Source organism: Lathyrus oleraceus, chromosome 1 (genome assembly GCF_024323335.1).
Source record: "Lathyrus oleraceus cultivar Zhongwan6 chromosome 1, CAAS_Psat_ZW6_1.0, whole genome shotgun sequence".
In the NCBI taxonomy this organism is placed as follows: Eukaryota; Viridiplantae; Streptophyta; class Magnoliopsida; order Fabales; family Fabaceae; genus Lathyrus; species Lathyrus oleraceus.
In genome coordinates, this window is record NC_066579.1 from 281,132,561 (window position 1) to 281,204,649 (window position 72,089).

At 35.3% G+C, this 72,089-nt stretch overlaps 2 protein-coding genes across 2 annotated transcripts; one reads left to right on the top strand and one right to left on the bottom strand.

Moving 5' to 3' along the window:
* Nucleotides 1–6,464: 6,464 nt before the first annotated feature.
* On the bottom strand, nucleotides 6,465–38,940 carry LOC127130500 (carboxylesterase 1). Its single transcript, XM_051059498.1, has 2 exons — nucleotides 38,308–38,940; nucleotides 6,465–7,051 (listed from the first exon to the last, which is right to left on the bottom strand). The coding sequence occupies exons 1-2, from the start codon at nucleotides 38,825–38,827 to the stop codon at nucleotides 6,606–6,608; spliced, it is 966 nt and encodes a 321-aa protein (XP_050915455.1). The 5' UTR covers nucleotides 38,828–38,940; the 3' UTR covers nucleotides 6,465–6,605.
* A 4,219-nt stretch (nucleotides 38,941–43,159) lies between these two features.
* LOC127130509 (glycolipid transfer protein 1) lies at nucleotides 43,160–48,155 on the top strand. Its single transcript, XM_051059504.1, has 10 exons — nucleotides 43,160–43,209; nucleotides 43,704–43,791; nucleotides 43,889–44,048; nucleotides 44,139–44,281; nucleotides 44,764–44,819; nucleotides 45,283–45,413; nucleotides 46,255–46,390; nucleotides 47,174–47,305; nucleotides 47,799–47,894; nucleotides 47,985–48,155. The coding sequence occupies exons 5-10, from the start codon at nucleotides 44,781–44,783 to the stop codon at nucleotides 48,138–48,140; spliced, it is 690 nt and encodes a 229-aa protein (XP_050915461.1). The 5' UTR covers nucleotides 43,160–43,209; nucleotides 43,704–43,791; nucleotides 43,889–44,048; nucleotides 44,139–44,281; nucleotides 44,764–44,780; the 3' UTR covers nucleotides 48,141–48,155.
* Nucleotides 48,156–72,089: the final 23,934 nt, after the last annotated feature.

Below are 72,089 nucleotides of genomic sequence, written 5' to 3' on the forward strand. Positions count from 1 at the left end.
AATTTATAGTAATTATAAAAGAAATTGAAGAAAGAAAAGAAAAAAACAAAGATCAAAATCCATAATCCTCCATTCTTAAAATACACTACCAAATATCAAAGCAGTGAAATGAATCCTTGAATTCCAAAATAGATGCCTCCACCCCTCTGATAAAAACATTGAATAAGAAATTTAGCAATTTATCTGAAAAAACAATTATTATCTTCTACCACATGTAACTTAAAGACTGTATCATATTGGATTATTTGATTTTTGCTATTTCTAGAACAAGGGTCTTTAATTCATATCATATCACCGAGTATATATATAAACCAAATATGTATATATGTGTACTATGAAATCCAAAAAAACCAATATAAGAAAAAGGTAACAAAACACCACCAATATAATATAAAACAAACTATAAAACAAATGGAAACCAAGAAAGTGTACTAATAAGAAAATCCTTATCCGGCGGAACAACGGTACCGTATCAGTTTTTTGGTTTCGTAGCCTTTGATGAATTTTAGAAAAGTGAGATTCACGGTGCTCACCTCCTTCGCCCCCCTCAAATCAGCAACGCACTTAAAATATATAGGGTAACTAGTAGGATTTTCTAATTTTCTAAATTCCACAAAAGTCCTTAGTTCTTAATTTAGAGACAAAAATATATATCATAAGTAAAAACTAAATAAAATCAAACACTACAAAATAATTAAAATTAAATTAAAATAAAGAAATCAATAATTCTATTTATTTTTTCTAAACACTTTGACAAAAATGCAAAAATAAAAGGATTCAAAATAAATAAATATCGGACACAAAAATGTCCGAAAAAATAATTTGACTATGTCAAAATGATCAACATGAAATAAACTTCTCGGAAATATATAACGTTTGATTTAATTTTGAAATAAATTTTGATCGATAAAAAGGCTCAGACTGATCAAAATGCGATCAAAATAGTAGTCAAAAAATAAAATGAGCACCCCAGATTAAACTACATGAAATATGGATTAATATAATTAACATCTGCAAGCTCGATTTTAAAATTTTTCGTCCATTGATTTTACGCACAATTGAGATTCAGTTTGACCGGTATGTCTGTAAAATCCGAAAAAAATATTCTGACTGACAATTTCGACATTGTGCGAGACAAAATTAATGTTACGATATGCATATGATGTTAACGATTCGATGAATGCATTGATTCAGCGATTCATGGTCAAATTTGGGGTATAACACATGGCTAGCAGTTCAGGAAGAGATTTGTCCATATTATTCATATTTAAATTAAGGACAAATTAACTGAAGTTATCTGACAACGATCGCAAGATCAAATTATTCGCAAGTTCCTTTCTCAGGGGAAAACCCAACCTCTCAAGGTTCTCCACATACTCAATCATTTTGAGCACATGGGGACCTTTAGGGGCTCCCTCAGCTAACTTGCCTTGAAAAATGGCTTTTGAAACTTCAAACCTTTCATGTCTTGCCTTCTCTTGATAGAGCATCTTCAGGTGTCTGATCATATCGAACGCTGTCATGTTCTCATGTTGCTTTTGCAACTCCGAGTTCATGGTAGCTAGCATGAGGCAAGCAGCTTCATTGACATCATCGACATGCTTCTTATAAGCATTTCTTTCTGCCGTAGGTGCAGAACTAGGAGGTTCCTCTTTAGGAACAGGTTCCTCCAAGACATATAACTTTTTATCATGCTTGAGGACAATCCTCAGATTTCAGTGTCAATCCAAAATATTTGTCCTAGACAATTTTTCCTGATCAAGGATTGATTGTAAAATGTTATTAGAGGTGTTTGTTGTCATGGTAATCTACATGAAAAATATGAAAATATAAGTATCATTAAAATAACATATTTAATTAGGCCTTTAATTAAATATGCTCCCACTATTTTACTCAAAACAAATGACCCTCGCCATTTGATTCAGAAAATCCTGTTGGAAGATTTTCTAGTGGGTCGAGATCCACATTTCACTTTGTTTTAAGTCCGCATAAGAGGATTACACAAAACTAGGTTATTTAGGTAGGAACTCCTTCCAATTGTATCTAATACAACTCTAGAATATTTTAGTTGGGTGAATAACTCCTTATTCCAATCCATCATACGGATCATTTCCACTCTTACTTCTAAACGTATATAATCTTATTATAATTTGTTTAGTTAAGTTTATCCTATTGTTTTAGCAATTGGATATTACAATTATCCCATCACACCTTACTAATATAGAACATTCACTTCGCGTAGGCGAAACCTACATTATTCGATATTAGTCTTGATGAGTGTTAAAACTTGAAAAGCATTAACATAAACTTAAATTATGTTAATTAAATAAACCAAATTAAATTTCGGCGATTGATCACACTACGTAGAGTTAGTCGGTTGTTCCGCTGCCCGGTCAGTGAACGGTGGTTCCACTGATCGTTCAGCGGACGGGGGTCAAGGGGTCAGCAACCCCTATGAGGTTGTAGGGGAAGCGCCCCAATGAATTTTTTTAATGAACAATTCATTTGAAACTTATTCCGTTTTTCGCATCAACACTTGATACTTTAAAGCACAACTCTTGTGCAGTCACAACCTTAATCGCATAACTCTTTGACAGCACAACCCGTGTACCATCATGACTCCTAATGCAGCAATTTCATATCGTCAAACACAACTCGATTGATATTTCAGTATGATTGATCAACACGTCATTGCTTCACCATACTAATGTCGGATTCCGAAACAAATGACCATTGATCGCTCAAAGGAAAATAATCATTAGGTGTTTGAATGAACGAAATAGAAACAATATATCATATATACCATATTTTGCATCAGAATTACTTGTATATATATATATATATATATATATATATATATATATATATATATATATAATATATATATATATATATATTATATATATATATATATATATATATATATATATATATATATATATATATATATATATATATATATATATATATATATATATATATATATATATATATATATATATATATATATATATATATATAACCTATGGACGATCGATGTATCGTTGCTTCACCATACTAATGTCGGACTCCGAAGCATAGTCAACATCAATCATCCAAATCATACACACATGATGCTAAATTTAATTACTTGTTTATTATTTAATTCATTTTGTCTTTTAATCGTATTAATACAGAAAATACAGAAAATAAACAGCTATCAGATGCATGGTTTCGTAAGTGGCTCTGATACCACTGAAGGAAAATAGCGATAAAAAATGCAGCAGGAATTAAAAATTCTCTTTTAGTGATCCTTATGAATGGGCATGACCAGTGATAGAAATCGTTACCTCTTGTGGCGACTAAAACCTTTGATGCAGATCTAAGGAGTGATAACGAGCGTTGAATGGTGATAATGCCTCTACTCAGTCCACACGAACGGATTCCTTTAGTCTCAGTGCTAGCTGCTATGAATGAAGGCTTTGAGTGAGAGAGAGAGAGAGAGAGAGAGAGAGAGAGACGAAATTTCATCTAATCAAATGCTTCTGCACAAGGGTTCTATTTATAGAACCACTTTTATGGGTTGCGAGCTAAAAAGTCCACTTAAGTATATGTGGCCCATATCTTATGATATACCAAAAGTCACTTAAGTGTGTGGTACCTTACCATATTTCGTATTCTACTTAAGTTTACCGTACCTTACGATGTTCTACAATTCACTTAAGTGCGTCGTACCTTACGGTGTTTCTTATTTACTCTATCTCTTACCAATCTGTTCTTTTTGTGTGTCATCCTGTAGGTTTTCGCGACATTGAAAATTATATTAAATCACATATTTAACATAATAAATAGTGAGCGGTATCTAGCAACACATCATTGCTACCCAAGACACAAAAATGCTATGTGATATGACAAATACTTTTTTATGATATTACTTGTGTGTACAATTACCCTTTTTGCCCTTATGTTTATATTAAACACAAGGCATAGATCGTGTCATCCTTGTCCAGTTCAATATTCATCCTTATACATTTATCCTGTTATGCAAGATGAGCAAATTCCATCTAGATCATTCATATCCCTCAACATGCTTCGTGGAGTACCCATCAATTGTCTTTATGGTCATCCAGTTACGGACAATGTTTGATCAGCAATAAATCACTCGACTCTACATCTAGGGTCCGTAGAGGTTTCAGGTCGACGGGTGGTATACACCACTATCACCATGAGAATAACTTATGACATTTTGCATAACATTTTATGTATTATTCTCATAGTGGGTCAATCTAGTATAAATATTACTCCTAATATTCATACCTATGTTTAAGACTTGATAACTCCTTATCCATGATCCATGAGATGTGATCATCAGTCTATATACATAATAATCTTAATGCTTTAATGTTATCTCACTTCACAATAAAGCTCGACTACAGATACTTTAAGAACAATGTCCTTATGTTTAATGGGATCTCATGATTAAGTCACACTTGATACATTAAACATACTAGCTATTCTAGGGACTTTATTAAACAAACATAATAAAGAAAATACCTTTTATTAAATAATTCGATACAAGTACTAAAAGTATTGGCCTCTAGGGCTTACACCAATATGAAGTGCATGCTCGTGAAGATGGTGGATGAAGAAGTTAGGACTAGGTTCAAGTCTTAAGTGGTTGACTTTGGTCAAAGTTGACCAAAAAGTCAACTATTGACCAAAGACAATCTTTTGGTCAAAATTCTATTTTTGTAATTTTCCTTGTATGAACACTTGTAAACTGGTTTTGTATGGAATGAAATGAACATTTTGAGAAAAATATATTTTTGATTTAATGCACAATGTTTTTATTTTTAAATATTAATATTTCCACCAAAATTTCATGTTTATTTACTTTAAACCAAGATGCTTGAATGAATCATGAGATTTAAGCTTGAATTAATGCACTAATGATAACATGGATTAATGCACCATGAAGCCTTAAATGGATCATGAAAATTGAAGAAACATGCATAGCAAAATTTGGACCTTGATCAAATGATTGATGATGCAAACTTATAATGATCAAATGCACCTTTCTATAAATTAAAATTCAACGATTTGATATCAATAATATGCGCCATGAAACTATAGTTTCCAAACCAAATGATCCACCAAAGACATGAGCCAAGAAACTAGGGTTTAGGAAAAATTGAATACCAAGATGTAATCCCAAACCAAAGCCTCAAGAACCAAGAACCCCGGGTTTCAAGCCAAATCACAAGATCCACAAACCAAACTATATGGACAAGGATGAGCATACAATCAATCAAGAACCTTCAATGATATAAACCCAAAAAGCTAGGGTTGCAAGCCACATGATTTAAGCAATAATGCTCTCCAAATAAATCACACCAAATGGCTTATGAAATTAGGATTTCATATCTTGGTTCAGATGAATCCAACACCATCTCCTTTAGGGCTTGATTTTCAAGCAAAACCCTAGCTTTGGTTAGGTATAAATACCCACAAGCCTTTGAATCTATGATGAATGATGGGAGGTTATAAAAGTGGATGAATGATTACATGTATTTGGCACAAGTGTATGTAGGTGAATCTTAAACCAAGAGTCAGATGAAAAATGAAAAGGAGAGGGAAATTTTGGGGGTATGACAATAACCACGGTTGAATTGAATAAGCGTAGTTGTTATACTTTCAATTTTTAAATAACAATAAATGTGAAGGGACACTGACTAATTTATATTAAAAAAAAAAAGAAAAATGTTTAAGCTGAGACTTGAAGCTTGTCATCCAAACTCTATGGCCATAATTTTTTTAAGGAACTATGATGAAAAGTTTATTAATAAAATAAATAAAAAACACGCGTGTACGGAATATGATATGACGATGGTGGAAATTATTTTTTTTTGTAATATTGTGTCACCGAAGATATATTTTCTAGTAGTGTTCAGACCTTATATGATCATAAAACTTCTAGCAAATTCACATGTTTTGAAACTAATATACGATTTGTCTTCTGATAGTTCAATATGGTCACAAGTTATTGCTAACTTGCTGGTTTTGTCATACCTAATTTTTAACCCTAAGATCCCACATATAATTTGCATCATTGCACACAAACAAGATCACATCTTGGTCCTTCCCTTTATCCATCTTTGGGTTTGCTTCTTGTAGGGATCACCAATCACCTCTTTGTTTTGTTTTACGTTTGTGTTAAAATGATTAATTTCTTATCTAACCACTAATCAAAATAGCAAAAATATGTTTTATTTTCCTTAAGAAGGAAGAAGATTGATTTATGTTTTAGAAACATGAATCATGAGATTAACTAATGGAATGTGCGGTGTATCACACACATCTCATATCTCATAAGTGACGTCATATCAAAACATATCATAATTTATTACTTTTTATTTTTAAAATAAAAAGATTTGGATACTCATTTAGTATGTATCAATAACATATAACATAGAGTCAGTTATCAATAGATAAATCCGAAATAGATATTAAAGTATCCGGTCTCTTTTTCATTGTAAAAGTCATACCAACAAAATTAGGGTAACCTAAAAAACAAAGAAAATCTCATACAATACTCTTGACCCAATATTCACCCTAAGCACACCAAATTATGAAATAAAGCCCTTAATTAACTCAATCAATTTCTTAGATTTCAATGGATCAGAATACTCTATTGCATGAGAACCTTCTTCAAAGTCCTTCACAACATGAACACCATTTTCCTCCATCAACTGTGCCAACTCTTTCTCACGATCCACCATTGGATCTCCATCATTCCCACTCACCAATACCTTCCATCCAACGTCCCTTATCTTCTCCAACTTCTCAAGACCATTCCCAACCCTTAGATTGCAATACTCATGATCGCGGTCAGCTCCAATTGGAAGTGCCAATTCCCACATTAAATCAGTAACACACAATGGAACAATTCGATCATTCACAAGCCTTAACTCGGATTCGGTTCTCTCTTTTCCACCAAAAAATGGTTGGCGCAATATTAACCCTTGGATTTTAATTGGCTCAAGTTCATTCACAACCTCTACTGCTCTTAGACCTGAAATAGTTGTGTAATAAATTAAAATTAAAAATCTTAAATTTTGATTTAGATCATTTTCGTATATACAAAGAATGGTTAGAACCATTGTTCGTCTACATAACTATACTAGGAGCCTGTTTTGATTAACCTTTTTTTTTGAGTTTATTGGTTTAGAAGACCTTTTCAAAACATATAACATATATAAAAAGAATTTAAATTTAGTTTATTTTATTTATAAAATAAAATAATTTATTTTATCTTATTTTATAAAAATAAGTTATACAATCTTTTATATATATATATATATATATATATATATGGCAAAGTCGTACGGTTATCTAGAAAAGGCATTATAAGGAGCAATGTTATCCGTTGGTCGGAAGAAATTCAAGGACTTTCAATTTAAGGAGGATAAGATGTAATATCCCTGTTTCCTATTCATATTATAAGAAGAGATCAAGAGAGAGTTAAGTTTAATTGTTAATATTTGAGAATTGGAGTGGAAGCTAGTGACATTGGGGGCAATTCTTCTAAAGTGTTGAGGGCATTATTGAAGATATGCAAGAAAAATCTATTAAAAATCAACATTTCCACCAAACACCCCATTCTCTCATTTGTGTTCACCACTCTAACCAAAGAAAATAGGAAAGGAAGGGAGCATGGAGAGTGAGGCCGAGCTCTAGAGGAAAATGAGGGTAGAAGTCATTAAACCACATCATCTCCATTGTGCATGTGAAGGTTTGTGGAGTCATTCAAAGAAGAATCATCAAACTTAGACTTACTCATCAAGATCCTTATCATCCTCATTTGTAAATTCATCTCCATCATTCTCTCAAGAAGAGTTAGGCTTTGAGAAGCAAGAGGTAAGGGTGTATATTCAAAAAGTTGAAGAAGTTGTGCAAAATTCAGATTTTTGACATGTCTCCATTCAAGAGGTAATAACTTTCTCCTTGTAACTCAGAACTGAGTGATTTTTGATTTTTCAGAAACTAAACGAAATTTCCTTTATTTTGGATACTAATTTCGCTTACTTGGGGTTTGTGATGAGGTCGAAAATCGTATTTGAAGTTGGAGGTCTGATGTTGAGTTATGCAGAAAATCTGCATGCGGGTTTGGTGGATTTTGAGCTCAAGTTTTCATCTTTTGTATGTGTGTGAAACTTCGTTATCATGGAAAGGAGAACAATGGCCAAGTGTGTGAAGCATCATCGTCCTTTCCATCTTTCAGTCATCAAATTCAGATTGGTATAAGGTGAGTCCTTAGTTAGGAATTGGGAGATTAGAACTAGGCCTTGCATGTTTATGGGAATTTTTGATAAATTACCTAAGACTTGTTAGTGACTTAATTAATAATCTTGTAGGAACGAATTTCTTTGTGTTTTGATTGCCTATGTAAATGCATGTTAGGGATGAGTGGGCGTTAGTTTGGAATGAAAAAAAGGGTGTTAAAACCCTAATTTTCGTGAAAGTTGATGTCACGCTCGCTTAGCGAAATCTGGCTCGCTTAGTTGAAAAATAGTAGGCTGGAACAAAATTGTGTTGCCACTAAAACGAGTGTATCTTGAGTTCAACAATTCAAAATGAAGTACGGTCGGAAGCATTGGAAAGTTATTACAATGCTTTATCTTATGATCAATAAATGTTACGTTTTTATGACAGTTGGTGATGTGTGATTAGTTCTTGTTTGATTACATGTTTAAAGCTAAGTTGAATTGGTTTGTTGACATATCAATGTGATGATGTTTATTGTGTTGACCTCGTGCATTGATGTTAGAATAATTTCCTGATGATATGAATTGTTAGATGTGTGATCCTTTCCTTCTTGACATGGTTGGTGTATGCATCATGATGACTTCTAAAATTTTGGTTTACTCGCTTAGATAGCAAGAGCTTCGCTCATCGAGACCTCACATTTAGCTCGTTATCCTTCTCTAAGTGACGAACCTGTTTTGGAGAAAAGTTTCAATTTTGGACGGGCTCGCTTGGACTTCGTTGGGGCTTGCTAAGCAAGCCTCTAAAGCTCAAGTTTGTGTTATTTTTCCCAAATGTAACTTAAGATTTGTAACTCGGATTGGAGTGTCATCTTTTGTGTTGTGAAACTAACGGGAAGTGTTATGATATAGTGGATAATATGGTTTCGTCCACTTCTCTCCCTGTTGTCCGTTCATTCCAGATGAATGTTTGGACATGAGTTATTCAGCTATGCTATAATTCGGAGTGGGCATGTGTTACTAGATGGTAATTTGTTTGCCGTTAATACACATAAGCTATTGATATGGTAGGATCGTGGGGCCTAACGAGGCGTACATTCACTTGATTATCGGTATGGTGGGGTCATGTCGCCACTTAGGCAATGACACTTTGTTACTCACTACTAGTGGGGTCGTATTGCCATTTAGGCGTAAATCACTTTGTTACTCATCAGCGTTATGCCCTGGTGGGCTCGGGCAATCATGAAGGCATGTTTGCATCGTAGTTAACTTACATGCATTTAGATGATTGATGGGGTTGTGACGCCGCATCGGCAATGTCACTTTGTTACTCATCACATATGGGGTTTTGTAGCCTTTTAGGCGTAAATCCCTTCGTTACTCATATGACTCATCGTGTGGCGGGCTTGTACAATTATCTTGAGGCTAGACACTTGGTTACTCGTCGAGGGTGTGCTTAGTAGAAGGCGCACATTACTTTGGGATTCTATCGTACACGGGTACAAGTATTCATATGTGGTTGTGCTAACTTTATTGTGTGTTACTATGTATAATTGGATAGTCAGGAGACTTCCAATTCAATATTATATGGTATTTGTGCATTTCTGAAATGGTAAGTAAGTAAAATCCAGATCAATGGTTGATTTGTATATGATTATGCACCCTATAGAGCCGGGAGGACGCATTGGATAAGAGGACTCACTGAGATTTAGTAATCTCACCCCAATCATATTATCATTTTTTTAGGTACCCTGGTTAAACTAAAGAGTTTGTGAAAAGGTCAAGATCAGAGACTTGGATAAGTTTATGACTTGTAGACTGTATCTGATCTTGTTTTCCGCTGTGCATTCTTTAAAGACATATATGTTGTATACATCTTTAGCTATGGATTGTGATGTATACGGTTTTATTATTCCATCTTTATCTTTTGTGTGTATTCAGTACCAAAATTTTAACGTCTTACTGATATGATTCTAGACACATATTAGCGGGGTGTTACAATTGGTATATAATAATGGAGAAAATTCATCAATATATAAAGAAGGTGAAGAAGTTTCATCCAGTGAAATATTTGAAAGAATAAATAAGGAAGAAGTGTCAACAAGAAATATCTTTAAGAATGAACCTCTAGTAAAATCTTTGAAGATCCCTCATTCGATGAAAAAGACAAACATGTTTGGTTGAAGGTCTCTAGGGAAGAAGATGGCAGTGAGGTAACAACTATATCTTACAAGCAATCATTTAAATTAAATGTTAAGTTAAATAAGGAACGTCATAAGATTAAAAAAAAGCAACTTAGATCTTAAAGATTATATTGAGTTTCTAGAGAATAGCAATGAAACATTAAGATATGAAATTGCTAATATTAGAAAACAAGATAATAAGTGTGAGACATGTGTCTCAATGAAAAAGGAAGTGAAAGACATGCACTAAACCCTAAGTAAATTTACAAAGAGGAAAGCAAACCTAGATTTGATTCTATCAAATCAAAGTCCTTCCTTAAATAAAATAGGATTATGTTTTAAGTCGAGTAGATCACATAGTAAAGACTTTAATAAGAAGAAACTAAATTGTCTTATCTATAAATGCTCCTTCTGAAATAAGCCTGGACAATTTGAGACATTTTGTTATGATAAACTAATAATGTCTAAAAGTAATAACCTTAGATATCATAGAGCAACTAATGCACCATAACCTAAAAAGATTTGGGTACCAAAGGTGAAAACCTAATTTGTTTTTCATGAATGGTTTGTAGCTTTAATGGAGCCTTGGTGCATATTAAATGAAGTTGCACAAAGCAAGATGTATACCCTTGAGTATACAAGAGAAGGTCATGCCTGATAGTGTTTGTTGATCTCGATGCTTGTGATCAAAGTATGTTTGTTGATGGTGTATTTCAACGAACGTGATCAAGTTGTTCTCGTTGATGGTGTATTTTAATGAACGTGATCAATATGTTCTCATTGATGGTGTATTTCAACATACATGATGAAATTATTCTCATTGAGGGTATTTCTTAATCATTATAATAATATGTGATGATCATGTAACATTTTAATAGGTTGAGGCGATAAGCATGTAATGGGCTTGTCAGTCTTGCGGTTTGAACCAACTCTCGTATCATATGATTCACAAAGAAGGATTTACAATAGTGGTTTGTCTTTCCATCAAAAGGAAGAACTTTCTCAAATTAACCTGAAGTTTAAGGTAGTACACTTTTTAGAGGTTGAAATATCATAAAACTATGATTAACCCTCTAAATAAGTGATTTATTAACTTCTTGGTCATTTGAAATTATTTTTACTAATGACCTATTTGAGTATTGAGACTTTATGGAGAAAAGGGGGAAAAATGAAAAAAAGGATGTCAAAATCAAAATGCAAAAGTCCAATGTGAATCCAAGGCTCAAAATACCAAGGATGCCGACAAAGCAGAAAATAATCGTTTAGACCTAATCGAACAATCGACTAGAAGCATTTGAATTTAAAATTTTGCATATTCTAATTTATTAGCCGTCAAGGGATAATCAATTATAACATTCAAAACATTAAATCGTCCACTTCTCAACTGCCAACTGATTGCATTAATTGAATAATTAATTATTATTTCCCTTATATTCGATTATTATTTTTGGATTTTTAAAGATATTCCTTCTCCTCTCTTCTCATATCATATTTCTTTCTTTCTTTGTTTTCTTTTGTGAGTGTTAGAGCAAAAAATCTTCTCTTTCTCTCCATCATTATCAGTGGCACCCAAAAGATCTTGTACATTCGAAGGCTCCACCTCGTACTACTCTGAATTATTTTCTTCTCAAGATCAAAGAAGATAAATTCAACAAAAAAATTGAATTAAAGGAGCTCCTTGATACACACTAATTGAAAGAAAGAGTTTTCAGAGATTGTGCTTTCCTCCAACTCTTTGCTGATGCGCGATTGAAAAGCTTCATTTGTGACATCTCGAATGAAAGGTTTCCTATGTTAATGAGAATGTTTTATTCAAACCATAACTGCGTAGATGGGATTCTTACTTATAAAGACAAAAAATATCAAATTCGATTGTTTCTTGAAGATTTCGCAGGCGTCTCCAACATCCCATGAACTGATCCAACTATAATGACAATGAAGAAGATATCAATTTTAACTTTCTAGATGCTTCTACCTCATTTTTGTCATATCCAAACTCTAGCATTCCTACACCCTTCATCGTTATCTTGGTGCACCTGGATATTTGTTTGGTTCACTATGTGGTCAACTATGTTCTTTGTCCCAAGGAAAAACAACTTTAGACACATAAACATATGAGACATAGATGAAGTATGGTTTTTGGCAAATAGAGTTAAACATAATTGAGCTAGTGCAAATGTACTATGGGCAATTTCCCGGTCCTTATGAATAATCATAACTCGCCCATCAGTAAGTAATTACTTCATACATAGGTATAATATGGACAGTGAGGTTTCCAGCTGGTTAAAAACATGTCGTCATATGATCATGTCATATGAAAAGGGTGCATCTATAACAAGATATCTTACCTTGATCATTCTTGCGCTTTTCTCACCTCTAAACACGATATTTAAGGTGTTCAATTCGTTTACTTGCACTTGTTCACGTGTAAATTCTTCCAACGAGCCTTGGAAGGCTTTAAGATCATATAGATCCAGACGAAGCCTTTAGAAAGCATCCCTGATCAATAAGTATTGTCTTAATCTCCCCATCATCACACCTTACAATTATGACCATGGGATCGTTATCGTGTGGATGGATGTATAAAGCGTCATTTTTAGAAGTGATCTCGGATTCTAAAGCTTCCTTCTTGCTTGAGTTATGGTTTAAAGGTGAGCCTTCTACAATTAGAATTAGACGTGCCTACCTTCTGCGGGGCAAAACTAGTCTCCTCACCTCTGGTGAACCCTCCTACAATAATATTAAGGGTGTGGCGCACATGCTTGTACTAGCTACTTTTGATGTAATTTTTCAAGTGCCCTCTCGAATGAGGAGCTCTATCTCCTTCTTGAGATGGTAGCAGTCTTCCATGTTATGGTCATTGACCTTGTGAAACTTGCACCACCTATTGGGTTTAGGCCCTATGATGTCTAACTTCGGGGTTGTTTAAAGAGGAGTGTCGTGCGCATGGACGACCTTATACCATGTGTTCTCGCGGAGAGTGTTTAAGGGCTTCAAAAATTTTACAAACCTCCCACTATGTCTAAAGTTCTTCGTGTCCTTAACATGTGAGGTATAGTGGTTCATGCAACACTTGTACAATTTATTAGGGTTATTAAACGTCCAATCATTAACATCTCTGGCCTTGTTTTCGACGTTGCTTTCTTTGCTTTTTATGTAGCAATATGTGTGTGTCACTACTTCTGCCAACGAAGCACCATGCCTCTAGGCAAGGGATTTGCTGAGATTCTTGGAACTTAATCCGTTTTGGAATTCCCCCAATGAACAATACTTGATTTAGATGGAGGATCTTAATAGTCGCATCATTAGAGAGGGCTAGGTACCCCCTCAAAGATTTTGTAGGGCCTTGGAGAATGTTGAAGAGGATTGTGGTATACATTATTCAATGTCTTCCTGCTGCAAACTGATGGACCAACTTCTTAAATATGTTCTGGTAGTTAGAGATTGAAAGTCATGACAGGTTCCTGTACCATCATAACTCAACATCCCTGAATGTTCCGTAGAGAAGTTTGCATTTCATGGATAAAGAGGCTCCAATAACTTCCATCTATGTGTTGATGGAGGCGACATTCTCTTGGGAGTCGTTGCATCCATCAAACTTGGCCAGAGATAGAGGGTTGAAATTTTATGGCTTTGGTGCCCTCCATATTTTGTTAGAGAATGGTTATGGGCCAAAAACCTAGGTCTATTGGAACAAAATCGTTCATCTACCTTGGGATTTGATGATAACAAAGTATGTAAAGAACAACTCGATATGCTAACATATGTTCAAGTATGCGAGATCATAAGCTTAAAATTCAACTTACAACTGACCCTGATGAAAGCATTTGCAGAGAAGCTAAAAGTCTCAGATTCTAAAGGACTAGAATTTGATGAATCTGGACGTGGTGTTTCAGCTTCTGAAGGATCAAAATCTGATTATGGTGTCTCTGTCTCTGGTGACAGCTCAGACGCTAAATACCTCAGCTAAAGGTGCGTAGCCTATGATATGTACTCTGTCTCCATAGAATACTAACCTTGTCACTCCAAACTTATGGAAAAAGTTAACTAGAGTCTCTTAGTCCAAGGCTCAAGAAAAGTTGATGTGACATTTTAAGTCCGCCCCAACGTTTGTTATATACCTAGTATGAAAAAGAAGTTGTGGATAATGTTATTACTTTTCAAAGATCACTTGTGCAAGCTACTTTCCAATGACTCTTTTTCTACCTCTATAAAAAGGAGATGAGGATTTAAAGGAAGGTTAAAAACTCACGAACAATCTAACGAGCATAACTTTGAGCTAAATTTTTATCTGTTTGCTCCACAAGTTCTTAAGTTTTCTTATCTTTGTATATCTAAGAAATCTTACGTGTTAAGAATCTTTGTGTCTATTGTATCACTTCTATACTTCTAATTGAATATCAAGTATAGTTGTAATTATTCTACTAAACTATTTATTTAAAAGTAGAGGAAGTCTCTTGCTAGTTTTCTTGAGAAGTGGAATTATCTTGCTAGTTTGCTTGAGCAGTGAAAGCCTCTTGCATGTGTACTTGAGCAAAAGTATCCTGTTGGATTGCTTGAGCGAGAGTCTCTTTCTATTATGATTAAGAAGTTGAATTCTCTTGATAGTTGCTTGAGCAAAGTGTAATGAGTTTGATTATAGTGAAAATCTCTTGTTGGACAAGGGGAATGAATTACTCTCAGTTTAGCAGAGGAACCAGGATAAACTATGTGTGTTGATTTACTACTTGATTATGAATATTATTCTTCCGTTGCTATTAACTCTGAGGTCAGATTCTGAACTTGTTCCGATTATGAATTTAGCTTTTCAATAAGAAAAATAATTAACATACATAATTTAACCCCCTTCTTGTGTATTTTTATCACCTGCAGTTGACATCAAAGCACGATCTATACTATAACACTTAACAGTGGTGCATAAAATATCTTGAGAAGAATACATCGTCCATCATGCCTGATGGTCATGAAGTAACTAGTTCTGGTAATCCTAGTGAGGGTACTCCTCGTGTTAATAATAACCATGATCATAGTACATCTTATATTGCTAGACCACCAACATTCAGTGGTAACTCTACTGAATTTGATTGGTGGAAAAGCAAAATGCACACCCATATCTAGGGTTTGATGACGAGTTATGAGATATTCTTGAAAATGGAATCAACTTTGAATTTGATGGAATATGTATGGTGACTAATCGAAAAATCTCACACATGCTCAGAAAAAGGTTTATAAAAAGCATCATAAAGTGAGGGTATTCTGGCAGAATCTCTACCTCACCCAGGGTACATAAAGATCATTGAAAAATCTACTGCGAAAACCATCTTTGAATCTTTAGTATCTTTAAATCTACATAAAGATCATGTCAAGAAGATCCCTAGGATTCTTCCTGACGGATAGAGACCAAATGTGACAACTATTCAGGAAGCAAAAGACTTGAATAATATCAGTCTTGAATGTTTGATAAGTAATCTTCAAAGTCATGAGTTATAACTCAATGGAGATGAAGAACCAGTTAAGAAATCAAAGTATCTGGCTTTGAAATCTATTGGGAGGTCTGACAAATCTTCTCAGACATGGGAGCAAAAACAAGCCACTCATGATGAAGCTTCTTATGAAGATTATGATGATGATGAAATGACATTCGTCATAAAAAGATTTTAGTATCTTGCCAACAAAAACATGAGGTTCTCTGGTAAAAAATCTAGTTTCAAAGGAACAAGTTCCATAGAAAACAAGAATGATCAGAAAGGTTGTTTCAATTGTAAGAAGCCTGATCATTTCATTGTTGACTGTCCCGATCTGAAGAAGAAGAAAGCCAAGAAGGAAAACTTCCAGACAAATAACTTTAGAAGTAAATTCAAGAAAAGTCTCATGGCAACATGGGATGAACTTGATGACAAAGAAGAAGATGACAAGAGTAAATAAGAAGCCATCCTAGCTCTGGTTGCTTCAACATTCTCATATCCAGAATCAGAAGATGATTCTGACTCAGATTCAGAGGATACATAAGTGGTATTTTCTAAACTCTCTAAATCTGATTTAATTACTTAATGTCAAGATCTTATGGAAAGATGCCAGTAGAAAGCCAGACATATGAAAATTATTAAGAAGAAATATGGTCTTATAAGAGATGAACTAAACTTTTCTAAATACAAGATTTAAAAACTTGAGTTGCTTTAAGAAAAAAATATGTCTAACAAAACTCTTGATAAGTATGAATTAGATCTTCAAGAGTTTATCATATATGGGTTTGAACGAACCAAATTTACTTCCATGATCTATGGAGTAAGTAAGACCAAAGGAGAAGGTCTCAGTTATCATAAAAAAAAATTATAATCTAAGGAATAAAATCTTGATGAAACCATCAGCCCCTTCTTCTTCAAGCACTGCTAAAAAAGGGTTGAATGCTTACTTTGTGCCTACTACTGAAAATGGTAAAGTTCTGAACCAATCACCACCTATGATGGATGACTCACAAGTTCTGAAGAAATCAGAACCTTGAAGTCAAAGATCAAAATTTCTAAAACCTAAGACTCTCAAGTCAAAGGTTCTGAAGAAATCAGAACTCAAGACTCTTGAATCAAAGGTTCTAAAAGGTTCAAAAGTCAAGGTCAAGACTTATCCAAGACAAAGTTTTTATAAACAAAAAGTATGGAATGATTTTATACCCTACTACAAGGCTAAGGCTCAAAGCAAGAGGAAGCCCTATAAAACTAACCCAAAGGATCCATACGAGTATGGGTACCAAAGAGTGATATTATTTTTGTTGGAGATATGTTAAAGGAAAAGAGAAAAGAGACAACTTTTGTTCCCGGAAAATGGCTGTTACAACTTACAACAAGAAGAAGGCCTATATTCCAAATCCTAACTCCGAAGGAGGAAGGAAACGTGGAATTTGGAAGAAACCAGTAAGACAAGATTACTGGTACTAGGAAGACTGATGTTGTCTTATAAAGTGTTGGTGATTCATACTCTAAATAAATCGTTGAAGTTTATCCAGTTGTTATGGAATCTTAAAAGACTCCAGATGGTTTTCTGAAGAGTATTGGTGGAACAATGTTTTTCCTCAAGAAAAATCTCAATAGCAAATCAAAAGCTACATAAAGAAAGGTATGGCTACCTCTGTGTTCTTATGTAACACTTTCTAATCCTTTATTTTTAAATATATGTCAAAAGAGTTTCTTAGTTATGAAAGAATAATTACACTTCACTATGATAGTTCTACTTTAATACACTTTCACACGTTCGAGATCTAAAATTTTATCACTCAATTCACACGAATTCGAGCCAATTTCACACGTATTCTGATCCTATTTCATTCCCTATAAGTAGTGGAACCTATTGCATTCATTTTCAAGCTTTGAGAGCCAAGAAAACTCTAAAACACTTGAATCCCGATCTCTCAAATAACCAGACACTCTCTTTTTCGATTCAAGCTTTTTTCCTTCCATTTCTTCGCCCAGAATGAATGACAAAGAATCTTATTCTATATCAGAGTCAAGCATCTTAATCTTTTAGAGATTAGTGCTTACATCTGATTGGAGTAGAAGAGTCTAATGATATCCAAAAGCTATTATGATCAGAAGCTCTGAACTAGCTTCTGATGAATAATAGCGTCTGAAGCATCCCAGCCTCTGAAATTTAAAATAAGGTTGATTGCCTCTAATATGCACACAAGTGGACAAAACTTTCTTTTTCCTCTGGAACGTGTCCTCTTGTGTGTCATAAATCTGAAATGTCTTATGACACGTGGATTAAAGTTGTTGGGTAAAAATTCCTCTAATTTTGTTGATTTGTCTTAGTTACTTTGCTTCTCGCTTCTTTTATCTTTATGTTCTATTTTGTTCAAAATTAGTTTTTGTAGTGGGAAATTCATGTTCATCAAGCTATTGACAAGCTAGAGATCAATTAACAAGAGTCGCCACCACGCTTTTATTGTTTCTAAGGGAAAAGGGAAAAAAGTACGAACAAAACCCAAAAAAGTAAGAAGTTTTCAAATAAAAACTAATAAAAGTCAGAGATCACAGGTAAGGGGGTTGGTTATACAGAGGGAAGGTGTTAGCATCCAAAGTGTCCTAGGTACTCCTAGGGAGCCCTTTTTTTTATGCATATGTATTTTGTACAAAGTGATGTTTACAAACAAATAGAATGGGGGGATGAGAAAAGAATTCAGTAATTATATTTTTGTGTTTGACAAGACCTTCGGTCTTGTGCCTACGTACCAACATAAAAATGAGGGATCAAAACCTCGTAGTTCGTGATACAAATTTCAAAGTAGGTGCATTATTTTTTAATAAAATTTAAGTTTGAAAGGCACAAAGGCCTAAAAATGGTTTGAATGAGTTAGTTCTTTTTGGATTTTTGAAAGTTTAGGTCAAGTATAGTTAAGTTTATTTACAAGTTTGATTTAATAACAGAGGTTTGAAAATGCAATGGCATAAGGCCAAAATTACTATCTTTTTGCAAAAATGGTCAAAGTTTAGAACAAAAATAGTTCACACAAAGAAGATTTTGAAAATGGAGGGAGAAATTTTGAAATTAAAGAAATGGGGAGAAGATGAAGAGACTATCCTATGTACAAAATTTAAAAGTTTAGAGTTGAAAAGATCTGACCAAGTGGGTAGTAATCCAATAGACAAGTATGTCAATAGAAACCCATAATTCCCTTGGACTTTTTAGAATCAAACAACACACAAATGCACAATTATATCATCTTGAAGAGCAAGGCATCAAATAAAGATAGTCTCATCCAAGCTCATCCATTCCATGATCTTCTTCAAAATAGCCCATGTAACAGATGAATTCCACAAGTCACATGTTCAAAATAACAGCTACACCATGATCAGGTTGTAGATGAATCTTAGAGATCTTTAAAGATGTATCAGATGAAGTTCAAATTTCAAGCACTTGGTTCTTCAACAAATTGGCATTGGCCAAGTCCTTTAGCTTAGGTAGGTTGCCTAGATTCTAAGACATTCTTTGAAGAACACTCAATCCACTTATCACAAGCATGGATCCTTGAACCAAAACATCTTCCAAAGGAAGGAAAGAAGGCCAAGTTTCCATACAATACCATGAAAGAGGGGAGACTTACAATCTCACTAACTAGAATGCTTATGCCTTTTATATCACAATTTAACGCTATGTTAAGCAATCGTAATTGGACTTATGTAGAAGTCACAACTATTTTAGGTCGGGCAATAGAATTTTGGTGTTAATGCATGTTAGAGACATAGTATAATGGACTATGCTCATGAAACATACCACACACAAAAAAGAATATGTAAAAGGTGTGGCCTATGCTCATGTCAATTTTTTAATCAACTAGCATTAGGACTTTGAGATGTCATAGGCCAAATGGAATGAATTAATTAAGAAGAGGAATGAGATGAAGTGGAAAGGGGATGAATGAGATCACAAATTGGTCAAAGAAGGAATTTTATTAAATTAATATCATTCATTCATTTTGGGAGATGAAATGTACATTCCATCAATACCCTAAATCCAATGATATTAACTTGACAAAGTCAAATTAACTTTGACCAAGGCCCAACAACAATAAGCAAACTCATACAAGTCAATACAAATAGTCAACAAAATTTAATTGACATTTATTCAATTAAAAATAATAAAATAATGCATTTAAATCAAATATGTTTTGTCCAATTCCTAAAATCTCATCAAAACACCAAAGAAATGGCCATGAGATTTATCATAGGTCAAGCAAGGTCAAAGTACCTTGGAGAAAAAATTTCATTATTTTTGGACATTTAAAAATATTTTTAAACAATTAAAAACAAATGAGTCAATTAATTCATGAAAAATATTAATAATGATCCAAAAAATAATTTTAATTCAGAATATGAAAGAGAAAAATATTTGAATTTTTTTGGTGAAAGTCCCATATTTTTTGGATCAATATTGAATTTAATATGAATTATTGAAAATAATATAATTAAAATAAAATTCAGAAAATCTAAATTACGTGGACCATCAGATCTCCCTCATTAATTGAGGTGGCAGATCTGATGGTCCCTAGCGCGCTATCCACCATGGACCTTAGTCAGCGCGTGGCAAATATGGTATTCAAAATCAACGCTCAGGATTAGAACAAAACACATGGATCCTGTGGTTCAGATGCTAGCCAACTCATCGCCGGAGCCAGAGCTCCGGTCATCTTCTCCGGTGGACCTCACCGGACTGGTCCACCATGAACCATCACCATAATAAAAAACAAGGACATGATCTTGAAGAAAAAATGGCACTGAGCTCGAATCTGACATCCATTCACTCCAATTCCAAGTATATTGAGAGATATATGGAATTGAAATTTGAGGTACATGAACTGAGTTGCTTCGATTTGACCTCAAAGCAACTCAATCTTCTTGCCTACATTGGTAGGACTTCAGACAACCAAAGAATCAATAGAATTGAGCAAGAATTTGAGAGAATCGAAGAGTTCAAGATTTTTGAAAAATACCTTCAATGTAGGTCTGGATTCGATGGATCTTGATCTTGCTTATGCCTGGACTCACTCCACTTGCTTGCAGGAGAAGGATTGAATGGTTAAAAAGCTATGGATTCCTGGAGAATTGAATTTCAAAACAGTGGAGATTCAAGCTCAAATTCAAGAGAATTTATCAGGCTTATCCATTGAGAATTGAGGGTTTGAAATGGGGGATCAAAGCTGGCGCGATTGTGTGTGAATTTATGAGCAATTGAAGCTCTATTTATAGCTGGAATGGTTGATAATTGCACACTCACATTCACTTTTCAATTTTGGCAAATGGTGATGCAATGGTGCATGGGCGCGCATAGGCCCATGAAATGATTGCTAGAGGTCCATAATTGAAGATCAGGTGCTCTGAAGTAAGCTTGGATTGCAAGGCAAATGCACATTGATGTTTGAAGCTTGATCCATGCCAAGTGATGTCACTCGGTTTAAGCCATGCGCAACCTATGCATTTCTTGTCCAAAATGAATGAATTTGTGAAACTTCTGGTAAAATTAAAAACATTTTTTTTCACTTTGGGCTTAATTGATTGAAAATTTATGAAACTTCTGTGACGATGGATCATTCAAAAAGAAATCAAGATATCTTATAGAAAGTTTCATTTCAAAAGAAGAAGTGATTAATATTTCATTAAGCTAGGAAAGAGATTACAAGAGGATTGTTCTATAATATTTTATCTAAATAATCACTCTATGCTTGAGTAATGAAGGTGGTTTCCCATTCTATATCTGGCTTTTCATCTTCATCCGAATCAAAGTAGACAACCTTCTTTAGAACATTCTTTTTCTTCTCTTAAGATTCCTTTTCTTCTTTGAAGCCTTTCTCACCTTGAGTGCCTTCGTGAAAGTGTTTGACCCAGAAGCCTGGGCTTCTTCACTTTTCATTTTATGGTGTTCCACAGTGGTGTTGGACTTATTCACCATAGTTATTTCAGTAGAAAAAAGGACTTAGGAACTTTCAAAAGGAGTACTCGTGTTTGTTTAGAAGAGAATGAGTTGGATAAAGATGTAGGATTTTAACCTATGGGTTCATGGTTTTATAGAAGATCTTGAGTGTCGCTTACGTTGCTTATGAAAGTTTAATCACCTTGCTCTTTAATGATGTTATAGGTCTTCTAGCTCTTTACTGCAAAGACTCGTGTCTGACCGTCTTGAGAAACGAAGAAAGTTTTGCAAATCAATCTAAGTCATTTCCCTTTCTTTTAAAAAACGTGATTCATTTTTTGGGAAGTGCAAAATCTATTTTTATTTATTTTTATTAGAAATTAAATTTTCCCACATATTTGTTTTTTTTCAATATCTTTTTTCTCTCTATGCTAACGTGTCTTTGTTAACTTTTGGTTGATGAGAAAATGAGGAGAAAATAATGGGAGAATTTAAAGATGATAAAAGTATTTTGAATTCTTTTATATCCCTGAACCCACATCAGAACTCATTTTATGTTTAAATATAAAGATTTATTTTCTTATGCTATCAAGATAAGATTAATTAACTTGGATATGACTTAGGGGAAGCTTACAAAATTCATCCTTTGAACTATTAGACTCAAGGGGGGATTACAAACCTTAGACTCTGATGTTGTAAAGTTAGTCAAAGTGACCAACCATTGTTCTAAAATACTTCTTTTTGTCATCATAAAAAAGAAGGAGATTGTTGGAACAAAATTATTTATATCACTTGGGTTTTGATGATAACAAAGTACTTAAAGAACAATTGGGTATACTAACATATGTTCAAGTGTGTAGGATCATAAGCTTAAAATTCAACTCAGAACTGACCTTGATAAAAGCATTTGTAGAGAAGCTAAAAGTCTCAGATTCTAAAGGACCATAATCTGGTGACTCTGAACATGGTGTTTCAGCTTCTGAAGGATCAAAATCTGATTGTCGCGTCTCTGCCTCTAGTGATAAATCAGACTGTAAAGACCTCAGCTAAAGGTGTTATGCCTCTGATTTGTACTCTGTCTCTATAACAGACCAGTCTTGTCATGTTAGACTTATGGAAAAAGTCAACTAGAGTCTCTTAGTTTAAGGCTCAAGGAAAGTTGACGTGACCTCTTACGTCCGCCCCAACGTTTGTTATGTACCTAGTATGAACAAGAAGCAGTGGGCAATGTTATTACACATTAGTTGAAGATCTTAACAAGATTCGTCTTCCAACGTCTCTCTCTTGGAACTCCTGTTTTTCAAAGATCACTTGTGCAAGCTACTTTCCAACAACTCTTTTTATGTCTCTATAAAAAGGAGTTGAAGATTTGAAGTAGTGTTAACAACTCTTTTTACTGCACAAGTTCTTAATATTTCGTATCTTTGTATATCTTAGAAATCTTAAGTGTTATGAATCTTTGTGGTTGTTGTATCACTTATATACTTGTGATTGAACATCGAATATAGTTGTCATCTATTCTACTAAAATGTTTTTTTAAAAGTAGAGGAAGTCTCTTGCTAGTTTACTTGAGCAGTGGAAGTCTTTTAGTAGTTTGCTTGAGCAGAAGTCTATGTTGGATTGCTTGAGCGTGAGTCTCTTTCTAATGTGAGTATGCAGTTGAAATCTCTTGCTAGTTTTCTTGAGCAAAGTGTAATTAGTTTGATTATAGTGAGAACCTCTTGTTGGACAAGGGGATTGGACTAGTCTCAGTTTAGGAGAGGAACCAAGATAAACTTTGTGTATTGATTTACTACTTGCTTTTGAATATTATTCTTCCGCTGCTATTAACTCTGAGATCAGATTCTGAAGTTAGTTTTTCAGAATAGAAAAAGAATTAGCATAAATAATAACCCCCATTCTTATGTATTTTTCTCACTTTCAAGGTCTCCTCATGAAAATGATCTTCCTGCTAGCGTTGTTGGATGTGAAGGACATTGCCCTATAGAGTTTTATTGTGGAGATGACATTTCCGACATGGTGTCCTCGTTGCAATCGAACAACTATTGGTCGAAGTTGTCACCTTCTTCTGCACAATGTTAGATAAATGGGATGGAGAGGTGGATAGAAATCTAGCCGTATGATACAATGGTGGCCTTAGCCAGTTTTACCAGAGTCGTCGATGGGTGCAAATTGTACTTGTTAAAAGTTCAATAGGTGATAACATTTAGTTATGTAAGGTTATCTGAGGGTTTTGGGGGGTTTTTGTGGTGTTGAAGACAGCTCATACAAGTATGGTAAGAAGCTTTATATCTAGTTGATTTTTGAGTGAATTGAATGTCCCTTCGTCCTTATGGTGTGGGAGGCTTGCAAATATATCTTTGTGTGTGTGTGCGCGCGCATGCATGCATGTGTGTGCCTTGAGCTATTTTCAACCGCTTGAGCTATATTTAATAGACAGTGACTTCACTAGATATCATTTTATATTAGGTGTTGTCATCATCGAAACCAAACACTTAATCAGTTGATTGCGACTTTCATGTTAATAAACTTTGTCCCCTTGGATTACCCTGACTATAATTACAAGCACATAGATCTACATTTTCCCCTGTTTTGATAATGATAACACAACTCTCATGGATAACGAGGATCAAATTCTGCTTTCAGCAAGCTTGCGAGCGATATTATGAACTCTTAATCAGTCCTCCTTTGCATTATCAATTGTTATTGTTGATTCAGGAGAAGAACTTGGTGATTATATAGAATGGTGGTAAGGAGAGCATCGATGGAAGACGTATGAGGGATGTCATAATCTAAATCCTCTAGATTTACGTTCTCGAATTTTTGAGCATGACATGTTTGAGCTCTTGTTCTTATCTTTGGAGGTAGTTGAACTGGTACTCCATTGTTGATTTTTACCCTCATCAAACTTAAGGTGCTTTTTTTCCTATTTATGCATATTTATTATCTGATTCTTCCTCCTCTAAATTAAAGCCAACATACTCTAGGATTTTTGTGATTAGTCTTCTATATGGTAAGCTCCTATTTTTCTTTTTGTTTCCCATTGTAAAATGGATCAGGATAGTTTGAATTTAAAAAGGCAAGTTATAACTGTGGTCAACACCCATGTTGCTTCTAAGTGTTGGCAGCAATTTTGATAAAACCTAGAGGTGCTCACAAGTTGTCACATGTGTTGTCTTAACATAAGATAACTTGTACCTGCAGGATGTTTAAAATGTCATTATGCAGGATATTACTGAGATATCAGACCCGATGTCATGACATCTGTATATAGAATATTCAGTCTGAATGTTATGTATTATGTGATTGTGTTTTTAATGAAAATCTATGTATGATTAATGAGTTGATTGAACACGCTATCAATCAGTAATTACAACGAGATTAACTTATTTTCCAAAAAGATCTAATCAACTAACATGAGAAGATATGAATGGAAAATAGTTTTAGGGTTTTATGATATCCAAGCCCAGCCAAATGCTTCTATAAAAAGGACATGGAAAACCTGATTTGATACACAAGAAATAACGAACAAAATATTGAGAGAGAATAAGGGTTTTAGTCTTGTGTGGTCGTGTGAATTATAAGCCATTCAATTCATCCGTAGATGATTGAATTTGTCTAATTTTTGAGTTGTAATTTGTCACTCTAAGCTTTTAAGCATGAGTGTGTGTCTACTTGATTGAAGCTTTTAAGTAACATCAAGTGTGTGTCTTTGAAGAGTGTCTTCTTTTCATTGTAATTCTTGTTTTATATCACTGTTGTGATTGAGGGGGAGTGAGTAGGGTCTCTTATCTAAGAGTTCTTAGGTAGAAGTCACACGGGTAGAGATTAGGTGAAAAGACTGTAACTTGAGTTATTTATTGGAAGTCTTTGAACTGATTCTATTTAGTGGATTTCCTTCCTGGCTTGGTAGCCCCCAGACATAGGTGAGTTTGCACCGAACTGGGTTAAGAATTGCTTGTGTCTCTTGCATTACTGCTCTTTATCTTTTATCCTGTTTGTATTATTCAGATATTAGTGTTGTGACATTACCTTCGACATCTCATATCTGATATCGGAATTTCAATTGGTATCAGAGTAGGCATCCTGCTCTGGTTCTGGGTGAGATATAGGGACGATACTTTCTGGTACTATGGAGAGAGATGGAGGATCTGCTCACAGACCACCTATTTTGGATGGATCCAACTATGACTACTGAAAACCTCGAATGGTAGCCTTCCTAAAATCTCTGGATAATAAGGCTTGAAAGGTTGTTTTAACAGGCTGGGAACATCCAGTTATTACTAAGGATGGAGAAGCTACTACTGATACGAAGGCTGAAGAACAATGGACCAAGGAGGAGGATGATTTAGCCCTTGGGAACTCTAAAGCATTGAATGCTATATTCAATGGAGTAGATAAGAATATCTTCAGATTGGTAAACAACTGTGAGGTGGCTAAAGATGCTTGGGACATTCTCAAAACCACTCATGAAGGCACCTCTAGAGTGAAGATGTCTAGACTGCAGCTGCTCACTACCAAGTTTGAAAATTTAAGGATGAAAGAAGATGAAAATATTCATGAATTTCATATGAATATCCTTGAATTTGCTAATGCCTCAGGAGCCCTGGGTGAGAAGATGTCAGATGAAAAATTAGTGAGGAAAATACTCAGGTCACTCCCTAAGATATTTGCCATAAAAGTGACAGCCATAGAAGAGTCTTAAGACATTTCCAATATGAGAGTTGATGAGCTAATTGGATCCCTCCAAACATTTGAGATGGGAATGTGTGATGGATCTTAAAAGAAAGTCAAAAGCATAGCCTTCATGTCAAACACTGAGGAGACAGAGGAGGAAAATGGTCAAGATATTGACGAAGATCTGGAAAATGATGTAGCAATGCTGGGAAGACAGTTCAATAGACTTCTAAAAAAGATGGATGTAAGATCTAAGGCTAATGTCAAGAACATCTCATCTGACATCAGTAAATCCAACAATGCTGGAAGAAGAACAAGGTCAGATGAAAAGCCCAAAGAAGGAAAAGGAGTTCAGTGCCATGAATGTGTTGGGTATGGACACATTAGAACTGAATGTGGAACCTACCTCAAGAAATAGAAGAGGAGTCTTGCTGCCACTTGGTCTGATGAAAGTTGAAATTCTAGTTAACAGACTATTGATGTCACACGGGATGTTATGACATCCGATTCTGTTCAGACAGGAATGTATACAGCAGGTAAATGTAAAGGATAGTAAATAACACAGACAATTGTTTACCCAGTTCGGTGACAAACACACCTATGTCTGGGGGCTACCAAGCCAGGGAGGAAATCCAATATTAGCAGTATTAATTCAGGCCTTAAACCAACTGTTTAATCCTATCACTTAATACCTACCCAATGCAATTTCAATCTAAACTAAGATCAGAGTTCCTACTCACTCCCCCTCAATCACCACAGTGATTACAACCTTTAATTAGTTTAAAGTTAAATGGCGAAGTTATACTTCAAACAACTCTTGATTGTGCTTAACAACTTTAATCAAGATACACAGCACTCACGCTTAAAAGCTTAGAGTGACACAACACTTACAACACAATAAACACCCTAGTCCAATGCAATCATCTAGGTGATAATTGCTTGGCTCACAAGTTAAACCTAATACAAGACACAAATAAAAAATACAGCAGTGAAGTAAGATGGTACAATGAATGCTTCACGCTTAAAACCCCTGAATTGCTGAAAGTAGGATTTCCATCCTTTTATATTGCAGCACTTGGGCCTTGTACTTATATTTCCTAAAATTAAGGTTAAGCAAGTTAACCTAATTTCCACATATTAGGGTGCTAACAAATAGGCTATTTGTTAGGTCCATTAATTGTAGCTCAGTTGTTTGTTTCCTGGATTTTAGCTCAGCTGTTGGATTCCTGAAAAATAGCCTGAGAAAAATACTGAAACAAAAAAACTAACTAGCCTACACTTTAGCATATGCTGTCAGGAATGAATGTCATAACATTCAGTTTGACGTCCAGAACATAGACCATACGCTAGGTGTGTTATTCTCCTGAAAAATGACTGTACTAAATGCTGAACTGTAAAAGACCAACCAGTCTATACTTCAGTATCAGCTGTCAGAGATAAATGTCATAACATCCAGTTTGGCATTTAGGCAATGGGCCATATGCCAGGTCTGTTATTCTCCTGAAAAACAGACTGAAATAATAAATAAACTGTAGCAGAAAAACCAACCTGCCTATTATTCAGTATATGCTGTCAATGATGAATGTCATAACATCCAGTTTGACACACAGTAAATCCTGTATTAGCTAATCCTGCAGCATGCTACTCAAGCATGTCATGACATCAGTCAAGACATCAGAGTACAATTAGTGTTTTAACACAAAATGCATCCAATCAAACATCTACAAAACTGAAATAGAAGAATCTGCAAATCTTGTGACTCCTTGACTGGAAGATGGGGTTCTGATGAAGACTCAAGTGACGATGAAGTAACCTTTGAAGAGTTGGCCACTACCTATAGAAAGTTGTGTCACAAAAGTGCAGAAGTGTGTCAGCAAGTTGAAAGCCAGAAGAAATTGATAGCACAATTGGAGAATGAGAAGGCAAAACATTTGGAAACCATCTCCAAGTTGAAGACTGAAGTAGTATTCTTGAATTCCAAACTAGATGAGATGACCAAGTATGTAAGAATGCTAAACAATGGATCTGACACCTTAGACAAAATTCTCCAGACTGGACAAATTACAGGAGACAAGTCTGGCATTGGGTTCAATGAATCTAAACCTGAGTGCAGCCACACTGGTAGCAAACCAAAGTCCAAACCCAAGTGCAGTCACACTAGGAACAAACCAGAGATGTCACATCATATGTCACAACATCATAAAGGAAGACATCAGAAAGGGAAACATCAAAGATGGAGATGTCATTATTGTGGAAAATTTGGCCACATAAAACCATTCTTCTATAAGTTGTATGGCTATCCTAGTCCCTCTTATCATCAACCTAAACCCAAACATCACAAACCTGTCAACAAAAAACAATGGGTTCCTAGGAATGATGTTACAAGTCTGATAGCTCACACTTCCTTTAGAGTTTCAGCCAAAGAAGATTGGTATTTTGACAGTGGATGCTCCAGACACATGACTGGAAACAAAAACCTGCTAACTGGCCTTCATCCTCATGCCACCAGTTATGTAACCTTTGGTGATGGAGCAAAGGGGGAAATAAAGGGAATTGGTAAGCTTAATTGCCCTGGAGTTCCTAATCTTGACAATGTCCTACTTGTTAAGGGACTGACTGCAAACCTAATAAGCATTAGTCAACTATGTGACCAAGGTTTAACTGTAAACTTCACAAAAGATGAATGTCTGATTACTAATAAAGAAAATGAAGTGATCATGAAAGGAGTTAGGTCTAAGGATAACTGCTATATGTGGAGTTCTCAAGAAACTGGTTATTCTTCAAAGTGTTCTCTAGCTAAAGAAGAAGAAGTGAAGATATGGCATCAAAGGTTGGGCCATCTGCATCTTAAAGGAATGAAGAGGATTATATTTGTTGAAGTTGTTAGAGGAATTCCCAAATTGAAGATTGATGAAGGAAGAATTTGTGGAGAATGTCAGATTGGAAAACAGACAAAGATGTCACATCGGAAGCTCGGACATGACACCACTTCCAGAGTGCTAGAACTTCTCCATATGGATTTGATGGGTCCCATGCAGGTGGAAAGCCTTGGTGGAAAGAAGTATGCTTATGTAGTGGTGGATGACTTCTCCAGATACACCTGGGTTAATTTTATAAGAGAAAAATCTGATGTATTTGAAGTTTTCAAAGATTTTTGTCTAAAACTTCAAAGAGAAAAGGAAATTCAAGTTACTAAAATCAAAAGTGATCATGGGAAGGAATTTGAAAGCAGCAAATTTGTTGAATTCTGTGCATCAGAAGGAATCAGTCATGTGTTCTCATCTCCCATTACTCCCTAGCAAAATGGTGTGGTGGAAAGGAAAAATAGAACCCTTCAAGAATCAGCTAGAGCTATGATTCATGCTAAGAAATTGCCCTACCACTTTTGGGCTGAAGCTATGAACACAACCTGCTATGTTCACAACAGAGTAACCTTGAAGAAAGGCACTCATACTACCTTATATGAAGTCTAGAAAGGGAGAAGACCTACAGTCAAATACTTCCATGTGTTTGGTAGTAAATGTTATATCTTGACTGATAGTGAACAAAGAAGGAAGGTGGATCCCAAATGTTATGAAGGAATATTTCTGGGCTACTCAACAAACAGCAGAGCATATAGAGTCTTTAATTCCAGAACAAAAGTAATGATGGAATCTATCATAGTTGTGGTTGATGATCAATAGACTGATGTCACAGACGATGTTGAGACATTTCCAAATGATCCCCCAGCTGGTTTCTCAGACAAAAATAATGAGAGTGAACCTCCTCAAGCTGAACCTGCAGATGACAAAATCAACAAGGGACCCTCCATCAGAATTCAGAAGGATCATCCCAAAGATCTCATTATAGGAGACCCAAATAAAGGGGTCACAACTAGATCAAGGAAAGTGATCTCACATGGTTGCTTTGTGTCCAAGATTGAGCCTAGGAATGTCCAGGAAGCCTTGACTGATGAGTTCTGGATCAATGCCATGTAGGAGGAGTTAGGTTTCAAGAGGAATGAAGTATGGGAACTGGTTCCTAGACCTGAAGGAATAAATGTCATAGGTACAAAGTGGGTGTACAAGAATAAATCTGATGAACAAGGGGTGGTTACTAAAAACAAAGCAAGATTAGTAGCACAAGGATATACTCAAGTTGAAGGAGTGGATTTTGATGAAACATTTTCCCCTGTAGCTCGCCTTGAGTCCATTAGACGTTTGCTTGGAGTGGCATGTATTTTGAAGTTCAAACTGTTCCAAATGGATGTAAAAAGTGCCTTCTCGAATGGTTACTTAAATGAGGAAGTATAGGTTGAACAACCTAAAGGATTCACATATCCAAATCTTCCAAAGCATGTGTACAGATTGAAGAAATCCCTTTATGGTTTGAAACAAGCTCCTAGGGCTTGGTATGAGAGACTCACAGTGTTCCTTACTAACAATGGATACAGGAAGGGAGGTATTGACAAAACCCTATTTGTTAAGAATGAAGGAGGAAAACTCATGGTGGCTCAAATATATGTGGATGATATTGTATTTGGTGGGATGTTAGATCAGATGGTCGAACATTTTGTTAGACAAATGCAGTCTGAGTTTGAGATGAGCCTTGTCGAAGAGTTGACCTATTTCCTTGGGCTACAAGTCAAGCAGATGGAAGATTCTATCTTTCTATCTCAAAGCAAATATGCCAAGAACATTGTTAAGAAGTGTGACATGGAGAATGTAAGTCATAAAAGGACACCTGCTCCTACACATTTGAAAGTCTCCAAAGATGAAAATGGTGTTAGTGTAGATCAAAGTTTGTACAGAAGCATGATAGGAAGTCTGCTATATCTCACAGCAAGTAGACCTGACATTGCCTTTGTTGTAGGTGTTTGTGCTAGATATCAAGTTGAACCAAAAGTCAGTCACATAAACCAAGTGAAGAGGATATTGAAATATTTCAATGGCACCAGTGACTATGGAATGTTATATACTCATGGTTCTGGATCCATGCTGACTGGATACTATGATGCTGACTGGGCTGGAAGTGCTAATGATAGGAAAAGCACATCAGGAGGATGTTTCTTCTTGGGGAACAACTTGATATTATGGTTTAGCAAGAAACAAAATTGTGTGTCCCTATCCACTGCTGAAGCTGAATACATAACAGCTGGAAGTAGTTGTTCTCAATTGGTTTGGATGAAACAAATGTTGACTGAATACAATGTCACACAAGATGTCATGACATTGTACTGTGACAACCTGAGTGCTTTAAATATTTCCAAGATTCCTATTCAGCACAGCAGGACAAAGCAAATTGATATTCGCCATCACTTTATTAGAGAATTAATGGAAGAGAAAATCATAGCCCTAGAGCATGTTACTACTGAAATGCAATTAGCTGACATATTTACAAAGGCTTTGGATGCTAATCAATTTGAATGTTTAAGAGGGAAATTAGGGATTTGTATTCATGAGAATTTATAGCAATTAATTTGGAGTGGAAAAGGTAATAAAAATATTTTCTGCCCACTTAAAAGAAAGTGCCCCATTTATGGTAAATCATTACCTAGTATAGGAACTACCATCTATACCATTTTCATACGCAACCTCAGCACAACCGCTTCCATCTTCCTCAAACTGTATCGACCGTCTCTGCTAGGGCAATAAAAATTCTTTCACAAGTTCAACAAAATGTCACAACATCCTTCATCTTCTGGTTCTAAACCTACTCACAAAGCAAGAACACCCTCCATGGATTTTCTGGATGAAGATATTTTGGAAGTTATTCCTCTTTCAGTCATCCCAGGCGACACCCCTGGTCCATCTTCCACTGCAGGAAATAATCAAGGTAACAGTTCTGATAACCCTCCCTCTAAGGATGACATGCATTATATTGATCGTGTCATTAGGAATACGGTCACAAGAATCCTAAATGAAGGACACTCAGTCAAGGGAGTTTCGACTCCTCTGTCTAGAAGGGACCCTTCACCTGAGGTGGAACCTCAAAATGAGAAAGATGATGATTCATCTAGGTCAGAGAAAGATATTGTTGTAGAAGGACTGTGCTCTTTAGGGAAAACCATGCATAGTAAGAAACCTGTAGATGCCTTTCACTCTAAGAAGCATGACACTGCTGAGAAGGTGATTGATTTGGAAGAAGAGAGCTCAGATGAGGAAGATGACACCTTGCTTCATCACTTGAAGACATGTGTTGCAAAGAGAATGAAGACCAGGAAAGGCAGGTATGTGGCTGAGATGATGACAGCCAGAACTAGTAAGAAGGCTGCTGCTGTAGGTCCTTCAAAGACATGGAGTAAAGTGGAAGTCAAGAAGAGAAAGGTCAGAGAAAGTTCTGATTCAGAAGATGATGTTGAAGACGATGTCCCAGACATGTCTCCCGCCAAAAACCAAATGTTAGAAAATCTCCTACCAAGGTTGCTACTGTGCATTTGTATAACATTTCCTTCCATTGGAAGATGGTGCAGCCAAGTGGAAATTTGTGATACAGAGGAGAGTTGCTGTGGAAAGGGAACTAGGAAAGGATGTTGTGGAAGTGAAGGAGGTTATGGAGTTGATCAAGTCTGCTGGTTCGATGAAAACAGTTAGTGCATTACCCCAATGTTTTGAAGGTCTTGTGAAGGAGTTTGTGGTGAACATCCCGAAGGATATTGCTGATAAGAACATCAAAGAGTTTTGCAAAGTGTTTGTTAGAGGAAGGTGTGTAAGGTTCTCCCCAACTGTAATCAATAAGTTCCTAGGAAGAGGAACAGAATGAGCTGTTGAGTTAGAGGCCACAAACAATGAAGTTTGTAGGACAATCACTGCCGGACAAGTAAAGGAATGGCCAAGCAAAAAGCATCTCTCTGTTGGTAAATTAACTGTGAAATATGCTATCTTGCATAAGATAGGGTCAGCCAAATGGCTACCAACAAACCACATCTCAACAATCTTTAATGCTCTTGGAAGGATAATATATGTTATTGGAACCAGGCTCAACTTTGATTATGGAATGTTCATGTTTGAACAAATTGTTAGACATGCTTCCACCAATGCAGTGAAGCTGCCAATTACCTTTCCCTCAATTATTTGTGGGATAATTCTAAGCCAGCAACCTGGTATTTTAAGCACAAGTGATATCCCCAGTAGAAGGAAGCCTCCATTGTCAATTCATTATAAGTTATTTGAAGGCAGTCATGTCAATGACATTGTCATGACATCTGCAATGAAGAAGCCAACCTCTCAAGGTGGCTTGATTGCTGAATTGAAAGAAACCTGTAAGGAGTTGGAAACTAAGATTAGGGTGGCTAGGGCTAGGAAAGAGGCTTTAGAGGTTCTAATTAGTAGCTTAGAGAAAGGAGAGATGGATAATGTTGGGGAAGCCAAGGAAATAGATGCCCACACCTCAAGTGAGAGGTCTGACTCTCAAGATAAATCTAGTGGCAGTTCTGGATCTGAAGGTGAAGAAGATGCTAGCTCCTTAGATTGAGTTGTGGTGATGATGGTCCCCCTGCGTGTGTTATGGATGCTTGGATGCTTTGATGTGTTCTGTTTGATGTTTGTAGTTTTTTTGGAAGTCTTTTTTGATGCCATGATGTAATTTTTGGGCTCTTTATGAGTTCTCTGGATTTCTGATTATCTCAGCTAATGTAGCTGTGTATAATTATGGTTCTGTACCACCTGACATTTTGTTTTAACATTTTATATGTTATAACATCCTTTGTGACATTCTCTGTTGGAATGATTGACATTTATTTTGTCTAATTGGTCACTTTGGTCTATTTTGACTAAAAAGGGGGAGAAGTTAATATGTGGAGAGCTGCAGTTAATGTATGGAGATATGGAGAGCTGCAGTTAATATATGTTGAAGTAGCTAGATAGGCTAAACAGGTGACAACTGATGTTGAACAAAATAATGTTATGTGTTGTACAGTGATGTTGAAGGAGATGTCAGAAGGAGGTTTTGAATGTTACAGGTGCAGTTGTTGTTGAAGGAGATGTTTGTGTTGAACAGACTTAGGGGGAGAAGAAGCACATATGTGTTTATTGTGTGTTTATTACTAGTTGCTATTATAGCTAGTAATTGTGTGGTTATTGCTTCTGCTGCTGCTTAACTGCTGATATGTTTTTACTCTTGTGAACAAATGGACTGATATATGTTTTAGCCAAAATTTGCCAAAGGGGGAGTTTGTTGGTTCTAAGTGTTGGCAGCAACTTTGGTAAAACCTAGAGGTTTTCACAAGTTGTCACATGTGTTGTCTTAACATAAGATAACTTGTACCTGCAGGATGTTTAAAATGTGATTATGCAGGATTTTACTGAGATGTCAGACCCGATGTCATGACATCTGTATACAGAACATTCAGTCTGATTGTTATGTATTATGTGATTGCATTTTTAATGCAAATTTGTGTATGATTGATGAGTTGATTGAACACGCTATCAATCAGTAATTACAACGAGATTAACTTATTTTCCAAAAAGATCTAATCAACTGTCATGAGAAGATATAAATGGAAAATAGTTTTAGGGTTTTATGATGTCCAAGCCCAGCCAAATGCTTCTATAAAAAGGACATGGAAAACCTGATTTGATACACAAGAAATAACGAACGAAATATTGAGAGAGAATAAGGGTTTTAGTCTTGTGTGGTCGTGTAAATTGTAAGCCATTCAATTCATCCATAGATGATTGAATTTGTCTGATTTTTGAGTTGTAATTTGTCACTCTAAGCTTTTAAGCATGAGTGTGTGTCTACTTGATTGAAGCTGTTAAGTAAGATCTAGTGTGTGTCTTTGAAGAGTGTCTTCTTTTCTTTGTAATTCTTATTTTATATCACTGTTGTGATTGGGGGGGAGTGAGTAAGGTCTCTTATCTAAGAGTTCTTAGGTAGAAGTCACACGGGTAGAGGTGGTGTTGGTAAACTTTAAGGCGTGAATGTTGGATCAATCCACATGGAGGACTGATAATGAGGATTGTTCCTTGCTAGTGAAGAGCACTTGCCTTCCATATCCTCTTCAGGGATCTCTATTGTATCATCCTTTGGACTTTAGGGAGGAGAATCGCGTCAGGGAATCACCTTCAGCATGCCTCTTGCTTTATTATGTTAGGAGGCTTCCTAAGATACCTTTAGAGTTATATGTCCCTTAGCGCGCTCAGAAACCACTTGGATACAGAGCTTTTCACCATCGCTGCATGCGCTTACTACAACACCAAAACACCTCAAAGCCCTCAGATAACCCCTACATAGACCGGGGGGGGGTATTATGGTACTTTTAGTAAGTATAGTTCTCATTTGTGTGATGCTGACCAAGCTCGGGTTGGAGCGAGATTCGCCCAACAATCGAACTAGTTTCCCTTTCATCTAAATTCCATGGTGAGAGCATTATGATCATGGAGGCATAAGCCTAATGTTTGTAACCATTGCATGCCGAAAACAATATTCAACCCACAAATCAATAAGACGAAAAGGTCCCCTTCAAACAAACGACCCTGTATGATTAGTGGCACCCCCACAATTTTTTTTTGACACACACAAGTTTTTTTTACCCATATATACCTTGAAATGTTTAGCAGTCTCAATAGTGAGGCCCAATTTTTGAATGAGGCTTTCTTGAACAAAATTATTATTGTTGCCTGTGTCTATTAGCACCTCTGATCTTTCTTCCTGGTGTTTGGCTAAATTTTAAAATATGTATCAACTTACCGGATTGGAGAGAGAGTGTAAACTTACTTATGGTATCTCTTATGGTATTTCCTCTTATGTAGTGCCTGGTACGAATTAAGCCCATTGTCTTCTTTTTTTTCTTCTTCGTCATGGTCGCGCATCACCATCATTCAATTTCGTAGCAGTGGTTAGAGTGGAATTTTTCATCACAACTGAAGCATAAAGTTTTGTCTCTTTTTTCATGCCTTTCTGTTAGTGACAACCACTTGATAGGGAGTTGGGATTTCTTTGCAGGAGACGATTGCAGCATAAATGGATTGTTGGTTTCCAGAATTAACGCCTTACTTTCCGGGGATTCCTACGATGGTTGTTCGGAAGTATCAGACAGACGGGCCTCACAACTAAATCACCCACGAAGATCTTCATTTTTACCTTTATATAATTGTGCACATGCCATGGCATCAGTTAGATTCACCCATGGGGAGAGAAGCAGTTCCTGGAAGATCTCCCCAAACAAAGAAATTTAGAAACATAGCGTCATTAATGTCGGTGGTGCACGTCATCAACTCATCAAATTCTGATCGAAATCAAGCTATTTTATCATGTTTGATCAACATAGAAATATGTCCCAATGGATTTCCATACACCGAAAGGCTAAAATATTCCTCAACTTCGTAGAGAAAATCACCTCAATTGCGGATTGCACAACTTTTTTCAATCCATTGGAACCATAAGAAAGCTTCATCGTCCAGATGGAACGACACCATGGTGAGGCGAGAATCAGGTTATAATTGGTGGAGGGTAAAAAACTTGTTGATTTGTAAATTCAATCTTCGAATCCTTAGCTGTCAAAATGGGGAACATTGAGGCGAAGTATCTTTATGGTGGAAGTGAGGTTGGATGGTGACGGTGATGTGTTGGATTTGGATGCTTTCCGGTTAACATTTTCAGATAACTCGATGAGGTGTGCATCAGTGGATGCCATTTATTGTTCGAGGGATGCGGTGAAGCGAACGATTTAGGTGTGTTAGGTGTAAGTGTGTTGTTTGAAGTTTGCTTCCATGGCACGGAGTGCCTCAACAATCTCTTCGTTGCGCATTATGAAAGCACCCATTGATACGTAAAGGTAAACAACACTCTTTCAGCCAATGCCAAACTCCAAAGTTCATTCACTAATTATATTTTAATACCTTTCAAAAGTATAAGAGATTGATTTATACACAAACCAGGGTCGGTCCAATCATTTCGGAGGCCCTGTTCTAATTTCAAAGATAGGCCCAAATTTAAAAAAAAATATAATTATAATAACTAAAGAAATATATAAAATATACAATTATGTATTAGTTAAAAATAAATTTAATTATAATTATTTTGAATTTTGATCAATCTTAATTTTTGTACGTATTGAGTTTTTATCATAACATTTTTTTTAATTATTGAATTTTTTTAATAACATTTTATTTACTTGTTAAAAATTTTAAAATTTAGGACCTTTTAAATTTGAGGTCTGTGTTGCTGCACAGGGTTGGGTCTGTAACAAACTAACATAATTGAATCATAACTACTTTACTATTATTATTGAATCATAACTACTTTACTATTCTTATTGTTACTAGCTATTAACAAAATCCTGATAAAATCGTGGGTTCATGCTAGTTTGTTATGATGCTTTGGTTTGAGCTTATCCCCTGTTGGCTCTTGTTGAGCTACATTCTCTTTAATGGGCTCTGTGTCAATTCAGTGTTCCGCCAATTGTTGAATGGGTCCGGCATATAACAACACCTACCCCTTGAGGAAACCTATCAAGGACTAGGATAAGTTTCTACTCAATCTGCACCCATTGTCATCATCACTACTTATAAGAGATACACTATTTATCACTCTTTTATATTAATTAAACTTCAAAGACCCATCTTAGTGTATATATATATATATAAACAGCCACAATAGCAGTACCGAAACTGCAACTGTTTATGTGACATTGACATATCATATTAAAATCATCAGACCTACTGAATTATGTTATTCTAACATAAATTTAGCAGAATTGTTTACGAATAAAAAAAAAGTGGGTTAGAAAAATATTTAACAAAATGTGTTTTACTAAATTATTATTGTCAAAGATTTCGGTATAACGATGATTTTTAATTCTAAAAGGGAAATGATTTTGTAGATACCTGCGTGGTAAGCAATGGTAGCTCCAGCACTTTTTCCCATGAGATAACATTTAGAATAATCAACATAACGTCTCAACCATTCATCTTCCATACTTTTTATCCAAAACAAAGCTTCCATAGCATCATCATACGCCGCCGGCAAACGGTGCTCCGGCGCAAGACGGTACCCGACAGAGACAACAAAAACTCCAATCTCATCAACCATATTCACACAGAAATCATGAAACATAGTTGAACCAACACTGGCTAAGATAAACCCACTTCCATGAAAGAAAACAATGAGAGGTAGTTTTTGGTTGTTGGGAAGTGGTTTGTTGGGTAGGAATAATCGAACCCATGTTTTGTTTGTTTGATTTGTTGTGATGTCTTTGGTGAGGACAGTGATTGGAAATGTTGTATCTGATGAAGGTGAGGTGTGTGGAAGTTGGAGTAAGCGTGTGATTGTGCTGTCGGGGTTGCGGAGAAGATGAAGATGTTTGTAGGGATCAATGGTTTGAGACAGTGGTGGTGTTTCAGACATGGTGGAGTGGTATGGGGAATAAGTTTAGTGTAAAGTGAAATGGGGACTCACTCGGTATTTAAATACATTATAGGATTGACATCAATCAGCTCATAATATAGGCAAGTGCCCTATTTGCACCGACAATAAATAATTTCCAAACCTAAATAGGGATGGGATTCTTCTTTCTTTGTCCTAATTCCAAAGAAGAATTTGGCGAAACTATTTAAATTTAGACTTTTTTTTAGAGAATTTCTAAACACACCATTTATATTTCTTAATCATCATGCGAAATTATTTAAATGTCTTTAGATTTCAGAGATACATTTTCGGACGCACAAAATACTGAAGATTTTAAAATATTTTGGAGATGCATTTCCGTAACAATTTAAAACATATTATACATCACACTCAGAAGTCATTATACACGTCAATTAGATCAGAGATGCATCTCTGTGCATATTTCGGAGATATATCTCAATAACGTATCAAAAAGAACTTTTCGTGTTATGATGTATTTACGTGTATTTAGATTCAGATTTAAATCATACCATACAATCGAAAATAAAAAATAGCTGTACATAAAATCATATTGTCTAAAAATGTCATATATATATATATATATATAATAATATTATAATATATATATATATATAATATATATATATATATATTATATATAATATATATATATATATATATGTGTGTGGTGTGTGTGGTGTGTGTGTGTGTGTCGCGCGTGTGCGTGTGCGTGTGCGTGTGCGTGTGCGTGTGTGTGTGGTGTGCGTGTGCGTGTGTGCGTGTGCGTGTGCGTGTGCGTGTGCGTGTGCGTGTGCGTGTGTGTGCGTGTGCGTGTGTGCGTGTGCGTGTGCGTTTGCGTATGCGTGTGCGCGTGCGCGTCCGCGTGCGCGTGCGCGTGCGTGCGTGCGTGCGTGCGTGCGTGCGTGTGTGTGTGTGTGTGTGTGTGTCAAAAATGTCATACAATCGAGATCAATAAAATAGCATGATGTCAAAATAAAATACAGATCATAGTACTACTATTATATACTAATATATTATTTGTCGCATCTCGAAAAATGATTCTCCGCGATGGTCGCTTAAAAATGATTCGAAAAGAGTCGTCACCGAAGTTTATTTGTTCCAATGAAAGAATAGGAAAATGTCGATAAAATCTTTAAAAATAGAAAATGGTCATCGCAACCAAATTCAGGGTTTGAGAGACGATTACAAGAAAGGTATTAGCACCTTTCACGTCTGTTGTACTCAACGGGAATCTGTTAGTTAAGTTTGCTATTGAATGTTAGCTTATGTTCATTGTTTTCTTCGAGTGATAAAATATGCGAAAGAAAGGGGTCGCAAAAATGTTTTTATTCGGGTGTTTGATGAGATTGCGAGTCTCACTCCAACGTATCCTTGAGTACAATGAAGAAATCAAAGCTTCATAGTTTGAGGTGCTACGGTTTGTTGGTTTGTTTATTTTAGTGAACGAGTGTTTAGATCGCATTTGAACGGTTAAACGTTGTTTATGCTTGCAACTGGAGACTTAAGTCGTTTGTTTGTATTCACATTAGAATGAACTAAACAACATTCTTTCTGAAAAGGTTTCGATCGCATGGGGCGCGAGAAATAGAGGTTTGATGTGTTAAGTATTTTGTTGGATGACGATTACTCGGATAGTCGAGTAAGAGAACTCGTATCCAAATAATTGAGAAGAGAAATAAAAGGCTTTAGACCATATCACTTTTTATCCTTAATTGCGAAAAGATTTATATGGTATTAGGGTATTTTGAATGGTCAAGTAAGGAAACTCATATCCAAGTATTCGGGGAATGGAATATAAGGCTCTAGACCACTTCCTTTCTCGTCTAAGGAATTACAAAAATGATTTGTATTTGATCAGATTAGGAATGTTTAATAGATGACAATTGTTTGAATATTTGGCTAAGGGAACTCAACCCAAACAATTGAGGAGAGGAATCGAAGGCTCGAGGTCATCCCTCTTTTCATCTCTAAATGAAATGGTGTTTTAAGTATAATTAAGTATCTTAGTTTAATTTGGATAAAATACTCGATATAGGTCGAGGTTTTAATTTGCACTTGAAATTGAAAGGGATTTGGAAATGATTTTGAAAAATATACTTGATGTAGCACCTTTGATTTTAGTATTTTTGAAAGGTTGGTTTAATAGTCATTTTGTCTTTTTGGATTAATAATTATGCATCAACTAAAAATACAATAAAATAAACTAAATCTTAAAGCAATAAAAAGATAAAAGAAATAATAAAAGGGAGGGGGCACACTATCAACACAAGAGGTAAAATAACTTTAAAAACTAAAGAAAATAAAACAAAGAATAAAAATAAATAAATAAAGCAATAATAAGAAAATAATAAATAAATAAAATATGCAAAAGACAAAAACAGACTGAAAATTGGGGATGTGGCTAGAAAAATGCTCTAGACCCAAATGAGGGGGCACCGTAGAAGTGTGCTAAGCAATAAGGGGTGTGAGGAGACTTTATCTTCTCCAACCCCATATTTGATTATTAATCTCATAGCAACAAAAATGGAAGAAAATGGTTACAACAAAAATGTAAGAACACCATAACTTTCTTAATTTTTCATGAAATTAAGCAAATAAATAATGAAATTTTATCTAATCAATCTCACGAACATAATGGTATATTCAAAATCAAAAAATAAACAATAAAAAAATTTCGAAAATCAACAAAATGCAGAAGTATATGTTTGCTTGATTTGGCCATTTTGTTCACCCTCATGACAAACAAACTATGGATTTATGCTCGGAATGATGTTGGAAAGTTATTGGATACATTATTTTTGTAAAACAGACATCAATTTACATTTGACCATTATTATTCATGGAGGTTCAAGAACAGTTTAAACTCTTGATATTGTGATCAATTGAGTTTCCATACAAAATAGTGATTATTAAGGTACTAAATAAATCAAACAAAAGTAAAAATACAATAGAATTAAATAAAAAACAAGCATAAGAGTCATTTAAGCTACAACACATCACTTTTGATTATGGAGGTTCAAAAACACTTTTCAACTCTTGATTTAAAATTAATTGATTTTTCATACAAAATAGTGATTATTAAGGTACTAAAGAAATAAAACAAAAGTAAAAATACAATAGAATTAAATAAAGAATAAGCATAAGATTCATTTAAACATTAACAAATAACTTTTGCTTATAGAGGTTCAATAACACTTTTTAACTCTCACTAGTACAAAAAGAATAATATAATTTGTAAATTTACACCCGTTTTACAAAAAACGGGTGTAAAAAGCAAATGCGGTGGCAGTTTTGTAAATAAAGTCTTATTTTGAATTTTAGTACGTAACAATAGACACCCTATTTTTAAATAACGGGTGTAAATTCAAATATTATTTATTATCAACTCTATATTACACCTGATATTCAAAAAAAGGGTGTAAATTTAAAAATAAAAATAAAATATTCGTGCCTTAAACAATAACTTTTATTATTCTTATTTGTTTAATCTTAAATTTTCTTAAAAAAATAATAAATTTTAATATTAATATATAACAATAGACACCCTATATTTAAAAATAGGGTGTATAATTATAACAATATTAAATTCTAAATTTATATTAAACCCGTTATATTAAAATAGAGTGTAAATTTTGGAATATTAATATAACAATAGACACCCTATATTTAAAAATAGGGTGTATAATTATAACAATATAAATGATTAAATTTATATTAAACCCGTTATATTAAAATAGGGTGTAAATTTAGGAATCCCTAAGTACAATTTATCATTACCGCCTAAAATATAACCATGACTTCTCATGTTCCAAATTTTCTTTTCATTTCACATTTTAGAAACTTTTCATCATCGATGAAGTGCAAGAAATAGTGAAAAAGGAACAAAGAACGTGATTGCTCGGAAATCTTCACAACCCACAACGGCTTCATCATTCTTCTTTACCGTTTTCTATACTCTCTTTTAAGCTGCTTTGGATATTAAAGTTGATTCATTCGTTGTTGTTCTTACTTTTCTTCAGTAAAGGTAATCGCTTCAGTAAACTCACGCTTCAGCTTCAGTTTTCTCTCAAACTCTTGCTTCCAGAAATCCCTAAGGTAATCGCTTCCAGAAATCAATTCGTTTCCAGAAATCGCTAGGGTAATGTTCTTGATTTTGAGTTTTGTTCCCACCCTTTCCAGAAATCACTCGTACTCACCGTTTCTCATTGTTTCCCACAATCACTTCCAGAAATCACTCCCCAAAATCGCTTCTAGAAATTGCTTTTCATCGTTTCTCATTAAAGAGTTTAAGAAATGCTTCTTCTTCTCATCGCTTCAAGGGTTCGATTGACATTCTCTTCATCAAAGAAATCTATTTTTAGGTTCGAATATGCTTTTCTTGTCTCCCTCTATTTGTATTTTTGATTGGGTGTTTCAATTTGTCGAATTGGTTCATTGTTTCAATTCGTTGTATCGACGTCTTTTTATTAATTAAATCATTACTTTCATCTTGTATGGTTCAGTTTTCTTCCTGTCTTTGTTAGTTTGTTTGGATTTACGGTGTTGAATGTTATTGATTTTCTCTCTTTCAAACATATGATAGAAGTGTGTCTGTGTGTTTGGTTTTCTTCTGAAACTATCAGAATTGACGATTTCTTGAACTTGAAATAACAGTAGTTGATTTTTTTTGAAAATATTTTTCTTTTATAGTTCTGTTAGCTCAATTCCCCAAGTCTCTATGCGACTTGAAACTATATTTTTCTTTTATAGTTTGCGATTCAATACCCAGTATTGGCTGGGGATATTTTAGGTTTAGTTTAAGCTATTTTTTTCGCTACGGTATTGACAATGGAGTTCTGGTGTGTTTGTTTTGCAGTTCACAATTTTCTCTTCTCTCGTATTTGTACCTTTTATTTCATGAAATAGTGGCTCGACCAACTTTGTGGTTGTTTGGTGATCAAAAAGTAAGATTGCACTCGTGCTTGGTTATTGATTTGTTGTAGATTGAAGTTTTCTCCTTGCATATGCTCTTCATGACACCTTTGTCTTTTACTGTTGTAGGTTAGAGTGTTCTATGCTGTGAGATTTTTTGTTGGTTTTCTCTCGCTGTCCACGTAGACTGTTCTTGTGGTAGCTCTTTCGAGAAAGTATGGAAAACGACTTGCTTCTTATACACTTGCTATGCCGTGCTTAACCAACGACTATTTCTTTGCTAGCACAAGTGAGACTTTTGCTCTTTTTTGTCTCATAATTATACATACTTGCATTTGATGATGATTCTCAACCTCACATAAAGTATTTCATTGTTCAGGTTTCTTGTCAAGTTCGTTTCCCATGTATGCAATCTCTCTTGCTTCGGGTTTATTTCTTCTTGATAAACATGCTGCAGCAGTTGTTGTCTCTGCTATTGGTGTGATACATGGCTGGCCATTCTCAATCTTGGCTTTCCTTCCGGTGACACTTCATTCTTTATATATAAAATTCAAACAGACATATATTTTAGCTTTCCGGTAGTAGAGGAATGAATGAAAGTGAAAAACTATCATTTAGTTCTATAATATTAATTTTTTTGCAATGAATCAAATTCTCAATTTAGATATGCACTCATATATTTTGATTATCAACTTAAATCTTTTATAAATAATTTTCATATATTATTTAAGTATGATGTATAAACAAATATTTATGTATTGGTGTTCGTGTCTTATGTTTTTGACATTAGCGGTGTCAACGCGTCCGTTAGTGTCATAGTATTCATCTTCACTAATAAGTAATTTTTATGCTATGGTATAACTCTATAACTTCAATATGTACACACAATAGGTAGACTGTGAATTATTCTGTTGTATAGTGCTTACATATGCGTTAAGTGATATGAATACTTGTACTAAGGTCATAAAAAGTGAAATACTGATTTTTTTATTTATATATGACAGATAAGTTTGGACCTGCTATGACCCTTGTTAAATCCGACATAGGTGGTAATATAACGGTATGTTTCTGCCAATTGCTCTGTTTGACTCTTACTTGAATGTATATGTCATTGTCAATGCTATCAAATAGCGGTGCTATAATACAGCAGAATTTGAACAAGTCATTATTGTTCCACGATACACTATTAATACAAAGTGTTGAATACAGAGGCTATAGCACTTTAGGGTAATGGGATTTGAACAAACCTCTATTTTCCGCAACATCTGATTTATAATACTGGTCAATGTGGTCGTCATATCTATCTAGCAGCTCTGGATGTATTCCTTTTTATTTCTTATGATGACACGGTGAAGCTGTATTATGATATTGAGCTGCAAATCGTTTTGTTTTTTGTTTGTGGGTCTTTATTTCTCATGATTAAGCTTTTCTTACAATTATTGGTATGTACATGTACCACAAGAAGTATATCCTTATTATATGGTGTATGGTCTCACTTTATACCTTATTAATTTTCATGGCAGAGATTGGAAACTTTATACTCATCCAATCCATCAAGATTTAATATCCTGTACAGTTTGGTACAAGTAGAGATCGAAAGTAAAACCGCTAAATCATCATCCAGTTGTACCAATGGGCTTCTTTGGCTGACAAGGTAATTAATGAATACCATGCAGTTTCCATTTAACTTTTTTTTCATGTTTGTTTGACATTCTCAGTTCTGTTATTCTAGAGAACATTTTTTGATAATTTGTTTTAGGGTTAATGTAAGAAATTAAGAATATTAACATGTGTATGCATAATCTATGCATGCCTGGATATTAAACGTGAGAGTATAACATTATGAATATGTCATGAAGCAACTAAAGTGTGAATAAGGAAAGACCAAGCCTGAACTTGTTTCATGTCTACTTTGAATAAATGGTTAACTGGTGCTATGGACATAAGCTTTTGCATTACACAATTTCTGAATAAATAGATGTAAAATATGAAGGTAGAGAAAAACAAGAAAGGGGGGTTTGAATTGTTAAATAAATAGATGTACAATATAATGATGCTTGGACTTGTCACGCTTCTAATAGTCAGGTTATCTTCCTCAAGGTGTGTTGAGTTCAAGTATTAATATCATAATCGTAATTATTATTTGGTGGTGAGACAGCTTATTCTTATTAATATTTTTGACAAGACCTTAGTTTTTTTTTGAAATCTTGGTATCCGGCCTTGCAACTGACTAATCCAAGGGAACCAATCCCACCATCCACTTGTAGGGGCCCTATTTAAAGCTAGAGCAATCTGTCTGGATTTGGCCCAACACAGGAATCGTTTGCATCTAGCGGGACTCGAACCTGAGACCTTAGCTTACTGCTAGTTGTTATTAATTGGTCACACAATATTATTTATGATAATTTAATTTTATTAACCTGATATAGTTGTTATTAATTGGTCACACAATATTATTTATGATAATTTAATTTTATTAACCTGAAAATCTTCAGAGCAATGGATTTCTTGGTGGCTTTGTTCCAAAACTTGATTGAGCATAAAGATTGGCCAATGTCACAAGCATGTACAGATGCATACAACAAGACTCTGAAGAAGTGGCATGGCTGGCTTGCTAGCTCAAGCTTCACTGTAATGTTCTTTTCGTGCTTTATTGTTGCAATCCTCAAACTTTACGAAGAAATAGAATTTATTTGAGCTTTACTATTTAATCTTGCTTCACACTGGCCTAGGTCTGTTGAATGTTCCTAGGAAATGCATTGAGTTACATATTCTGCTGTCATTTTTCTACAATCTTTGCTCTTTATTGTGTGAATGCTACATTTTTTTTGGATAAACAACTTAATTAAGCACTTATAGCATAAACACTTATAGCATAAACACTTATTATTATGTATTAGCTATTTTTATAACAAAAGATAAAATAAATTTAAACTGTTTTTACATATGCTATAAATTATTTTCATAAGATATCTTAGAGAACTTATAGAAATAAGCTGAAAATAGCATATGGACATAGCTTATGTATAAGCTGTTTTCATAAACTCTTCTAAACAGTCTCACAAGTACTTATCCTAGTAGTTAAGCTTAACAAAAGTCTATCCAAAAAGACTATTGTAATTTGCTATAATTTAGACTTACAGCATATCCGAGTTCCATAAAAGATTTGAGCTTGAAAGCATTTAAGACAATAAAATAAAGATGACATCTTTATCTTCTAGTTTCTACACAGTTGTCAATTCAACTTGAATCAAACACTCAAACACCATGCAGTTTTCCCTTGTCTCTCTTTCTCTGTCAATGTTTCCTTGTTTTGTGTTTTTCGGTTATTTGTGGTTATTTGTTTTTCCATCAAAGATGGTTAGTGTGTGGAACTGAATACCATTTGGAATGCATCGAATGTTTACTCTATAGGTAGTCATGAAGCTTGCTCCAGACAGGAAGAAGTTCATCGAGGTGATAGGAGGTACCGGTGATATAAATGCTGACATAGAGAAATTTTGTACAACCTTCTCTCCTCTCCTTCTTGAGAATCACAAGTTTCTGGTAAGATCTTCTCATTTCTGGTCTTATCTTTGATGATCACTAATGGTATTGACGATGTTAATACATGACATCAAATCATTACACAAGTTTTTTAATAAAGTAACGGAAGAAATTTACTAATAATTTTACGAGATTTTCACTGAAAGCATCGACATTTTGGCAATGAATTTTCAAATTTAATTGTGATAGAGAAAAGATGGAAGCTAACTAGAGATAATTTATTTCTGGAAAACTGAAAGCAATGCTTTAAACATGTAGTATATTTGTAAGTTATATTTGTAAGTTATCATTATAAACATGTAGTATATTTATTACTGAATTGCACTTATGGTGATAAAATTATAGTTGTACATGCTCTGAACCAACTAAAATTGTATGTGTTTCTATGTCGAGTGAAGAAAGTTAGTGTTGGTACAAATTTTGTGAAAAAGGAAAAAAGTTTGTGATGTTGTTGTTTTTGGTGGCTTTAATGTAACTAGGAGTTTATATGCAGGGGCATCAACAAGATAACGGATGGGCATGTGGATATTATGTCATGAAAAATATGTTTGACATTATTGATGCTTGTATTGTTGAAAGATTCAATGAGGTATTTTATATTACATATATTTAATGAAAAACATGTAAATTATTGTTTTAACATGTAGTTGTTTAATTTATTATATGTTTGAACTTGCAGATATTCACAGACACCTCATCATATGAAAAAGAGTCAATTGATCACATCCGACAACTTTGGGCTCAATTCTTTTTGCAAAAGGTTGAAGAGCAAGAGAACCAGGAAAAGAAAGATTTAATGACAAAACAGAAGCGATTAAAAAAAACTTATATATAGATATATTTTTGTTCCATGAATGATTTATTGGTACAAGTTACATGAACAAAGTGGTTGAATTTTTTTCTTACATGAATACAATTTTTGTTGATGTATGACTTGGTGCAAGATTCTAAAGATTAGAGAAATGTTTGTTTTGGTTATTTTTGTTTTTTATTGAATATCCAGGAATATATAAAAATATTTGGTTTAATGAAATTTCAAATAAAATATTTTTAAAAAAATTGAGATATTTTACACCCTTCATACACAAAATAGGGTGTAAATGTGTTAAAATTAAATGTAATTATAAGATATTTTACATTTGATATATCAAAAATAGGGTGTAAATATTTGTCATTTTACACCCGTTTGAATTATAATAGGGTGTAAATTCGTTTAACTTCAATGTATGTAGGTGACAATTTACACCCGTTTTATATTAAATAGGGTGTAAATGTCCTAAAATTCAATGTATATATCTACCAATTACACCTTTTTTTATCTAAAACAGGGTGTAATAGGTGACAATTTACACCCGTTTTATATTAAATAGGGTGTAAATGTCTTAAAATTTAATGTATATATCTACCAATTACACCCTTTTTTTAAATCTAAAATAGGGTGTAATATATTCTCTTTTTACACCCGTTTTAAAACGGGTGTAAATTCTTCATACATATCTCACCCTTTGAATTTACACCCTATCATAACGGGTGTAATATGTATAAAAAACGGGTGTAAAATCTTCTTTCTGCACTAGTGTCTTGATTTAAAATCAATTGAGTTTCTATTCAAAATGGTGATGATTAAGGTACTAAATAAATAAAGCAACAGTAAAAATGCAATAGAATTAAATAAAGAACAAGCATAAGAGCCTACCTATTCAATAAAAAGAAAGAAGTGACTTGAAAGAAAATGAAGAGAATTTTGACCTAGTTTTTGTGAATGATTGGTGGTGTGATTTGTGAATGAGAATGATTTTATTTATAGGCTCTAAAAAGGATAGTTTAGGAATTATGCAAAGAGTGTGAGTGTCTTCTAGAAACTTATTTAATTAAATAGTGAATAATGATGTAATATATGCATGAAATAATGATGTAATATATGCATGGAATAATGATGTAATAAATGAGAGATATTTTGTGCCTTCTAAAAATATTGATTTTTGTTTTACGATGCATTAAGATGATTAATAAAATTCAAATGGATATTTTGATGATAAATCAAATGATCATGAATTTATTTTTCAAGATGCATAATAAAAAAAAGTAATTTTAGTCAATTTCTTTAACAGGTAAAATATTGACTTTATGTTGACTTTTTTACTATATATGCATATATGCATAATTATGGTGACGGTATTCGATGATAAAAATGCATATGGCTAAAAAATGCAAAACTTGACAAATGGAAATGTATTAGATGAATTAAAAATGATCGGACAAAATTGGGATATGACAGCTGCCTTTATTTAAATATCTTCAACCAGAGAATATGAAGAAGTTTACTCTTCATATGATCGCACTGGGAGATAGTTAAATATTAAATGACCCAAAATTTATCCTTCAAAATGTAGAGATGAAATACATTGATGAAATGCAGGGATGAAATGCAGAGACGAAATGCAATGAAGTTAAGAAAATGAGTTTATCGGAATATGATACTGGATTAATATCAATCCTCGAGTTAATACTAATCAAACTACACAGCTTGCCATCACCAAAAGGATGAGGGTGACATCATTATAACGAAGATCTCCATCATGAAAAGGATGATGTTTAAAATAAATTCAACGACTGCTATCACGAAAAGGATGATGGTTAGATCACAACTTCAAAGATCGTCGTTACCAAAAGAATGATGGTAACATAACAACGATAAATATCGCCTTCACCAAAAGGATGATGGTTGGATCTAACTTCAACAATCTCCATCACCAAAAGGATGATGGTTAGATCAAACTGACAAATGTCGTCATCACCAAAAGGATGATGATTAAATCATAACTTCAAGGATTACCATTGACAAAAGGACAATGGTTATATCAAACTGGAAAATGTCGCAATCACTAAAAGGATGATGGTTAGACACAATAACGAAGATCACCATCACCAAAATGATGATGATTAGATCAAACTTTAAAGATCGCCATTGACAAAATGAGACTAGTTATATCAAATTGACAAATGTTTCCAACACCAAAAGGATGATTGTTAGACACAATAACAAAGATCACAATCACCAAAGGATGATGGTTATACCACCATGACAAGGATTGTCGACATAAAAAAGGTGACAGTGAGATAAAAAACAAGGCTCGTTATCACCAAAACGATATTGGCTAAACCTCAATGAAAAATATCGCCATCACCAAAAGGATGACGGTTATATCACAACTTCAAAGGTCGTCAAAAGAATGATAAGAAATACCAATTCTAAAAAATATCCACCACCAAAAGTATGATGACCATAAAAAAATTGGTAATAAAATTAATGATTAATGGACTATCATCAAAAGGATGATAATAAAAGACTTATTGGGGAATGAGACTATCAACAAAAGGCCAATAGAACAAACTTGTTTGGGTAATATAGAAACATCAATAAGTAAGATTTGATTGGGGATATCATTAACAAAAGGTTAAAGAAAAATATTTATTAAGAAACACCATCTTTCTGATTTTGGAACAGTATCAGATACTGCAAACCTTCTTGGAGTGTTTTTGATTCTCTATACTTATCCAAAACCTTCTGATTCTGGAACTCCAAAAGTACCAACTTCAGAAGCATGACCACCTTCAGAATCTAGAATATTCCTAGAATCTGGACTACCACCAAAATTTAGATCACCATCAGAATCTGGATCACTGTCGCATCCGCGAAAAAATAACCGGCGGGCTGAAACAAAAACACAACACAGAGCCGCCACTGCGCGTTATTTATCCTAGGATAGGGAAAGGAAACGCTCAGAGAAACCTGGAAAGGAAATGGTCTTGCGACCAAAGAGAAAGGGTAAGGGAGTCGGTTACGCAAGGGGAAGGTATTAGCACCCCTCACGTCCGTCGTACTCGACGGGATCCACGTTCTAAAATAAAGAAAAGGTTGCTAAACATCACACACACACACGCACCGAAGACAACACAGGTGGGGTTAAGGGGGAGAGAGCTCGATAGGACGTCGCATCCTATGCCTACGTATCTCGTCTGGAACGAGAATCAGAGCTGCCGTAGTTCGGCTCACGCATGCCAAACAAGCAAACAAACACACCGGCAAACATGGAGCCTGAATGCCAATCACTGGACTTACATCAGCATCCGAACCAAAACGCACAAAACGGCAAACGTGGAGCCCGACCGCCAATCACTGGGCTTACGTCGGCATCCGAACCAAAACACAATCAGATAACAAGTAAACACACGCAAAAAAGAAAAAAAAGTGCCCGGAGAGGTCTCGCACGACCTCCTGCCTACATACCTCGTCTGGAACAAGGATCAGGGCGATGTAGTTCCCCTGAAAGGGAAAGAAATCTAGCCAGAAACCAAGGGAAGACACACTACCAGGGAGCTGGACTCGAGCCTAGTGTTGTCATGCATCATTACCCTACGTTCAGGTTTCTACCTACTTGCACAACTGCAAGCTAATCCTATCCAGGAAAACAAGCATACAAGCATGCAAGCAAACAGAGCAAACAAATATTCACAAAGCACACACTATAGCCATTCAAGTGGGCTCAAACAATGGGTTTGATTGCCGAAGCAAGTCATCTGTACATGGGTATTATTCGCTCTTAACCTTGCCATTGCGAGGCTAAGGTGAAGCAGATGAAAGGTGAGTGAAGATTAGACTTCATAGCTCTTATCCCTGACCAGGGAGAGCTTCAGACAAAGGAGCGTGGGTCCAGAATGGAGGGACCCTTCTACGCTCAAAGACTCTGACTCGATTGTGCAACAGCACAAGATCTTGGGTTTGTGTCCCAATGCATCAACACACAGCCGTGTGAGCAGAGGGACGACTCACAGAATAGTGGGGGATAGATTGCATATCCCTTTGATCCACCAATTGCCTCTTAGAGGTCTTTACCTGCTTGGCACAAATGTAAACAACCACAAACATTGCCTCTTAAGGAGGACTTCAGACAATTGCCCGGCCAGGTAACAGGCCGGGTCTCCCAGACTACATGAAGAATAGAAGTCCTACCTCAAGTGGTTTAAAAACCAAGCAGCAGCAAGCAAGTTCTTAAAGAACTGTAAGCGACTAAATGTACCTGAAATCAATCAAGTATCATCAGTACTCAGACAAACAACAATAAACAGCAAATGTTAATCAGTCAGACTATACAGATTAAGCAACACAGATTAATGCACACAAGTGCAAGCTATAAGCTCAAGCTCAAGCTTCACAACCTACAAAACAAAGTCAAATTAGTTCAAAACATCCAACAATCTCAATTTAATTGACTTGAAGCATTCTCCTTAAGCATCATGCATTTCATCCTGAAAAGTCAATCCAAATGTGAGAAACAAGACCACTAGGCCAAGCCTAGGGTCCAAAAGGGAGAAAAAAATTCTAAACAGCAAGTAATTCTCAACCAAAATCAAATTCAAACAAATCAAAAGCCAATACAATTGATCCCATACTCATATCATTCACCATATTCATTTCATGACCAAAACAAGTCAAACTAGGTCAAATGCAACATCCAATGTCCAAACAGAATGAATTCCATCAAAAGCATACCAAAATAATTCCAAAAATCCTCAAATAATTCACACCTAAACAGGACATATTCAAGGTATAGCATGTCAATTTTCAGCTCAATTGGACAAAAGGAACTAGGTCAATGAAAATCAAGAAATCCAGACACAATTATTCAAGCCAATTCATAGCATCAACACAAGCATTCACTTCAAAAATTCATAAAACAGTGAGAACAATTAAGAAATGAATGGGACCAAAACTATGATGTCCTATAATGTGTCTACAATCAGCACACCAAATTTCACATTTATCCAAAACCAGATGAGAATTTCACACAAGATATACAAACATGTGTCATATAAGCTTGCACAATGAACCAACAGAGAAGAAAAATATCAATCAAATTGAAAATGCCATATAAAAATCCAGAAAAATTCACATAACATCTCAACATGTCAATAATCATCCATGCAAAATTTCAATCCATTCCAACAATCATAGGCTAGGCAAAAGAATTCATGAAGTTGACCTAGCTAGGTGTGACACAAATTGTCACACCTATATTCAAAAAATCATATCTCAATCATCAGGTATCCAAAAATCACAAACTTTATATGTAAATCACCATCAACATGTCTAGAATGAGCTCAAAAAATTTCAGGAATTTCTTTTAATGTATGAGCATTTCACAAAGGTTATGGCAACATGTATACAATTGTGTCACATTCTACAAACCCTAGCCATTTTATTTTTCCATCCATGCAAAAAATTTCCAAAAATGTCCATTAAATTCTACACAATTTCATGAGTATGGCACAAAAAGTTTCACTTAAATTGGATCAAAAATGAAGGAGTTATTAATTTTTGAAGTTTATGTAATTAAATGGAAAACAAGAAAAAATGAAATAGAATAATTAAATAAATAAATGGCGCCAGTGGCATTTTTGAAAATATCTTGAAGTTCCTCAAAACGACACCGTTTTGAGCTTAGAAACGAAATGTTTCTATTGGCTGCTGGGCGCGGCAAACAAAAATTCAAAAGCAAAAACCAGAAATGAAGATCAAACGCCCTATTTTTCCAGAAATCATCATCAATTTCCCAGCAATGGCAAGAACATCAAGAACAATGAATCTCAACAAAAATCATCATGCGTATAACCAATGGAAAGGTCTAATCATCAGGAGCACGAATATGTAACCTAAATTGCCTAATTATCACTGTAGCTCACGGATCGAGCAAATTAGGTTTTGCATTCACAACTTCAAATCGAAATATCTCTCTCTATAATCATCCATTTCAAAAACTAAAGGCATCACAATCATCTATGTTGAACGCTCTATAAAACGCATATAACAACTCATCAAATCACGAGATTCGAAATCTCACCTTAATTTGAAGGCAGCGATGAATCCTTGAGCTATTGCGCGCGAATTCTCAAAACAGATGAAGAATGACGCTAGGGAAGATGACTTCAATGCTCAGCTCGATCCAATGTCACTTCTAGTTGACAGAATTTCATTTTGCCATGGATGCATCAAGAATGGACAGTGGAGACTCGTGGAGATTTTGATGTTGCTTTTCCAAAACAGTTGAAGAAGAAGATGAATGGAGATGGCAGCAAAAAGAATCACACGATTTGATGGAGAATTGAAAGAGTTTTGTGGAATTTTGCTCTTGAATGTTCTTGAGCTTTTGGAGAATTTGGAGGGAAAATTGGTTGCAATTTCTTGTGAAATGTGATTCTGATCAAGAGTTAGTTAGGATTAGGATTAAATACTTCCAACTAATCACCTCTTAATCATCCAATTAACCAAATGCAATGTGATTAGCAAAATGCAATTTTCTTAAGCAAGGGCAAATATGTCTTTTCACTTAAGGCTCTGTGACAGCTGTATGACAGCTCACACACTCTCAAAATGCCATGTGTGATGTGTTGCAACTTGTCCCATGGTCATTGGTTGTGTAATTTTGATTTTCACTATGTCATGGCAAATGGTATAATTTTCAAATGCAATTCACAAGTGACTTGACCAAATAATGAACCTCAACATGTTATGACAGTTCAAACCATTTTCAAATTGCATTTGTGAGGTGTTGCAAAAATCCCCATGCCAAAATTCTCATTATTTCTCAACTTGGACCATTTTGCCCTTGGATCTTTAATTGTACACTTGAAAATTGACTTTTTGCATTGACCATTTTTGATGAATTCCAATTATGCACCATGAAAGTACATGTCAAATGGAGTTTGCACATAAAAAGATCACTCAATTTGGACACTCCATGTGGAAGTTATGCCCCTCTGATTATGGGTCATTTTTGAAATTGAATGGACCATAACTTGCCAACCATACATGGGATTTTCAAGTTCTTGGACTTTTTGGAAAGGTGAGAACAAGATCTACCACTTTCATGTTGAACAAATTTTCATTTGAAGCTTCCTTGGACATGTAATTTTGAGGTCAAAAACTTTCCATTTTTGGAAACTTCCATTACAAGTCACTTTCTATTTTTGGCAATTTTTGTTCTGACTTGATTTTCTCCATTCCTGAGCTTTGAAATGTCAAATAACACTTGTTCCAACATGAATGAAGTGTATCCAACTCACTTCCACCTCCAAATCCATAAAATCAAGCACAGTTGACCACAGTTGACTTTTCAACTGATAGATGAATTTGGCAATGCACTGATCACTCTGAGCCCCAATTTTCTGATGAAATGGCCCAAGGATGAAACCCTAGCCTCAATATGCTCCATACAATCACATGTTGATCCTCATATCCATCATAGACCCCATCTCCTAGCCATGCCCTGATTGGCCCAATGCAACTAATTAGGGTTGACCAGTGGTCAAAACCCTAATCTCAACGTATCCTGAACAAACACTTGATGATGACAAACCATGATGATGATGTATCCTTTCAAACAAGATGAAGACCAAATCTCCTTGAGAATCACAAAACCCTAATTTGGACCTCCACATCCTCAGATGATTGCTGACCAGTCCAATAAAACCCTAGCTTGCACTTTGACTTCCTCATCTTCTGACCAAGACTTGGGAGAATGACTTGCACCATGTAACCACATGATATGCAATATGCAATGCCTAATGACCTAAAATGATATGCAAATATGTTAAGCTAGTCCCAAGAGAGGAGGGCAAATTTTGAGGTGTTACAATCACCAGAATTTGAATCATCATCAGAATCTGGATAAGAATCAGATTCTTCCTCAGAATCAATCTCTCCCTGATTCTAACTCACTCTCAGAATCATTTTCAGGCTCTGACTCATCTTCAGAATCAAAATCAATATATTCATAACTTAACTATGCACTGGAGTTGGATTTAGACTTGCTTCAATCCCATACTTTTGACTCTTTCACAACAACATCTCTATTGACTTCAACCTTATTAGTGAATGGACAATAAAGCGTATAATCACCTATGCTGTGGTATCCCACCAGTAACATCACCTTGCTTCTATCATCCAACTTCTTTCTAGTAGCACCTGGAATGTGTTTATAAACGATATAACCAAATTCTCTGAAATGACTCACACTTTGCTTATCTCTAGTCCATCTCTCAAAAGGAACAATTTCCTTCATCTTCTTAGTTAGACACCTGTTTAGCACATATGTTGCAATGTCAACAACTTCTCCCTACAAAGTGTTAGGAAGCTTCTTCTCCTTCAGCATGCTCCTTGTCATACCAAGCAAAGTTCGGTTTCTCCTTTCAGCAAAACCATTGTGTTGAGGAGTATATGGAGCAATTGTTAGAACAATATTTAGTTATGCATCTACACCTTGAGTTTTGATGATAAAAATCTTGTATTTGTGTGAGAATAATTTTAGTACTCTAATGGTTTGTTATTGTGTAATTTTAATATCCAGTTATGATTCTGAGTATATGACGTGCAACGCCATCAGTTTCTGAACAACGAGTTTCAGTTTCGCTTCTGCGCTAATCATAAGAAGTCCTGAAAGATGTTCAATGTTGATGTTGCAATGATCTTTCTGCTTCTATGTTGTTTCACTCCTGATAAGCTTCTAAGGAGACGCCATGTTATTGCTGCAACGTTCTCTCAATTCGTGCTTCTGGACGTGACTCTGATCACCAAACTTATGAAGAATGGCGAACTTTTGAAGTTGTGTCACGTAGCTGAAGATTCTGAAGATCTCAAACCAGAAGTTTGAGGTTATCAAAGTTCTGACTATATATTCTTAAGACTTTGAAGATTCTGAAGATACTAAAGATCTCAAGCCAGACTACTAACATTGTCAAGGTTCTGGCCAAAGATTATGAAGTTTCTGAATTGAAATTTATGTTTCTTTATTTCATGTTTCATCAACTTTCATCAGAAGCCAAGTGAACTTGAAGATAAGATCAAATGGGTATGTGATCAAATAGTACATAGTACAAATCAAATATCCTTTCCACTACCTGATTTCGTGGGCAGAGGACAGTACTATACATCACACGTGTGACTGATTTTATGGGTGAAGGACAGTATGCAGTATCACTACTTTCACCAGTGGACATCCTCTCTACTTGTTTTCCCAATTTTTCCCTTCAACGATCTTCTTCTTATGATATATAAGTGAGACTTGGAGACTTTAAGAAATCTGCCGGTGCTACAACATTTTGACAAGTTTGTTTCTTTGTGAGAAGCTATCAACTTTTGTACACAGTTTTTCTTTAAGTAATTGTTTATCATTTGTGTAAAATATGCTTGTATAGAAGCATCTTGTAACACATAAAATATTATTCAAACTGTTTGTTTGATTCCTTAAGGAGACTAGGGTATAGTTGGATCCTTGAGAAGACAAAGAAGGTTATTCATTATCAGTCCTTAAGGAGACTAGGGTATAGTCGGATCCTTGAGAAGATATGGAAGGTTATTCTTTATGATTATTGTAATTTGTTGATTATAGTGGATTAAGTCCTTGTGTATAAGGAAAAATCACTTTGGCGGGTGGACTGGAGTAGCTTTAAGTTTCAAGCGAACTAGGATAAAAATACTTGTGTTTTTATCTCCTTGTTATTAACTATTTAAGTGGTGTTCTTGTTTTGGAAAAAGATTTTGTTTTGTAAAACCCAATTCAAAACCCTTTTCTTGTGTTTTTCACACCTTCAATCGGCATCAGAGTGCCGGTCTGATTGTGATAAAAGATTTATCAACACTTCACCGTGTTCAGTATCGATCCAGTTTGTGTGAGAAACAATGGTCGCTGCTAATGTTGTTAATGTTGTTAACAACATTGACAGAGATCATTACAGTGCAATGTTGGTGTAAGCCCTAGAGGCCAATACTTTTGGTACTTGTATCGAATTATTTATTAATAATAAAAGGCATTTTCTTTATTATGGTTGATTAATAAAGTCCCTAGAATAGATAGTCCGTTTAATGTATTAAGTGTGACTTAATCATGAGAACACATTAAACATAAGGGCACTGTTCTTAAAGTATCCGTAGTCGAGCTTAAATGTGAAGTGGGATAACATTAAAGCATTAAGACTATTATGTTTGTAGATTGATGATCACATCTCATGGATCATGGATAAAGAGTTATCAAGTCTTAAACATAGGTATGAATATTAGGAGTAATATTTATACCGGATTGACCCGCTATGAGAATACTATATAGAAAGTTATGCAAAGTGTCATAAGTTATTCTCATGGTGATAATAGTGTATACCACTCTTCGACCTGAAACCACTATGGATCCTAGATGTGGAGTCGAGTGCTTTATTGCTGATCCAACGTTGTCCGTAACTGGATAACCATAAACACAGTTGATGGGTACTCCACGAAGCATGCTGAGGGACATGAGTGTCCTAGATGGAATTTGCCAATCCTGCGTAACAGGATAAATGTCTATGGGCCCAATATTGAACTGGACAAGGGTGACACGGTCTATACCTTATGTTTAATATAGACATAAGGGAAAAGGGGTAATTATACACATAATTATTATCACAGGAGGTTTTGTCAGATCACATGACATTTTTGTGACTTGGGTAGCAGTGATGTGTTGCTAGATACCGCTCATTGTTTATTATGTTAAATGCGTGATTTAATATAATTGCCAACGCCGCGAAAACCTATAGGGTCACACACAAAGGACGGATTGATGAGAGATAGAGTAACTAAGGAACACCGTAAGGTACGGTGCACTTAAGTGGGAGACGAAATATGGTAAGGTACCAAATACTTAAGTGATTTTGGGCATATTATAAGATATGGGCCAAAATACACTTAAGTGGGCTTTTTAGCTTGAAGCCCACACAAGTGGTTCTATAAATAGAACCCCTTGGGTAGAAGCATTGTCACTCCAATCCACTCAGACAGAAATTCAAGTAGAGACTTGGAATTTTGTTTCCCTCTTTCTCTCACTCAAAGCCTTCATTCATAACAGCTAGCACTGCGATTGAAGGAATCCGTTCGTGTGGACTGAGTAGAGATGTTGTCATCGTTCAACGTTCGTGATCGCCTCGTGGATCTGTATCAAAGGTTTGATCATTATCAGAGATCTGCACCAAAGGTTTGAATCGCCACAAGAGGTAACGATTCTATCACTGATCATGCCCATTCATAAGGATCACTAAATGGAGAAATTTTTAAATTCCGCTGCGCCTTGGATGACTATTTTCCATCAGTGGTATCAGAGCCACTTACGAAACCATGAATCTGATAACTGTTTTTGTTCTGTAATAATATGATTAAAGACAGAATGAATCAAAGGTTAAATTGAGATCGATCAAGTTACACATATGTGATATATGTAATCCTGATGCAAAATACATTATATATGATATAGTATTCTCGTTTCGTTCATTCAAACCCTCAGTGATTGTTTTCCTTTGAGCGATCAATGGTCGTTTGCTTCTTGATCCGACATTAGTATGGTGAAGCAATGACGTGTTGATCAATCATACTGAATTAACAATCGAGATGTTTTTGACGGTCTAAAATTGGTGCATCAGGGTTAGTGACGGCACAAGGGTTGTGCTGTCAGAGAGTTATGCAATTGGGGTTTGATTGCACAAGAGTTGTATGTTCTAAACACTTTTCCGAACAGTGTTAACCGGTTAACGCGTATGGTTAACCGGTTAACGCAATACGAAATAAATTTTTTGAGATTTTCAAACAGTGTTAACCGGTTAACGCATTTGGTTAACCGGTTAACGCAAGGTGGAAACCAGTTTTCCAAGAAATTTTTCAACAGTGTTAACCGGTTAACGCATATGGTTAACCGGTTAACGCAAGGCAGAAAAGAATTTTCTAAAAGTTTTCAAACAGTGTTAACCAGTTAACGCATATGGTTAACCGGTTAACGCAAGGAAAAATTCACCTGTTCGGCTAGAAAAAGTGCTTTGAAGTATCAAGTGTTGATACAAAAAACGACGTCAATTTTAAATGAATTGTTCATTAAAATTTTCGAGCAGGGGCGCTGCCCCCTTGACCCCTGTCCGCTGAACGGTCAGCGAAACCACCCGCTGACCGGGCAGCGGACCCCCGGCTAACTCTGCGTAGTGTGATCGATCGTCGAAATTTAATTTGATTTTATTAATTAAAGGAATTAATAATAATAATAATAAAGTGTTTATTATTGTCTTGTGGTGATCGGTTATGGCCTTAGTTTTCCTTAGTTTTGTTTTGGGTTTTTAAAATACGACCTGCGTGTCGTGCCTCTCTCTTAATCTCCCAAATGTAACTTCTTTTCTCATCTCACTCCCTCGTATGTAAAACGAGTTTCTTTCATGTAATGTAATGATATGAAGAAAGCAAAGAAGTCAGTGCCAAAGGAGGACAACCTTGAAGATCTTGCTTGGAGAAGCTTAGATCGTTGTAGGTTAGCTTAGGTTCTCTCATTGGCTTGGGAGAACAATTGCGCTAGGGGCCATAACTGTTTCATTATGTATGTTGATGCATGTGAATGTATGTTGATGCATGTGAGAGACGGTTTATATGATAAACAAGCCGGTGAGATCAGAAAAATTGCAATTCCCTCAAATTAAATATTAAGTTTATGCTTTCCAAGTTTTAACACTCATCAAGACTAGTAATGGATAATGTAGGTTTCGCCTACGCGAGGTGCATGATCTATATATTAGTAAGGTGCGATGGGATAATTGTAATATCCAACTGTTAAAACAATGGGTCAAACTTAACTAAACAAATTATAATAAGATTATATATATGTTTAGAAGCAAGAGTTGGGAATGATCCATATGATGGATTAGAATAAGGAGTTATTCACCCAACTGAAATTTTCGAGAGTTGTATGAGATACAATTGGAAGGAGTTCCTACCTAAAATAACCTAGTTTTGTGTAATCCGCCTACGCGGACTTAGAACGAAGTGAAATATGGATCTCGACCCACTAGAAAATCTTCCAACGGGATTTCCCGAATCAAATGATGAGGGTCATTTGTTTTGAATAAAATGGTGGGAGCATGTTTAATTAAAGGCCTAATTAAATATGTCAATGATACTTATATTTTCATTAATCCTTGTGTAGATTACCATGACAACAAACACCTCTAACAACATATTGCGATCAAACCTTGACAAGGAAAAAAAATTGTCTGGGACAAATTTTCTGGATTGGTACCGAGACATGAGGATTGTCCTCAAACATGATAAAGGGAAAGGCAAGGAAGTTGCCAAACCCAAACCCACTAGTGCTGCTTTGAAGCCTAGTGGAAGCATATAAAAGGAAGGCACCTGCTTCCATTGCGGTAAGACCGCACACTGGAAGAGGAACTGCCCAAAGTACCTGGAAGATAGGAAGAATGGAGTAGAGACTCCAACTTCAGGTATTTTTGTTATTGAAATTAATTTATCTACTTCTGCATCATGGGTATTAGATACTGGATGCGGTTCTCACATTTGTACAAATGTGCAAGAACTAAAAAGGAGTAGAAAATTGGCAAAAGGTGAAGTCGACTTACGAGTTGGTAATGGAGCAAAGGTTGCTGCCTTAGCCGTAGGAACTTATGAATTGACTTTACCTAGTGGTTTAATAATTCAGTTAGAGAACTGTTATTATGTACCAGCAATTAGCAGGAATATTATTTCCGTTTCTTGTTTGGACAAGTTCGGTTTTTCATTCATAATAAAGAACAATTGTTGTTCAATTTATTTGAATGATATATTCTATGCAACTGCGCAAATGAACAATGGACTATATGTCATTGATCTTGAAATGCCTATTTATAACATTAATCCTAAAAGGATGAAACCTAATGAGTTAAATCCAACTTACCTTTGGCATTGTCGATTAGGCCACATAAATGAGAAACGCATTTCCAAACTCCATAAAGATGGACTGTTGGACTCTTTTGATTATGAATCATATGAGACATGCAGATCTTGTTTAATTGGAAAGATGACAAAGTCTCCATTCACAAGAAAATGTGAAAGAGCAAATGATCTTTTGGCCCTCATACATACTGATGTATGTGGTCCACTGAACATATCAACCAGAGGAGGTTTTCAGTACTTCATCACATTCACTGATGATTTCAATAGATATGGTTATGTGTATTTAATGAAACACAAATCAGAGTCCTTTGAAAAGTTCAAAGAATTCAAGAATGAAGTACAAAACCAACTAGGTAAGAATATTAAAGCTCTTCGATCAGATCGAGGTGGTGAATATAAGCCTAGAGTTTGATGACCATCTGAAAGAGTGTGGGATCCTATCCCAACTCACTTCTCCTGGAACACCCCAATGGAATGGTGTGTCTGAGAGAAGAAATCGAACCCTGTTGGACATGGTCCGATCCATGATGAGTCAAGCCGATCTTCCAAACTCCTTTTGGGGACATGCGCTGTTGACCGCAGCTTACACACTTAACCGTGTTCCATCCAAAAAGGTTGATAAGACACCATATGAGATATGGAGTGGTAAGAAACCACATATGTCTTACATGAAGATTTGGGGTTGCGAAGTTTATGTGAAACGACAAATTTCAACTAAGCTTGAGCCCAAATCTGACCAATGCTTATTTGCGGGGTATCCTAAAGAAACAAGAGGATATTACTTCTACAATCCTTCTGAGGGCAAAGTGTTTGTCGCTCGAACTGGAGTTTTCCTAGAAAAGGATTTTATTTCCAAAGGAACCAGTGGGAGGAAAGTAGAGCTTGAAGAAATTCAAGAATCACAAAGCATCGATACACCTATGGAGGAATTAGAGCAGGAAACACAAATGGTTGTGGAAGAGCAACCTGCTCAAGTAGAACAAGACCAGCGTAGGTCAGGCAGGATACGTCACCTACCTGAGAGATATGGATATCTCATAACAGATCAAGGTGATGTATTACTCATGGATCAAGATGAGCCTGTGACCTACCAAGAGGCCGTAACTGGTCCCGAGTCTGAGAAGTGGATAGAGGCCATGAAATCCGAAATAGATTCCATGTACACGAACCAAGTTTCGAACTTGGTAGAGCCTCCTGTAGGAGTTAATCCTATAGGATGCAAGTGGGTCTTCAAAAAAAAGACTGACATGGATGGTAAGGTACATACCTATAAGGCAAGACTGGTTGCAAAAGGATATAAACAAATTCATGGTGTTGACTATGATGAAACCTTTTCACCAGTTGCAATGCTTAAATCTGTTCGGATTTTACTTGCTATCGCTGCATATCATGATTATGAAATATGGCAGTTGGATGTCAAAACTGCTTTCCTTAATGGGAATCTTCTTGAGGATGTGTACATGACACAGCCTGAAGGATTTGACATACCAGAAGAAGCCCATAAGATATGTAAGCTACAAAGATCAATCTATGGATTGAAGCAAGCTTCCAGAAGCTGGAATCTTCGTTTTGATGAAACGGTAAAACAATATGGATTCATCCAGAACGAAGATGATCCTTGTGTCTACAAGAAGGTTAGTGGGAGCATGATCGTGATCCTGGTGTTATATGTAGATGACATATTACTCATTGGAAACGATGCCCCTACCCTGCAACAAGTAAAGACTTTGTTGGGGAAATGCTTTTCTATGAAGGACCTAGGTGAAGCAGCCTATATATTAGGAATCAGAATCTATAGAGATAGATCACAAAAACTGCTTGGCCTAAGTCAGAGTACATACATAGACAATGTGCTGAGACGCTTTAATATGCATGATTCCAAGAAAGAATTCATACCTATGCAACATGGCCTGTGTCTATCAAAAACACAATCCCCTTCAACTAAGGAAGAAAGGGAACGCATGAATAAGATTCCATATGCATCTGCAATAGGATCTATCATGTATGCCATGTTATGTACTTGACCAGATGTCTCGTATGCTTTAAGTGCAACGAGTAGGTACCAATCTGATCCTGGTGATGTCCATTGGGTAGCTGTTAAAAATATCCTTAAGTACTTGAGAAGGACTAAGGAATCATTCTTGATATATGGAGATCAGGAAGAGTTGGATGTAATTGGTTACACTGATGCTAGCTTCCAGACAGACAAGGATGACTTTAGATCGCAATCTGGTTATGTGTTTTGCTTGAACGATGGCGATGTGAGCTGGAAAAGTTCGAAGCAAGATACAGTTGCTGATTCTACAATCGAGGCCGAGTATATTGCTGCCTCAAGTGCAGCAAAGGAAGCTGTTTGGATCAGGAAGTTCATTAGTGAACTTGGCATAGTCCCTAGCGTTGTGGATCCCATTGGTCTCTATTGTGATAACAATGGTGCTATCGCACAAGCTAAGGAGCCTAGATCTCACCAACGATCCAAACACATACTTAGGCGTTATCATCTCATTCGAGAGATAATAGATAGAGGAGATGTGAAAATATGTAAAGTACCTACACTTGACAATATAGTTGACCCACTGACAAAGCCTCTTGCACAACAGAAGCATGATGGCCATACTAGATCAATGGGCATACGGGGTATGCCTGATTGGCTCTAGTGCTAGTGGGAGATTGTTGGTGTAAGCCCTAGAGGCCAATACTTTTGGTACTTGTATCGAATTATTTATTAATAATAAAAGGCACTTTCTTTATTATGGTTGATTAATAAAGTCCCTAGAATAGATAGTCCGTTTAATGTATTAAGTGTGACTTAATCATGAGAACACATTAAACATAAGGGCATTGTTCTTAAAGTATCCGTAGTCGAGCTTAAATGTGAAGTGGGATAACATTAAAGCATTAAGACTATTATGTTTGTAGACTGATGATCACATCTCATGGATCATGGATAAAGAGTTATCAAGTCTTAAACATAGGTATGAATATTAGGAGTAATATTTATACCGGATTGACCCGCTATGAGAATACTATATAGAAAGTTATGCAAAGTGTCATAAGTTATTCTCATGGTGATAATAGTGTATACCACTCTTCGACCTGAAACCACTATGGATCCTAGATGTGGAGTCGAGTGCTTTATTGCTGATCCAACATTGTCCGTAACTGGATAACCATAAAGACAGTTGATGGGTACTCCACGAAGCATGCCGAGGGACATGAGTGTCCTAGATGGAATTTGCCAATCCTGCGTAACAGGATAAATGTTTATGGGCCCAATATTGAACTGGACAAGGGTGACACGGTCTATACCTTGTGTTTAATATAGACATAAGGGCAAAGGGGTAATTATACACATAATTATTATCACAGGAGGTTTTGTCAGATCACATGACATTTTTGTGACTTGGGTAGCAGTGATGTGTTGCTAGATACCGCTCATTGTTTATTATGTTAAATGCGTGATTTTGGGCATATTATAAGATATGGGCCAAAATACACTTAAGTGGGCTTTTTAGCTTGAAGCCCACACAAGTGGTTCTATAAATAGAACCCCTTGGGTAGAAGCATTGTCACTCCAATCCACTCAGACAGAAATTCAAGTAGAGACTTGGAATTTTGTTTCCCTCTTTCTCTCACTCAAAGCCTTTATTCATAACAGATAGCACTGCGATTGAAGGAATCCGTTCGTGTGGACTGAGTAGAGATGTTGTCATCGTTCAACGTTCATGATCGCCCCGTGGATCTGTATCAAAGGTTTGATCATTATCAGAGATCTGCACCAAAGGTTTGAATCACCACAAGAGGTAACGATTCTATCACTGATCATGCCCATTCGTAAGGATCACTAAATGGAGAAATTTTAAAATTCTGCTGCGCCTTGGTTCGCTATTCTCCATCATGCAAAACCACCAATATTTGATTGTGAGAAATTTGATTATTGGAAAGATAGAATAGAAAGTTTATTTCTTGGTTATGATGTTGATCTTTGGGATCTTGTAGTCGATAGCTACGTTCACCCAGTTAATGTTGAACGAAATAATATAGCAAGAAGTGTTATGACTGATCACTATAAGAAAGATTTCAAAAATCACCATAAGGCCAAAACTATATTGCTAAATGATATCTCTTATACTAAGTATGAGAATATAACAAACAAAGATTCTGCCAAATCTATTTTTGACTCTCTAGAATGACTCATGAAGGTAATGCTCAAGTATAGGAGACAAAGGCATTTGACTTAATCCAGAAGTACGAGTCATTCAATATGGAAGATGATGAAATAGTTGAGACTATGTTCTCAAGGTTTCAGATGCTTGTTGCAGGACTGAAAGTTCTGGACAAAGGATACTCTACAGCTGACCATGTCAAGAAGATTATCATAAGTATTCATAAAAAATGGAGACCTATGGTAACTACTTTGAAGCTGGAAAAGGATCTCAACAATATCAGTCTTGAAGAACTTATTAGTTCTTTAAGAAGCCACGAGATTGAGCTTGAGGAAGATGAACCTCAAAAGAGAGGTAAATTGGTTGCTTTAAAATATAAGCGTGAGAAGACAAAAGATTATCATGCTGAGGAAGAATACGAAGGTACTTATGAGGACTCAGAAGATGATGATAAGTTATCTCTGATTTCAAAGAGAGTTCATAGACTCTAGAAGGATAGGCACAATAGTCAAGGGAAGTTCAGAGGAACCAGAAGGATTGATGGTCATTTTGATTCTTTGTCTGGATAAAAGAAGCAAGGTTCTAGAAAAGAAGTTATTTGCTTTGAGTGCAAAGAGTCGGGTCAGTACAAAAATGATTGTCCTAAGTTGAAAAAGGACAGAAGTTCTAAGAATAATGCATCTAAAGGAAAGAAAAGGCTGATGGCTACATGGGATGACTCAGAATCAAAAGAAGAAGATTCTGACGAGGAACAAGCAAATGTTGCATTGATAGCAATAACAATAATTCTAGAAGGTTATGAAAAACCAGAAGACAAGGTGTTGTCGGAATCAGAATCCGAGTTCGATTTTGAAGAGGTATTTTCTAACCCATATCGTTTTGATCTTGAATCATGTCTCTCTGAAATGTTGGAAAAGTACCAGAGTCTTCAGAGTAAATACAAGGACCTTAAACAAGTCCAAGTAGTTGCGTCTGAAACTCGCAGTGAGCTTGAGAAAGATATTTCCTCTTTAAATGAAAAAGTATTTTCTTTAGAAAGTAACAACTCTGCTTTGAAAAGAAAATTTTCAAAACTAGAGGAGGAAATATTCTCAGAAGCTTCTGGTACTGATTGAGTCATTATATAAGATAGAGCATTCTAGTAATTTTTAGCTAAAAGCATAGATAGAAGCAAAATGGCTTCTTTGATCTATGGAGTTAGCAGAAATGGCAAGAAAGGTTTAGGTTGTACAGAAACTATAAAACCTAACGAAAGTCAGAAGGTTAAACCAAAACCTCTCTATGTGCATTTCATGCCTGCTGGCACTGAGCTTGATATTTCTGCACAAACACAGAAACACACAAAGGGTAAGAACTCAGTTCTGAAACCTAAGTATCATGCACAAATTCCCCATGATTATCCTTCTGCTAAAAAACCAAAGTTGTAAGAAACTCTAGGAAAACTAACAAGAGACGACCCAGAAAGTGGGTACCTAAGGATAAAATAATTTATGTTACAGACATCCTTAGCAGCTCAGCTGAAACACCAAACATGGTACCTGGACAGTGGATGCTCGCGACATCTGATGGGCAGAAGGTCTATGTTATAAGATTTGGAACTTAAGCCTGGAGGCTTCGTTGGTCTCGTAGGAAACCAGAAAGGAAAGACCATTGGCTCTGGAACTATTGGTAACAGTAAACATCCTTATGTTACTAATGTTCTTTTAGTTGATGGTCTGATGCATAACCTTTTGTCTATTAGTCAACTTAGTGACAATGGTTATGATATCATTTTTAATCAATAGTCATGTAAGGATGTTAGTCAGAAAGATGGTACAATCCTCTTTAACGGGAAGAGAAAGAACAACATTTATAAAATCAGACTTTCTGATCTTGAGTATCAAAATGTAAAATGTCTAATGTCTATTAATGAGGATTAATGGGTATGGTATAGACGTTTGGGCCATGTTAGCATGAGAAGGATTTCTCAGCTAAATAAGCTTGGATTAGTCAGAAGCTTACCCGACTTGAAGTTCGCTTCAGATGCTCTTTGTGAAGCATGTTAGAAAGTCAAGTTTTCTAAAACATCTTTCAAAGAAAAAACTATTGTTTCTACCTCTAGACCGTTAGAACTTCTACACATATATTTGTTTGGACTAGTGAAAACTGCCTCTATCAATGGAAAGAAGTATGGATTGGTCATTATTGATGACTATAGTCGATGGACATGGGTAAAGTTCTTGAAACACAAGGATGAATCACATTTTGTGTTCTCTACTTTCTGCTCACTAGTGCAAACAGAACTGAACTACAAAATAGTCAGAGTTAGAAGTGATCATGATGGCGAATTTGAGAATAAACATTTTGAAAATATTTTTGATGCAAATGGAATTTTCCATGATTTCTCATGTCCTAGAACTCCACAGCAAAATGGGGTTGTAGAAAGGAAGAATATAACTTTGTAAGAAACGGCTTACACCATGATTCAAGAAACTGACATGGATAAGCATTTCTAGGCAGAAGCAGTTAACACAACATGTTATATTCATAATAGGATCTCTATCATTCCTATTCTAGGTAAGACTCCTTATAAATTATGGAAGAACATAAAGCCTAACATTTCTTACTTTCACCCTTATGGCTGTGAGTGTTTTTTGTTGAACACTAAAGAAAATCTTGGCAAGTTTGGCTCTAAAGCACAAAAGTGTTTATTGTTAGGATATTCTAAACACTCTAAAGGCTATATAATCTTTAACACTGAAACACGAGTTGTTGAAGAATCAATTCATGTTAGATTTAATGATAAGCCTGACCCTGAAAAGTCAAAGCTAGTTGAGAAATTTGCAGATTTAAAGATCAATCTTTCAAACTCCAAGGATACTAATTCTGGAGAAAAAGACTCAGAAGAAAAAGCTAAAGAATCTGAAGCAAACAACTTAGATATGACTCAACCAGAAGCTATCATTGGTCCAACTCATCAAAAGAAGAGTAGATCAAGAACTTCTCATTCTGAAGAACTGATTCTGGGAGATAAAAATGCTTTAGTCAGAACTAGATCTTCATTCAAACCTTCTAAAGATACTTTTATAGGTTTAGTATCTCTGATACAACCCACATCTATTGAAAAATCTCTTTTGGATGATGAATGGATTCTGGCTATGCAAGAAGAACATAATCATCTCACCAGAAACTACGCTTGGGATCTTGTTCAGAAACCAATGGATTTCCATGTCATTGGAACCAAATGGGTCTTTAGAAACAACCTCAATGAAAAAGGTGAGGTTGTCAAAAATAAGGCTCAATTGATAGCACAAGGTTATAGTCAACAATAAGGTATAAACTATACATAACCCTTTTATCCAGTTTCCAGGTTAGAGTATATTCGTCTTTTAATTTTGTTTGCAGTCAATCATAACATCATCCTTTATCATATGGAATTTAATATTGCATTATTAAATGGATATATTTCTGAAGAAGTATATGTGCATCAACCTCCTGGTTTTGAAAGCTCTCAAAATCTTGACTTTGCTTTTAAACTGAACAAGTTGTTATATGGTCTGAAACAAGCTCCCAGAGCTTGGTATGATAAAATAAGTAACTTCCTTTTGGAAACTAATTTTACTAGAGGGAAAGTGGACACAACTCTCTTTTGTAAAACCTTTAAGAATGATATTTTGTTTGTGCAAATTTATGTTGATGATATTATTTTTGGTTCTGCTAATGCTTCGTTGTGCAAGGATTTTGATAAGTCAATGCAAGAAGAAATTGAAATGAGTCTGATGGGAGAACTTAAGTTCTTTATGGGAATCCATATTGATCAATGTTCAGCAGGAACATACATTCATCAGAGCAAATATACAAAGGAACTTCTGAAGAAGTTTAACTTATCAGAATGCAAGCAAGCAAATACTCCAATGCATCCTACGTGTATTTTGGAGAAAGAATAGGTAAGCAGTAAGGTGAATCAGAAGTTATTCATATGTATGATAGGCTCTCTCCTTTATCTAATTGCTTCTAGATCTGATATTTTATTCAGTGTCTACATATGTGCTTGCTTCCAATCAGATCCTAGGGAAACTCACTTAACTGTTGTTAAGAGAATCTTTAGGTATCTAAAAGGTTACTACTAACCTTGGTTTATTTTATAGAAAATCAAGTGAATACAAATTAGTAGGGTATTATGATGATGATTGTGCTGGAGACAAAATAGAAAGAAAAAGTACTCTGGGAAGTTGTCATTTTCTAGGAGACAATTTGAACTCATGGTCCAACAAGAGACAGTCAACGATTGTGCTTTCAACAACTGAAGCTAAATATATTGCAGCTTCTAGATGAAGCACTCAGATACTCTAGATGAAGAGTCAGCTGGACGATTATCAGATATCTGAGAGTAACATTCCTATTCTCTGTGATAATACTTCTGCTATCTGTTTATCTAAGAATCCTATCTTGCATTCTAGGGCTAAGCATATTGAAATTAAACATCACTTTTTACGTGACTATGTTCATAAGGGTATTTTTCATCTAAAATTTGTTGATACATACCATCAATGAGCTGATATTTTTAGAAAACCCCTTACTGAAGATAAATTGGTTTTTATTCTGAAAAACTTATTTATGGATTTTTGTCCATAATGAATGGATGTATTTCAGAATGTTTACAGAACTCTAGATTCAATTCTGAGAATGTTTTTGTTGACTTTGAAACATGAGCTTTCTAAAGTAAGGAAGTTTCATAAATTCGAAAGGTTATAATCAGAAGCAATCTTATCGATTTGTCTTCTTGAATCTGAATAGTCATTGCATTAAATGATTGTCATGTCATTTGATTTCATGTGGTTCTAAGTGGTAACTGTTGTCCCACTTTCCGAACATGCGTGATAAAAGTGTGACACATTGGGTTTCACAATTCTTGGAATTAGGTTAAAAACTCTTACGCTCCCCCCTATGACTGCGTATTTTTACCTTGTCATCATTGCAAAAAAAATCATATTTAAACCTACTTCACTTACATTTTCACATTACGCTCACAGTATTCCCACACTTTCATCTTTCAAACCTAAAACACCTCTCTGCAACTGTCCAACCTCTCCTTCAACTTCAACGATGGTTGTTCCTCAATAACATATTCAATAACAGTTTCAACAATTAAAACTGGACCATTCTCAATCTCCTCCTAGATCTGCTTCTATTGAAATCACTCCTCCACCCAAAGAAGAAATCAATGATAATAATATCTCGTCGGATAACTATCTTATCTTCATAAAGATTGATCCACCTGAAGTTTTGGCACACTACATGGATATCTGTCTCGAAGATGATTTTGATTCGTTGGTAGATCCCTTCAATCTACCGGATGATTACCCAGTTGTTCCATCGCCTCCTCCTCCTTCCCAAAACCCTTAGTTTTCTTAAATAGTATTTGCACATGTGTGTTCTTTTTATTTCCACCTAAGTGTGTGTGTGTGCCCTTTCTTTTTGTAAAAGTACTTGTTTCCTTTTTATTATTTTTCTTTGTATTTCTGTCTTTAAAATTGATTATATCTTTCGGCCTTTTGGCATTTATCAAAGAAAATTGTGTTTGTATCCTTATATTTCTTTTATTATTTGTCTAATTCTTTTTGATTGATGACAAATGGGGAGAAACATATCTAAGGGGAAGAATCGTAATTAGGTTTGATTTACCTAATTCCCAACTAAGAACCCAAACATTATTTAAATGTTTATGCTAACAACTACTTCGAAGATTAGTCTGTTAATTGTTTTTCAAGGTTAAGTTCAAACAATCCAAAGCTCTCGTAAAGTTTCAAATATCAAAATGTAAGTTACCCGTTTCTGAAGAAATGGTTTACTA

Excerpts from the sequence above, each read along its gene's own strand:
- LOC127130500 (XM_051059498.1), bottom strand. The coding sequence starts at position 38,827 with ATGTCTGAAACACCACCACTGTCTCAAACCATTGATCCCTACAAACAT. Across the intron at positions 7,052-38,307 it reads TACCATTGCTTACCACGCAG|GTCTAAGAGCAGTAGAGGTT; the intron begins GTATCTACAAAA and ends CAACTATTTCAG.
- LOC127130509 (XM_051059504.1), top strand. The coding sequence starts at position 44,781 with ATGACCCTTGTTAAATCCGACATAGGTGGTAATATAACG. Across the intron at positions 44,820-45,282 it reads ACATAGGTGGTAATATAACG|AGATTGGAAACTTTATACTC; the intron begins GTATGTTTCTGC and ends TTTTCATGGCAG. Across the intron at positions 47,306-47,798 it reads TTGAGAATCACAAGTTTCTG|GGGCATCAACAAGATAACGG; the intron begins GTAAGATCTTCT and ends GTTTATATGCAG.